The 60,948-nt window shown below is 52.3% G+C and overlaps 2 protein-coding genes and 2 long non-coding RNA genes across 6 annotated transcripts; 3 read left to right on the forward strand and 1 right to left on the reverse strand.

Annotated features, from left to right (window-relative positions):
- Positions 1-5,287: 5,287 nt before the first annotated feature.
- Positions 5,288-48,815, forward strand: FAM117A (family with sequence similarity 117 member A). The gene is made up of 8 exons (XM_027034036.2): positions 5,288-5,545; positions 30,162-30,331; positions 38,732-38,827; positions 40,775-40,885; positions 41,380-41,514; positions 42,665-42,866; positions 44,330-44,480; positions 47,588-48,815. Exons 1-8 carry the CDS (start codon positions 5,350-5,352, stop codon positions 47,886-47,888), a joined length of 1,362 nt encoding a protein of 453 aa, XP_026889837.2. The 5' UTR covers positions 5,288-5,349; the 3' UTR covers positions 47,889-48,815.
- Positions 14,025-16,077, forward strand: LOC128313538 (uncharacterized). The gene is made up of 2 exons (XR_008294408.1): positions 14,025-15,443; positions 15,781-16,077. It is a non-coding gene; the product is annotated as an uncharacterized LOC128313538 (long non-coding RNA).
- LOC128313537 (uncharacterized) lies at positions 43,116-50,975 on the reverse strand. Its single transcript, XR_008294407.1, has 2 exons — positions 50,854-50,975; positions 43,116-43,985 (listed from the first exon to the last, which is right to left on the reverse strand). It is a non-coding gene; the product is annotated as an uncharacterized LOC128313537 (long non-coding RNA).
- A 19-nt stretch (positions 50,976-50,994) lies between these two features.
- On the forward strand, positions 50,995-57,926 carry SLC35B1 (solute carrier family 35 member B1). Of its 3 annotated transcripts, none has more exons than XM_053212718.1 (9): positions 50,995-51,396; positions 52,067-52,170; positions 52,729-52,859; positions 53,129-53,159; positions 54,191-54,348; positions 55,339-55,465; positions 56,168-56,274; positions 56,437-56,691; positions 56,935-57,000. In XM_053212718.1, exons 1-9 carry the CDS (start codon positions 51,185-51,187, stop codon positions 56,983-56,985), a joined length of 1,176 nt encoding a protein of 391 aa, XP_053068693.1. In that variant the 5' UTR covers positions 50,995-51,184; the 3' UTR covers positions 56,986-57,000. The 3 variants fall into 3 exon arrangements, with proteins under 3 accessions (XP_053068693.1, XP_053068694.1, XP_026889838.1); XM_027034037.2 differs by lacking the exon at positions 56,935-57,000 and adding an exon at positions 57,379-57,926 and having other exon boundaries at positions 51,000-51,396; positions 56,437-56,590; XM_053212719.1 differs by lacking the exons at positions 54,191-54,348; positions 56,935-57,000 and adding an exon at positions 57,379-57,926 and having other exon boundaries at positions 56,437-56,590.
- The last annotated feature ends 3,022 nt before the right edge of the window (positions 57,927-60,948 follow it).

The raw sequence follows: 60,948 nt of genomic DNA on the forward strand, positions 1-60,948 counted from the left end.
CAGTTTTAGATCATTTTATCACACCAAAAAGTTTTACCGTGCTCGTTTTCAGGCAACCCTTGCTCCCTTCCCAGTCCCAGGCAACCACTGATCTGCTTTCTGTCTCTATAAATTTGCCTTTTCTGGGCATTTCTTAGAAATGGAATCCCATACTATGTAGTCTTTTGCATCTGGCTGCTTTCACTTAGCATGATGTGTTTGAGGTCCATGCATGCTGTGGCACATATCACTAGGTCGTTCATTTTTATTGCTGAATAGTATTCTATCTAAATTCCCTCAAAAGTCATTTATGTTTTCCGACAACACTAAACGGGATGCAGGAGCCCTGGTCTCCTACCCTGTGTCTGATTTTCTGAGTGGCCTCTGACCACTTGTCTTGGGCATCCATTTCTCCATCCGTAAAATGAAAAAAAATCTACTCTGTATTTTCCATGGAGTGCCCCTAGGACCAGCATTCCAAAATGTCGATGTCTCTGATCCCACACTTATTTACCCTCTCCCTGTTTGAAGACTTCCACCATATCCTATGTTGTTAAGGATAAGGAATCTTCATTTTTAAAAAGCCTGCCGTTTTGGAGGCAAATCTGATTCCCAGATTTGGGAACGAAGAACGGAGGAGTCAATGTCATCCGGTCTGAAAGAAGGCGAGTGAGCAAGCGAGAGAAGTAAGCCGGAAGACAGGAAGCGGTGGGCCGCAGCAAAGGATGAAATGTGTCAGACACGGTACCGAAGGTCAAAATCCAGGCCATCTAGTTACCTTGGGAGTAAGAGGGAAGGGATAGAGAGAGAGAGAGAGAGGCCACCAGAGTGGGAGAGGTGTGGAGGGCTGGGACCCCCTCCCTGCTCTCGTTCCCATAACCTCATTCATTCCCTCAACCCTCCTTCCCAACCCCTTTCCAGCCGCTCTGCTCCTTCAGTTCTGACCCCATTTCCTCAGGATCTCGTTCCCTGAGGAGCCGGGCCTGACATTTCAGACAGAGGCTGAGGAAAGGAGGTAGGTCGGAAAGAGACACCGTGTATCTGCGTCATCTGATTTTCTGTTTTATTATTTTGGAACCCGAAGGCCACAGACGCAAGCACTTAGACATTTACCTGGAAATTCAGAGACAGTCCCCCAGATACCAAGGAATACGAAGAGCCATCTGTTCTCTGAACAACTGCTACTTGAACCTGCTTGAACTACTTGAACCTGAACTGCTACAGGTTCGGGAGGGTAAAAACGGCAATCTGGAGTTCCCGTTCTTGTTGGTAACCGTGGCAAAAACGCTCAGGGTGAGGGTCAAGGTGTCCCGGAATTAGGGCTGGACAGCACCTTCGAAACTAGAACGCTTCTCTTGGCTCTGAGGACGCCAGCCTTCTCCTAAGTCAGTAATCAGCAGGACAACACCTCCCTGCTGATCCTCCGATCGGCCAGAATTCCCCACAGCCTTTTGCCCACGGTACTCCCTCAGACTCCTGCAACTTTTAAGACTCCAGGCCCTAGGGGGACTGCTCGGAGAGTGGCTGTACCTCTGACTCACTCCTGTAGGAAAAGTGACTCCAATTCTTTGAGTCCTCGTTTGTTTGTGACAACTGTGGACATCCCCAAAGTAGGTTGGGATCAAGGAACCGAGCATTTGCTGTTGGAGCCCTCTGAGGCAACTAAGTCTCCTATAGAGGAGAAACGATTTATTGATCTGCTTTGCGTAAGTAATCCTCCACTCTTGCTGTTTTTGAGTGCCTGCCTCTGACCGAAAGGCCCTGAAAGCAGGAGCCACATCATGTCTCAATCGGAATAGCGTCTAGCCCAGGACCATTTCGGCATACAGTCTTCAAGGCCTGCTGGGTTGTGAGTTCCAGGGTAGGGAGCGTGTCTCCGAATATCACGGTCATTCCTTAGTGCCAAGCTCTGTGTCTGGCACGGAGTCGTTGTCTGAATACATTTGTGATGAGTAAGTTAATGAATGACAATCGCGTGGACAAGGACGATGGGGGGACAGCCACAAAGGTTTTGTTTTGTTTTTGCAAGCTGGAAGACGCTTTGTAAGGCATCGGCAAGATATGTGTAGCATCATCCAGCCTCCCCAAAGCCATAGTTTCTCTCAGTGGAGGGAAGAGACAAGAGTTTATCTTCAGATGACGTCTTTATCCTCACCATCAAGCCCGTGCCGGGAGAAGCTATCTGTGATAGAAAAGGGAATAAGAGACAGCTGCTTGGGTGTGATACCTGAGTAAGGAGCGGACGGGGATCTCCTATGCCTGCCTTCTCACTCCTTCAGCTAGGTCAGCTTAAATGTCGTCTGCCAACAACTTATCAAGAAGGACCATGACTCTCTGGCCTCAGAAGATCCAATTCTCCAGCTACACCATCTCCGCTAGCTCTTCTTCCACTGTCCAGGCCCTCATTTTCTGGTACCTCGGCTTTAGAACAAAAGTTAAACACCACGTCCTTGAGACTGCCCACATTACCCTTCTCTCCAAGGGAAGAACGCATCTTCCAATACTGTGCCATTTTATCTTTAGAACAACTCTTCGAGGTTAATGGAGCAGAGGTGAGGCTTGCATAGAGAAAGGAAGCCACCTGCCCAAAGTATTTCAAGCTTCCTCATCCCAGGGCTTTAACCTCTAACACATCCTGTATGGCTCAACCAATAAAAATCACTCATCATCTCCTAAAACTGTCTGAGAATTTACTTGTTGAGGGGTCCAGAAACGGGATATGTTGTCAGGCGAGAACAGATTTCAAGAGACCAACTGGCCATCCTTTGGTTCTTACCATCCTTTGGCTGTTAGGTCAGCCAGTGGTCTAGAAGTTGAGTTGGTTGGGAAAGTACTTGAATTTGGAGTCAAACGACCTGTGATGTAAGTCCCAGGTCCGCCATTTACTGAGTGAATGATCTTGAACAAGTCATCTAATACCTGTGACTTAGACATTTACCTGGAAACTCAGAGTTAGTCCCCCAGGTACCAAGGAATATCAAGAGCGCTCTATTCTCTGAACAACTGCTACTGAGAATCAGGTTCAGGTTCGTCCCTGTAAAATAGGGACAAAATGTCTGCATTTTTTTTCCCGCTTTACAGGGGTGTGGTGAAAATTAAATGAGATGATGTATGTGAAAGCTATAAAGTAGTATGAAAATGTTGATTTGAACATCTCACCCAAATTTGCATCTTTGGAGACTCTTTATGTAAAAGATAAGTAGTAATCCATCTGTGTTCATGAGAAAGTTTTACAAGAATAGTTCAACTGCAGAGTCAGGCTGCCTGAGTAACCTTGGGCATGCTATTTCTTTCTGAAACTTCACTGAATCAGAGATGATACCCATCTCACAGGGGTGATAACAAGCATTAAATGAGAGAATGAACACACAGTACTTAACATGTACCTGACATAGAGAAGGAAACTCAGTGAATGTTAGCTGCTACCATTACTGATTTTGTTAATGGAGATGTGGGACAGGGCGGTTCCATAAGATCTGATAAAAATCTGAGCTAGAAATCAAAAGGACTCACCTTTTTGGCCCTTAGTTTCCTTACTCGCTCCCTAATAAAAATTTATGGTTTTCTTCTTCCAGATTGTCATGAGAATGTAAAAAAAAAAAAAAAAAAAAAAGATAAAAAGAATATGAAGACTTGGAACTAATTGCAATTGAGGAATATTATAGGTTGCAAGACACTTTTTAAAACACTGAGTTAAGTTTATAAAGACTCTGATTTTTTTTTATCAGTTCATCAATTTTTGTTCATTTCTATCTGCCTGTGTTAAAGTTGTCTTCCTCATGGAAAAGGATCACAGCGTTTCCCAGCCAATAAAAAAGATTTCAAATGCCAGATCTTGAAGTATACCCTTCAACTCTGCTAGAGTATACTTTTTGCAAAGAAAACCATGCTTCCGGGTGTTCCATTGCCTCAGTTTTTTCTGTGTATGTAAACTGATTTTAGTATTCAACCAACTCTTGAATTTCCACTTTGGGTATTATCTGTTTTCAATACATAATCACAGAATGACCTCTCCTTGCCTTGCAGGATGCTCCCAGATTACCTCCTTTTCTCTGATTAGCTAGTATGGCTTCAGGGAATACCTTCATTTTAACATTAAAGTGGGCAAAAACAGAAATAGAAAGATAAATCTGTAGCAAGCTCAAAAATAGAATTCATAGCTAAATATAAATCTGGAGGGAATTATCCAATTATTTGTGTGGTCCCTCATCGCAGACAATCCAGGGTTCATTGCCTTTTGCTTTTTCCATATATAGAATAAAACAGTTAATAAATACCAAGTGTAATATTTTTTTCTTTTGAAAAGTAATAGTTTTTAATAGTAACTGAAATGCTGTTTCCTTCCCAAATATCCTCATATATATTATAGCATTGATTTTTACAAAAGCATGCATCCTCTTCGGGGACCGTCTCATCTCATTTTGACTTGTAGGTCAGAGAGCATAGAACTGGGAAGACCAGGATTTGCTAATGGAGTCACTGTGCAAATTTGGGCAAGTTTCTCACTTTGTTCCTTCCACTCTGCTGAGTTAGACTTGGAATGGACGGCTCTGAAGGGAAATTCCCGGCTCCTTTTCAGTCTCAATATAATTTACAGGCTAGCAGCTGCTTTTTTTTTTTTTTTGGGGGGGGGGGTTGGACCCACACCAGCTAGGGACTTGGAAACGTGAAGACAAATGTGGGTGTCACATGAGGCACGGTAGCCATTAAGTGCACGAATATAATGCAAATCGCATGCAAATATATGCAAACTTTGTATTAATGTGTAGACTCTTTGGAGCTTGCAAGCAGCACTGCGATCCTATGAGGACTCAAAACTCATATTTTTAGGTTAAATCAAAAGTAATGCTTTTTGAACTTATCGCTTTCTTGGTGCTTGCCGGGCTCATTTGCTGGAAGTTTGACACTCCTCCCTACCCCCCATAATGATTTCACTAGTATTTGATTCCATCTTACACCCGGCCCCGCCCCCGCTTAGCCTGACGTCACGTGACATGTATTTGCATACTACCTGGGACTGGGTGTGACGCTCCCCTTTTCTGCGTCTTCTCATTGGTGGCACTGGAGAACCAGCCCTCTTCCGGACGGACCAATCAGCGGCCCCTCGGGCAGAGGGAAGCGGGAGGGGGTGGGATGAGGGTGGGGTCTAGGGTTGGATCGCTAGGCATATCGACCAATCATCCTCTAGAAAGGGAAGAACAAGCCGCGAATTGGTTGGGAGGAGGGGTCTGGGGATATGCGGGCCAATGAGAGCTCTGGGCTGAGGGGGCCGGTCTCCGCCCCGCAGGGCAGATAAGCAGCCGCAGCGGGGGTTGGGGGGCTGTGTGGGGCTCGCTGTGGGGCCGAGGCAGGCAGGCTGTCGGGCGGGCGATGGCGGGGGCCTCAGCGGGCGGCAGAGGCGGAGGTCCCTGGGGGCCGGGGCGCGGAGGGGCCGGGGGGCTCCGGCGGGGTTGCTCTCCCCCAGCCCCCGTCGGCTCCCCCCGGGCTGGGCTGCAGCCGCTCAGGGCCACGGTCCCCTTCCAGCTGCAGCAGCCGCACCAGCGCCGGGACGGGGGTGGCCGCGCAGGTGAGCCGGGCCTGGAGCGGGTACCGGGGGGAGGAGTCGTTGGGGGAGGGGGGGCGCGTGACGGGGGGGGAGGGGTGTGGGGAGAAGCGTGAGGGGGAAGTGGACGGGGGCGAGGGGAGAGAAAGGGGGTCGCGCAAAGTCTGCGAGGGCGGCGAGAGCGAGGAGCGGTGAACGCTGGGGTCCACCGCTGGGACAGAGTGTGCGGGGAGTCGGGGCCGGGAGGTGAGGGGAGGGACATGGCAGACGGAGGCTGGCTTTGGGGGCGTAACCGAAAAGTGGGCAGAGGTGTCGTGTGGGGGTGAGTGGAAGACGCAGGGGTGGCAGCGAGGTGTGAGGAAGGAATGAGTGGCGCGTGAAGGGGGCGCCCTGTGCAGGCTGGCGCTGGAGCGAGGAGCCGGTAGGCGCTGGACGTCTGCACCGGGAGGGGGAGGGGCATGGAGGAGAGCCCCGTGGAGCCATGTGTTACTTCTCCAACTTGAGTTTGGCCCCGGCATCCCGCTCCACAGCTCTGGAGTTCCTTTCCCCAGCCCTTCACGTGCACTTCCCTTTATGCCACCTCCCGGAGCTGGTTTCATCGGAGTCGTTGGAATAAGTTAGTTTAACGGCGTTCACTACGGTACAAACGCTCCGCTCCGATTTCCCTACATTCCTCTTGGTGTGGCCCACAAGTTGTATGCTCCCAGATCATTGACCTGCTTAATATGGCTGTCTCATTCCAAGCATCGTGTGTGTGTATGTGTGTGTGTGTGTGTGTAGAGCCTGGGCAGTTTGCCCCCTGCCATTCCCTCCTACCCCCACCAAGGCTGTTTTTGTCCCAGGCATTGCCAGCCAACGTGGCAGTGGGGTGAGGGCTACAGTCAAGTACAGTGTGGCAAATACCCCCATTTTCTGAACAGCACTGAGACGGTGTCTTAAGAGCAGCTTGGTGTGGTGGGTGTGGGGAAGCTAGGGAGGAGCAAGATTAACCTTGCTTTCACACTCAAAGCTGTGATGGATCCCCCACAAAGGCAGGCAGTTAGGAATGGGGAAAGGAACCCACTTACATGAGGAGGTTGGCAATAAGTGGAAAGTGAGGCTTGCACTTGATTCACACCAGATGTGAAAAAGATCACTGCACACTTCCAAAGCCTCAGAGTCTACCAAACGTACAGAAGTCATGGTCTCTGCCGTCTAATGGTTAATGACATTCTCTACACCAGAGTTTCTTGAGCTTTTTGTGATTACTAAGCCTCATTGCCACACTCCCCCCACCCCCTGAAATTATAGTTGCTTTTCTACAGTGCCTTTCTAGATAGGAACGGGATTAAGAGGGTCTCTGAAGTTGAAAGTCCAAGTCTCTTTGGATGGGCAGTGTGAATGTTAACACTGCATCTTGGAACACAGAAAACTTGGGCAAATCTGGCAGCAAGATGGTGACCAATTAGTAAAAAGTATGCCTAGAATCTGGTAGCGTAGAGCAGGGCAATGCCCAAACTCATGCCTATCTTGAGCCATAAAGCAAACCACAAGATTACAAACCTGTTGGTTTTGTTTGGACTTCCCTGGAGTCCAGGGAAGTTAGTAGAACAGCAAGCACCAGAGCCTTAGTCACTTTTAGTAGAAATCCACAGAAAGCCTGCCTATGCAGGAGCTGGAAATCTGGTAGCGATCGTATTTTAAGAGCGGTTATTTTGTGTCTACCACAGAACTAACACTGAAGGCAGAAGCACTGGTGGATGCTGTGGAAAGAAGAGTGTAGGTTTGGATACCCGGGTTCTTTACATGGCCTCTTTTTATAAGGCCACGGGCCCTAAGATCCTGGTAAAAACCATAGGAAGCTAGAGTTCTGCGTAACTTTTTGCGTGGTTTAGGGCGCGTTGAGTGGCTTCTTGTGTATGGGTTTGGGCTGATGGGTAAATTCTGCACCTGTTCGTACCCCAGAGGCATTCATGAGGCAATTATCTGGTATCTAGTGGGATTATGTATAGATTTTCAGCGAGGCAGGACAGAGGAAAGGTAGAAGGAAGGAGTGGTCTGGGCCTGTGGACTTCTTTGTGAGTAGACGTTAAGGGAAACGTGTATGGCCTTTGGTTTAGGAGCACGTTAGGTCTTCTACATGTTAACTTTACCGTCTATGTGCATTCAGATTGTTTCCATATCTTGCACTTGAGAAGTGGCAGAAATGGTTTCCTCTAGGCCAGTAGGGTATGTGTGATAGGAGGAAACGCCTTGCATTCATGAACCCTTAAGAGAATCCTCCTGGCTTTGGGTGCCAGAATTCCTGCGTTTACGACCCGGGCTCTGCCATTTACTAGCAGAAGGTGCCATCAGTGTTTGCCGCTGCTGATCGTCACCCTTCCCTCCACCTAGCCAAGGTGAGAGCAGTGTTGGCCAAAACCCATCGCCTTTCAGGCTTCAAAGAGCAAACCTATATTGGTCTGAAACCAGTACCGCAGGTTTCAGAATTTCAGGGCCTCCTCCTGCGCTTGTATTCCCTCATCTTTTAAAATGAGCTTTCTAAACAGGGCTCTGGAACCCAACTGTTGAAAACGGGCACGTGAGCTGGGACTGGGTTTCCGGGATAATCAGGTGTCATCACTGTTTGTTTCCCACCTCGAGGTGACGTAGCGTTCAGGGCTGTGCAGTTATCTCTCTCCCACACACCCTGTTGTGTTCCTGATGAGATATGTTAGACCTCGTAACACAGGGTGACGATGTAAAGAACGGATTTACCTTCTGTGGCCATTCATCCATAAGGAATGTCTTCATAAAGTGAGGAACGGCTTCCTTCTTTTCTGAGCCTGGGCTAGCGGCGCGGAAGGCAAAAGAAAGCCCAGAGGAAAATGAAGGTCAACTCTAAGAAAGCTAAGATCAACCAGTGGGGAATAGCAACCCAAGATACATTTCTTACGGCATTTCCCCCTCTAATTAAATTCTCGTTTGCTTCTCATGTCAACTGGAGGCTGCTAACTTTTATGTTCTTCCAGGACCACTGATGGACCAAACGGGACTAGGAGGTGAACTGTTCTGGGTTTCAGTCTTCCCTATCCTGCTTAGTGTCTCTGTCTTCATATCTCTAGAATGAAGATAATGTTTAATCCAGCTTTGCAAATTCTTCTCTAGCGGAGAAGAATTACTGGGGCCAGCTAGGTGCTGGGGGAGCCAAGTGTCGCCTGTGTACCTCCTGTGCCCATCAGAACCTTCTTCAACCAAGGGTTGGCAATTATGGCCTGCAGCCAAATCCAGGCCTCTGCCTGTTTTTGTAAATAAAGTTTTATTGGAACACAGCCATGCTCCTTTCTTTAGTGTTGTCTGTGGCTGCTTTTGCACCATGGTGACAGAGTTGACTAGTTGTGATCGAGACCATAACGCTCACAAAGCTTAAAATATTTACTATCATAGCACTTTGTAGGAAAAGTTGGGATACCTTTGTCTTAGACGATGTTCCTTACCATTATTTCTATATAAAGATCAATTTCAATACATGTAGCGTATACTTTTGTCAGAAAATTCTAAGAGGGTAAAGAAAGGTAACAAGCCTATATTCCCACTCATTTTACGCGAAAAGAAAAGGCGGGGGGGGGGGGTCATCTGCCTCTAGTCAGTTCTCAGTCTTTGTGGGAGATCAGCACGCGTGAATGGAGGCTCTCTACCCTCCACTGCCCACCTGCCCCACCGCCGTCTTCAGGTGGCATGTGTTCAGTGGACATAAACTAATTTGGATTTACATAAAAGCTTGACTGTTAGGCAAATGTGTACCCCCTCCCTTCGTACCCCCTCGGAAACAACTGCAGTGAACGCATTTCAACTCCATTGGAAATTACTTTAGGTTTATCTCCTGTTTGGGATTTTTCTCCACAACTTTTCTCTTTCTGAACAGACCTCTGACAGCCGGCGGTAGTCATGGCCGCCCTAAAATGCTGGCTTCCCCACGGGGACGTAGGATGGGTTTACTTCAAATGTCCACTTGGTTCTCCTGGATGGCCGTTTCAGTGAATATAAGGCCGCATTGTTGTTAGCAATGCTATCGGTAATTATTAAACTCCTTTCCTTGAAGTCCTTTGGAAACTTAGTCCTTGGGGGATGGGTGTTTAGATAGGTCTGGAACCACATAAAGGAGGTCCCTTATTAGGGACCTTGAGAGACAGCCCTCATCAATTCCTGGTCCTTCTGGACCCTGGTACCAGAAGCAATCCCAATTCTTCTATGCCAAGGAGCCACCTTGCTATAATGAAGCCTGGGGGTGCACTTAAAATCCTTCAAGAGCTCCAGCTGTTCTTGAAAACTCTGGGATGGAGGCAGCTTCTGTCTGGGAAGCGTTAAACACTGCTTAGCCTGATGCTGCTTACTTGCTTTTGACAGCTTTGCCCACACCAGGCACACGGTCAGCAAAACGCACTGCTGGAAGTCTCTCTTAAATGATATCACTGGTGACGGCATCCTTGAAATTTGGGGGCCACGGTTGCCTCACTGCTTTATCCCTCTGGTACGCAAAGGAGTGTGGGTCAAAGTGCTCTTTGGTGTTTTGGATCGTGAAGGATTCTGCATATGGGAAGTTCCCCACTCACGTAACGTAGAGCTAGGATACTTTAAACCATCTGAGGTCAGTGGAGGAGGGGTGAGAACAAAAGTGGGGTGTGGTGGTAAGAGGACATGATTCTCTCTGGTTCCAAGTGCAGCCAGATCTCCAGAAAATTTGGGGTGGGATCGGAAAACTTCCAGTTGCGGTGGCCACATGAGTTTTGCCAAAGTGGTTGGGGGGGGGCTTTAATAGCAGAGAACACTTTACCCGTATTTTTGGCTATGTTATATCGAACGGTGTCATGGGCACCATGGCCACGCTCTTCCTTGATCTTACTCTTTTTCTCATGAAAGTGTAATTAACATACAGCGTTATATTAGTTTCAGCTGTACAAGATGGTTCAACCATTCTATACATCACTCAGTGTATTCCCTGGTCTTAATGGAAGTGTTAGAAATCAGGCGCCCTCGGGGCTCCTGGCTGGCTCAGTTGGTGGAGCGCGTGACTCTTGATCTCTGGGTTGTGAAATCGAGCCCCACGTTGGGTGTAGAGATTACTTTTTAAAAAAGGAAAACAAAGCGAGCATCCTCCTCTGGGTTTTTACGCTTCTCACATAGAGCCTTTGTGCTATAAGGATTCACACTTCAAAGTGTGATATGTTGTGGGGGCAGGTCTGCTGTTTCAATCTGGCTGACACAATCCCATTTATCAAGTGCTGTTTGACACCTGCTCAAATGCTTTCCTAGTCATACCTGGGCTTACCCTTATTCTACAGGCAGTTTGGAGCCCTCTCAAGGGGCTGCAAGGGGAAAACCTGTGTCTCCTTCCCAATCTAGAGAGAAGGTGGGTACCTACCAGCACGTTGGTTGAGTGAGAGTGGACAATCCCTTCTTGGGTTGTTAGTAAGTTTTACCCCACTTTGAGGTGGATAGAACAGGAGCCGGGAGGAGTGGAAGCCGCCAAAAGATGAGTGGGAGACTTGGGCCACTTTTCCCCCTGCCTGAGTTGAATCTTCACAGAGGGCTCCATTATTTGGTTTGCAGGGTTATGAATTAACCAAACACGAGCCGCATCTATTCACATTGTTAGGTCAAAACCAAATCCTGATCTCTGAGAGAAAAGAGTTTTGGATTATATTTGAAGTTATAAATTATCCGTGCTCCAATTCCTCTCCAGCGGTGAGGAGCTTGTGAAGGGCTCGTTGTTCTTGGGAACAGCTGTATGGAGGGAGTTTCTCTACCGCCGGCTGCCCGCACTCAGGCCTCCAGCTCACGGTCCCCACCAAACCTCCTGGTTTTGAAACCTCTTCCCGGCGCTTTGCTTTCTCTCCTCCACACCTCTTCCTCAGGGTCACTACAAAGCTGCGTGCTCAACTCGGAGTCTTTTAAATGTTTGTCCTCAGGCCCGAATGAGCCTCGGTTCACTTTCACTGTGTCAGAAGGCTACAGCCAATCAAGGGTGCATTTAACGAACTGAGAAGAATGCTATCAAAGTGTTTCATGATAGGGAATCTTTTAGCTCCAGCCCTTGAGGAACCTGGAACTGAAGTCTGGGCTCTGTGCAGACAGATACTTACCCTGCCCTGCTCACGAGCCCTAGATGGAGTGCCTTGAGCTCAGCATTGCCTGCGCATGAACAATTGTTACTTCCAGCTCCCTAATAAAAAGGGTGGGAGGCTGGGGGAGGCCTGGGAAGATTCCTCTGGGGGCTTTGGTTGATCTGAAGCAGCAGGCCTGTGATCAGGGGCAGTGGAATCTTCTGTGTGGTTGCCCGAATGTGGCTTCTTAGAGAATGGGCAGTATTTGGCAGGGCAGAGTTATAAGTTTGGGGTGCCTCTTCTCGGGCCCTGAACTCCCTATCTTGCAAATGGAGGGTGGCTTTTGGAGGTGGAGGGAACTATGTTAATCAGCGCAGGCCCAGTCTACCCCCAGCTCTGTTACCTGAATCCCCTGTCATCTGATCCTAAATGAAAACATGCACGAGAGCCTTGTGGTCTCACCTCCTTAAGAGGCAAAGGTACGATTAACCATAAGACTCCAAGAGCAAATTACTAACACATCCACAAGTGAATAAAGTACAAAGCCAGGCAGGAGGAGGCATAGAATAAAGGAATATTTAGTGTTAGGTAGGGTCAATTAGAGAATTACTGGGATATTTCTAGTAAGTTTTTTTTTTTTTTAATTGGCCAATGTGTTATTCTCCCTAAGGTTGAATTAAGTGTCTACTCTCCTCTCTTCCCTTCCCTTTCAAAAGTGGCATTGGTGTGGCCCTGTCTGGTCAGCTGTGTCTCTTCACTTGCTCAGATCTCTTTAGGCCCTTCAGCCTGTGCTGCAAATTGTGTGCCTGCCTTTTTAAAAGGTAGGCACCTCATGTTTCAAGTTCAAGTGCAATGGAACTCACCCTGCAGCTTGAACAGATTTGAGTGTTTTTGCAGAGGGAGGGCCAGGGCAGATGGGGAGTGTCGTATTCAATAAATACTTGTTGGATTGAGTTGCTGGAAAGGCAGCAGGGGTGGGGAGAGTGAGCCACACTTCCCCCAGGCTCATTTGAAATGGTTTTTCCCACTTCTGGTCCCCACACACTGTGCCCCCTTTATAATACCTCTCTGCAGCTACTTCCAAGGCAACCCCCCCCCCCCCACCTCCCCGAAGTGTTAGTGTTCTCTCTCTCTTTAAATCACTGGTCTCCTATTCATCCTGGTCATTGGGCTTGAAGCCCAGCTGGTGGCAAAGACGTGGCATTTCCATGGATGTCATTGCTAGGCCTGTAGGTTCCCTTCCCTTCGTACTTAAAGCCAGAGGGTGAGCTTGGGCAGTTAGTTACCAGGTCGATCCATGAAAACAGCCAACGTTTAGGATTTTGTTATGATTCCGTGAAAAAAAAAAAAAAGCCAGACTACCTGGCTTTATTTAGGCTTAGAAGTGGCTACGGGTGACAGGCCAAGGAAACCAAGATGAATACTGGGTACCCTTTCATTCCAAGTGGATTTACACCACATTCCTAGTAGTGTTATAATGTATAGCGAAGGGAAGCGGAAAAACAAAGTGTGAATCGCTGGCCTTTCTAGGCTAGGGAGCAGAACTGGCTGTGGGCCCGGGGTGGGGGTGGGGCGGGGTTCAGGCTTCCCCTAGAGGTGTGATCAGGCTGGGAGTCCCCCTCTCCCAAGCCAGACACCATCCTGCTTCTCCTGTGCCCCCCAGGCCCCCAGCAAGCGGGGAAATGCTCGAAAGAGATGCCCGTCATCCTTCTCCGAGCCCTGGACACATGCACCGTCATCCATGGAGACTGTTCCTCTGCCTTTCAAGTTGCCAACCATGGGCCCGGCGGCTTAGTCAAAATGGTTTTATGCACCTGCCCAGCTGGGGGGTGGGGGCGGGTAACTTTGGACAGAGTAAGATTGTGATTGAGAGGAAGGAGAGACAGCTTCTGTTACCTCGACCTCCCTTCTCCTCCTCCCTACCCCACACACTACTGCCTTCCCTTGAAGAGTTTTCTGTGCTCGGTGCGTGTTTGATCACCCACACGGCTTGGAGAGAACGGGCACCCATAACACGTGTGCTCCCTGCCCCACACCTGCGAGCTGGCTGTAAACCTGCCACGCGGCCTCTGTCTGGGGATTGTCTTTGTAACTCATACCCATCAGATATGACAGACCAACTGGGGTTGAGGGTGGAGCTCGATGCCCTTTGGCGAGACGGAGGGGATGCAACCAGAGAGCTTTCTCACGGGATTACGCAGTCCGGATTTAGAGATTGTGAAGAAGGCGGTATGAGCCGCGCACCCGTGTGGCGTGTGCACCTCTCACTGCCGAGAGCAGCATCTGGGCTCTTTCTCACTGGAACCGCGGGCCTGGGTGGTTCTGTGTTCACAGGAGAAGACGAAAGCAGCTCCTTCACACGGAAAGCAAAGTCGGTGAATCCCAACAAGTTTTTGTCTTGTTCAGGGAAGTTGAGCGTATAAGTAGCGCTAGCCTTTTTTTTTTTTTTCTTTTCAGCCCTGTAGGTGCAGGTGGCATTTACTTGTTTTCGCAGATAAGTCACCGAGGCCCAGAAAGGAAGTGACTTGCCCCAGACCACGTGACTAATAAAGCCCTGTTGCTCCTGATCTCAGGGCTCTTCCCACATCTGTGTGGAGAACCCATTGTGAATTTCCTCCCAGGTTGGCACCCTCTGCTGCCTGCCCCGCCCACGCCCAGCCTTTGTTTCCCTTCTGCGTGTATGCCTGGAGCCCAGGAGTGGAAATCCGTTCGTTCGGTTGACCCAAAGAGAATTGGAAAGGAAAAGGGATGGCAAAGAGGCTTGTTCGTTCCTTGGGCACCCCATAAGCGCCTGTCCGTTTGGTGTGGCCCATTGGGAAGTGGTGGTTAGTGTATTCAACGTGTGATAGGATAGTGGCACCATTTCCGCGCGGAATGCGAAGCTAACCAGGGACAGATAGACCCAGGAGGCAGGCAGGGTTTTCCTGCCTTTGTGGGGTCACAGTCCTGGAGAGCTTGGGGCCATGTCAGGGGGAGACCCCTAAGATAGAGCCTATGGGAAAGGGCGTCTTTCTTATATGTGACTGCTTGGAACCCCACAGAGCACCTGGAAATAAGTGCGGGTGGTGCATTCCTTTGGTGGGGAGTAGGGGCGGGTGGCATGGTACCATGATGACAGCTTAGTCTTCCTTACAGGGAGGGAACCCCTGGTGCAAACCACCCTCCTCCCCGCCACGCTCTATTTGAGTGCGTCTCCCCCTCCTAGCTTCAGGTTACGTGGGAGTAGAGTCACTGTGACGTGGTAGTGCCTTGATGAGACCAGCGTGCGCGCAGTCAAGGGGAATATTGGGGACTGGAACTCAGGAGAAAGCTCCATCATCTAGGGGCTTGGTGTCACGGAAAACTGCCTGGCCTGCTTCACAGAGGTCACCTGGCCTCTCCCGAGAGGGTGACGGGCAGCTCTTCCCTCCTGACCTCTCTCACGAAGCTAGATTTTGTGTAGAGTTCTTGAATGTTCTGATAGCCGTATGCTGACCTGCAGTGCTTCTCAACTTCACAAGGGAGAATCCCATTATGACAAATATTATTGAAAACAATTCTGTATAATAAAACTATTTCCATGGTTCATATACCTGCCTTGTTGTTGTTTTTTTGTGGGTTTTGTTGTTTAAAGAAACGAGTAACCGACTATTTTCTGTATCAGGTACTCTTTCTTGTCCCTGTCCATATATGAGTTCATCCCTAAGCCAGGGCACTTGAGCCCTAGCTGTTTGCATTGGAGGCAGGGAGAAGGGAGAGGAGCAGTGGACCCACCACCAAGTAGCAAGGGCCCCCTGGCTTCCATTTCATCTCGGACCTTCCACCCTCTGGTACGTCCTTGTTTTCAAACAGAACACCACCCAAAGACCCAACAAAGGACGGTATGTGTGTTTATCTGAATGTGAGTGTGTGTCTGGAGCGTGAGTGACCACGTAGGTGTCGAGTAAGTGTGTGCATGTGAAAAAGTGCACGTGACAGAAAGCGAATGGCAAAAGCAGGTGGGGCCAGGGTCTGACAGAAGGTGAATCTGGGTAAAGGTTATGTGGGGGTCCCATATGCTGCTCGTGTGCTGGCATCTGTGAGCTTGAGATTATTTCCAAATAAAAAGTTTAAAACATGAGTACATGCTTGACTGGTGCGACTGGACCAGGAGTTCTGTAGAATATATGCTCTCTTTCCTCCATCTTTATAACATCTCTTATTCTCCCCATTTAACAGACAGCAAAACTGAAGCCCAGAGAAGTAAAGTGACCACGTAGCGCACGGGGGCGAGGCAGGATTGGGGTCCACGTATTGACCACTGTAGTAGGCCACCCCTCAGGAGACTAGACCGCGGCTTGTCCTTACTCCCTGAGCGGGATAAGGGGGCCGTCAGAGTCCAAGAACGATCGGGTGCCTGCCGTGGCGTGCCTGAGCCCCATCCGTGCCCCACGCTGACCCAGCCCCGGGGGTCAGCCGCACTGCAGCTGTCTGCCGAAGTGCACTGAGTCCGCTCATGATGTCCAGGTACCTCCTCGGGGAAAACTGGTTCCTTCTTCTAAGAAACACTCTTAACTCTGCTCTTCAGTCAGCTCTCCATTTCTCAAAGTGCAGGAGATCGGAAGCCTGTCTTGCGCCAGAGCCGTGGAGTGATTCTATTTTGAGTTTTTACGTCCGCGATCGGAGGGTGAGAGCAGTCGGGTTTGGTATAGAAAGCAACGCCAGAGAGTACGGGCCTGGGCCAGAGCGCTTTCTCGACTGAGCACCAGGCGGCCGGTGGACCCTCAGGAGCCTGGGGGGGGGGACATTTATGCAGTTCGGTGCGGCGTGTCTTCCCAAGTGCCCAGGAGTTACAACTTCGTACACAAAGGGAGGGCTCGCTCTCAGTCATCGAAAACCTACTAACCACAGGACCCGCAGAGGGTACATCTGACCATCCCGCTGAGCCAGCAGAGGGAGAAGCTCAGACGCTGTCATTTGTTTCCTGGCCCCTTTGCTCGAACCCCAAACCACATGGTTTACAGCTCTCTGCGCTCCTTGAACCCCTTGAATTATTCCTGACAGTGTTGCTTAACTGATATTCCCCCGCCCCCCCCCAGCTTCCAGAATTGGGGTAAGCGAGTGAGTCTTCTTCTACTTCTTAACACAGAGAGTACAGTTTTGGCAAAAATTTAGTTTTAGCACGTGTCCTTTATCTGCAGGGCCTTCCTGTGGCCACCCTAGAGCCATGAGACTGGTTAAGTGGGACACCAAAGGATTTTTTTTCCCCGTGGGCTCCAGCCAGTTATGTGAAATAAACCCATGAACATTTGCTGTATTATTACCCCAGCGCCTGTGGACTCAGATTGCTTGCCTTAAGGTGGGCATCAAGTTATAAGGGCTATCCCCGCTATTCTCCGATTCTTCTCGGCTCTGTCCTACCCCTAAAAAAGTGCCAGGTGGATGACACCCAGGGTCAGAACAAGATGCAGGAGGATGGGGGAAGACCGCCCCCTAATTCCTGTTGGGTCGTGTGCAGCTTAGCCGTGTAAAGGGGGCCAAAAGCTGTCTACTTAGACGGGATAGCGGCAAAGGAGCCTTGTTGTTCCAGTTGTTTTTTTTTTTTTAAGTATTTATTTATTTATTTGTGTATTTAGCGAGAACGGGGTGGGGGAGGGGCAGAGGGGAACAGAGAATCTGAAGTGGGTTCTGCGCCGACAGCATAGAGCCCGATGCGGGGCTCGAACTCACGAACCTGGAGATCATGACCTGAGCCGAGGTCAGACACTTAATGGACTGAGCCCCCCGGGCACCTCTCAGTTCCAGTTCTCAGAGGTACAGATAGGACGTCTTGGTAATTGACCTCCCAAACTGTTTCTCTGGATCAAATTTTCCTTTGCTTCAGGCGGCTAAACCTTTTCTTCGCCTGACTTATAAAAGAAGATACCAGTACTATTTAACAGCCCTTGATTTAAGAGCAGGCACAAAGCCCGTCGCGTACGGGGAAGGTGGCATAACTTACCCCCCAGTGACATGTATTGCCCCGTCCACCTCTGTCTGTGCAAGCACGTGTAGAGAGGTGACCTGGCAAGCGTCCTTCTGCTCTGAAGTCATCAGTGGTCTTGGGCATACACTGATGGTAGGAAAAAATCATCATACCTTTCGACGCTGTTTCTGGAGGGTCCATCGAATCTTGCTTTTCAGACTAGGTTTACCCAGGAGGCACTGCATAACCTTTGAGCCTCCCATCTGAACAACCGGAGAGATCAGGGCAGCATTGCAGGGGCTGTCCTGGAATGTTGCCCAGCACGCTTTGGGGTTTTTCCACCGGTAGGGCAACAGCCTGGGAGTTTGCCTGGGATTTGAGGTTAGGCTAGGTCAGTTCCAGAATGTCCGAGGCCGGGTGGAGAACCGCTCGGTGGGATGGATGTAGCAGTCTCTTGGGTATCTCCTCTTTGCAGCCGGGGGACGCAGTAGGACTGGCGGAAGGAGATGGTTGTAACCAGAGAAGATTTTGCACAAGTGGGACAGCATGGTCCATGCAGCTTTGCAAGGCTGCGAGGGCTGAGCAGAGGGACCCTAACAGGGTTTTAGACCCTGAAGGCAAAGCAAATCCTGTGACCCTGTGACCGTAACTTCCTGGTCCTGAATAATTGAGCAATTGCTCCTTAAAGCCCCCCCTCCCCACCACCCCTCAACCCTGAGCAAAATGAACCTGAGTCAGTGTTAAGAGCAGAGAGCCCGACAGGTTCCAACCTAGTGAGGTGTAGCCAGCAAGCAAATGTGCCCTCTGAGCTCTGATGTCTGCTCGCCTGGTCATGTGACCAGACCTTCTGCCTGTGGCTAGCTGCAGGTAAACTGAGCACTGTTTATATGTTCCAGCTTGGTCTGAGGCCCACAGCACAGCTGTCTTGATCAGCCACATCTCCCTTTGAATCTGTGAACTTGTGCCCCGCCCCTGCCCCTTAACTTACCTTACCTTGCCCCAGATGATAGCGTGGGCTCTGAACTTTCCATTTAGCTGAATTGGTCACCGGCCATCTTTTATTTACTCTTTAATAGTTGGGGAATTCTAGAACTAGAGGAGGCTCAGACTCCTCTGCTGTCACTCCCTGCCTTCTGGGGTGACTCCTGAGACATCCGGGGGCATACAGTTATCTCTCCCCAGAGCTGCTTGGGGGCAGTCCTCCTCATCTAATTATGATGAGCCAGGAGGTTCTTCCTTGTATCCAGCTAGACTCTCTCCTATTCTAACTAAAGTCTGTTTGCTTTCCTTTGCTTTTGCACCCATGCCGAGGACTGGTGAATTCTAAGGCCTTAGAAGCTACCTTTCCTTTAGCCACTTTTCCCTATGTTTCCAAGATCTCACTGGTTTCTCCATTCCTGTGACAGAGCTAATTGTGGCAAATGGATGCCCAGGGGTAACTTAGCTGGGCATCGCTGAGGTTATATCCACTTCCGATTGTGTCTCTGGACCTGGAGGAGCCCCTTCAGTCTGCCCATGGTCTTGGTCTTGCTCCTGGGATGACGTGACCTTTCTTAATTTAACGTTACCTCCTTCATTGGGTATCTTTATTCTACCTCGTACTGATTTACATCTTTCAATTCTTGCCTCAGATGAAGCCTCATTCGCTGTTTCGTTTCTTCCCTTTCCCCAAATTAGAAGTCCAGAGCAGTGACCCAATTGAATTTGACTACAACCTGCCAAGATTGAAATGTTAAAGGGTTTAGATCCTTGCTGAGGAGGGGACGGAATTTCCGTCTTCCCAAATCAAGCCAGTTCTTTTTTTTCCCCCCACAACTTTTATTTCGGAGAATTTCAAACCTACAGAAAAATTGTAAGCACCACGCACACCCGTTTATCTTTCATCTAGAGGCACTGATAACTTTTTGCTACAATTGTCAAATCTCTCTTCTCTCCTTCTGTGTATTAGGTATGTGTGTGTCTAGACTTACGTGTGCATCCGTATGTGTGTTTTGTTTGTTTTTTGTGAACTGTTTGGAAATTACGTATATCGTGACACTTCACCCTTAACCTCAGTGGCGGCTCCTGAGAATAAGGCCATTCTTCTACAGTATCATTGATATCTCTGCGGGAGAGAGAGAGAGAGAAAGAGAGAATGAGAATATCCCAAGCATCCCAAGCAGGCTCCATGCTGAGCATCGAGCATTGAGCCCAATGCGGGGCTCAATCTCACGACCCTGGGATCATGATCTAAGCCAAAATCAAAAGTCAGGTGCTTAACCAACTGAGCCATTCAGCTACCCCCAAAATAAAAATTAAAAAAATTCTTTTGGGTTTTGGAATCCTCAGCGGGGAGTGGGGGGAGGCAACAAAACAGGGTCAATCAAATTCCGTCGAAGACTAGGTATTTTGCGTGAGTTGGGCTGATATTAAATTGAATAATAGTTGCTTACACAGATATTGCTGTCCGGCAGTTTGCTTGAGATCAGGGAGAAGGCAGGCTGGATGGAACTAAAACTAAGTCCTAGTTTGTTCACAAAGCAGACATTATTTTGACGACTTGGAGTTCTTATTTCTTTTCTTTCTTTCACCCACTTTGCATTCTCCTCACCAGAAAAGGAATCTCTTCATTTTTTAAATTGTCTTTTTCTTCTCCTGGGCCCCGCCCAAGATGCCCAGCGGGTAAAACAGTGTTCCTGAGACCCAGGTATGATCACCCTGGTTCCTAGCGAGGGAAAGGACTAGAACTCTTCTAACCCGTGGAAGCCGTTCCTCAATGAAAGCAGCCAGCCAGTCAGAGACTGGAGCCGGACAGTGGAGGACGGGGGTGGGAATTATACCCTCAAAAGTCTTCTCCTGGGTTAAAAAGATCCGCATCTCCATTGCCTGCGGGGCCCCGGAGAAATCAGTTCGCCTCTTTACACGAGGGTGTGTCACAGGCCCCCCACCTGTAACACACCGGAAACTCTGCCTCCTGTTCTGTAGGTGAGTTCACGAGAGTATGGGGTGCACACGTTCAGAGCGGGAATCGCTGAGTTTCAGTCACAGGTGTCCCCTCGTAGGATTTGTTGTGGACGAACCTTCTCAGTCTCTGATGCTGCCTTTCCCTCAGTTTATCTTACAAGGCTACCTGGGAGCTGACTGGATGTTGTGATTCCTTCTTGACTTGATGGGAATCAGATTGTTGCGAGAAGTGAAAATACGGAGGGGTTTGTGCCCGTCCTGCGAGTTTATAGGCCGCCCAGAGATTCCTCACTCCCAAATAACCGTGGGTGGGGATTTTTTTTGTTTGTAAGAGAGAGCTAGGCTATGTGCTATTTATGCTACGCGTGCAAAGTCCAAGTAGATCCCAAAGGAAAGCGTGATCCAATCACTAACTGCTAGTATTTTGTTTTAAGGATGTTGAAATCCTGCAGAACTCTTCAGAGAATTCAGATAAAAGGTGAAAAGTTCACACCACTTCCTTTTCTTCTAACTGCAGGTTCTTGAGAATCGAATAACTGAGTAACTGCTGTCTACTCTTTTTGTACGCGCACACACACACACGCGCGCATACACGCCCACTTGAGATCACCCTTTTCCTCCTTGCTGCTACAAAGAGTCAGCCTCTTCCTTATTTTTTCCCCCCACAGTGACATCTCTAGATGGGTTGCTCCTGGCCCTTCTCTCCCGCTTCCCATAGATGTGGTCTGTGTGCTGGGAAGTCAGACACGGCCAGAAATGCCCTCACTTGTGCTGCACACTTAACCATGGACTTAGGAATTCACTGAGGGTCTGGCTGAGTGGTTTCTTATGCATATACAAATATCATCGCTCTTTTCTGTTTAGGTAAGCCTTCGCGGTAAGGGAAATGTGATGTTACTCTTGTTTCCTTCTTTCTTTTTAGAATCTGGTTTCTGTAGCTTCTCCATGTCGTGGTTGAAAATGAGCTCTTTGCTCGGCGCCGAAAGAAGCTTTGTTTAAAGCCCCAGGTTTGATTTTCCCAGCTGGGATGGTTGGGGTCTCCTTGGGCTTTCCAAGGAGGGCTTCTAACTCTTGTACAGTCATGTTGGGGATTTCAGTTTGACCACAACTTCCCTCCAAAACCCACATGTCCCTGAGTTAAGCAAGCAGTTCGGCAGCACTGGACTATACAGGTTGCTCCGAAGATCTGTCTGCAGTGTTTAATCCCAACACACGTACTGAAATGGAACAAGAATCCTTATAAAGCTTCTGGAAGGAACTTCCCCTACCGACTGCCAATCTGTTCCTGGGGAAGTGTTTAGAAATTCTGATTCCCTGTTTCACTTTGCTCCTCTCCAGATTCACATCCCCCCCCCTCCCCCAACAAAAGGGCCGCATCACAGCCTGGAGGGGGGGCGGGACGGGGCAGGGCCTGCTCCCTTGATGGCCAGCTTTATGTCCCCGGCCTCAGCTTCCCAGACTGCCCCGCCCTGCCAGCTCCTCTTTCTGAAGGAAGATGCCTGCCGGCAAGAAGCAGATTGTAGAAAAACACGTATGCTCTGATCTCATTTTTATTAAAAAGACAGATGCATACACGCGTGCGTGGCGAGAGCTCAGGAAGGGTTGTGTACAGGTGGCGATCTCCCGAGTGGGGACACGCATAGTTGTTATTTTTCAGTTCCTGCTCACCTGCATTTTCGTATTTCCTCCAATGCAGGTACAGCTTCTGTTACAGTATGTGATCTCTCTTTAAGAGAGGAGGCGAGAAGGCTAGTGCTGGTAATGCTCCAAAGCCCAGCAACGTGAGAAAGTGACTCCCCGCTCACTGGTGAGGCCAGCTGGTTGTTGAGTTTTGGCCACGTGTGCGACCTCGCTGGCTATCTTTCTCCCTTTTGTAGTCCTTCTGGGGTATTTTGGGACCACTAGGTCTCACGTTAACAGAGGATGAGGGAGAGGAGCCTTGTCTTACTTCCCAAGCTTCTCCTGCGTTGCTTCAAAGGTAGCAACATGAGTGAAGTCACCCCTGCCCAGATGCCCGGCTGGGACCCTCTGGTCAGCGGCTGGTTTCTCCGTGCAAGCTGCCAAACCTCCACCCCACGCTCTATCTCTGGCCACGTTGAGAAAGACAGCCACAAAAGCCTCACTTCCTGCATCATCTGCTGCCTTCCTCCTTCCCCTGACCCCCTCTTGCCCTTCTTCTAAGCGCTGTCATCCTTCTTTGGGTTCCTGGGGTGGAGGGGGGGGTGCTGGTGTGGTCAGGCCTGAGCTGATCTCCAGCCAGGGGATAGGAGGGAACAGCAGAGACAGTGTCCTCCTTCATCCTTGTCCCCGTGCCCTCTTCCCATATCACTGGTGCTTATAGACTGGCGTGTCGTGGGCACTCTGGAGGAGTCCGCCGGTCTGTGGTGGTGCGCCAGGCCCCTCTTGGCCACTCTCCGTCCCGCGTCCTGTCTGCTCTTTGCTTTCCGCCCCCTGGACCCTCCCCCCAACGCACAGACACCTGACCGCTGGCCCTGTCCACTCGGAGCCCCTGTCCCCGAAGCCATACAAATGCAGCAGTTGGGAAAACGAACCAAGTGGCGCTGGAAGATAGCACCTGAGGCTTCTTATCTCCGGCGTGCGCTGTTGTGTTTTGTTTTTTCCATTTGCCGTTGCCCAAGAACCCAAGCCTCCGCTGCTGCTCAGCTGCATGGTGAAATGGCCTGGCCCCGTGCCAGGGTGCTTCGCCAGGTGGTTGGGCTGTGGAGGCTGCTACATGCGATGGGCCGATAATACCCCACAGCGCTGTAAACAGGACACTCCACCCTCCCGCAGGCACCCAGCTGGTGCCCGTCCCCCCCCTCCGCCACCCCCCCCCCCCAAGGCCTGCTGCTTTGTCACGGGCCCGTCGTGATACGGGCGTTGCTTCTCAGCTAGGGGAGCCGATTGTCCTGTTTCCCTCCCCCCACCACCGGCTTCCCAAATCTGAGAGGGGTACTTTCCAGAAATGAAACCAGTTCATCTACCAACCGCAAGCAACCGTCGCGACCTCTCAGTGCTGCTGCTTTAGCTGTACTCCCACAGTGGCCTCGCAGACCCCAGTCCCCAGATCTTTCCGGTATGTCCGTGAGGGCTCAGCCCCGTTTCGACGACGCTCTCACTCGGGGGACTTCTCAGGGGACGGTCCCACCTGAGCTAGGTCTCCGTGGGCAGCACAGCTTCTCCAAGCGGCTGTGTGTCCCTCTCCATTTATTCAGGGTGGTGCCCATACTGGCTTAGACTGGCATTAATAAAGCAGAGGCTTTGACACTGGAGTAGTGCACGTTCCCAAGGGATAACGTGGCTAGAGCTCGTTCTCTTCCTAGGCTCCTTCCCCTCCCCCTCCCCCCCCACCGCCACCTTCTGTCCTGAAGAATCATGGAAGAGGAAGGGATTAAGTGACGTTAACTGGTTCAACCTGATCTGTCTGGTGAAGACTTTAAAGCAATTTTGCCTCTCATCTTCTGCTCTTTAGAGCATCCCTAGGAGGGAACGTAGGCTGGGCTCGGGCTCCTGTTTGCCAGATGGGAGAGCAGGCGCAGTGAGATGGGGTGGCAGTGGCTGCAGTCACATCACGAGGTGGGTAGAGCCTTGGTCCCAACTAACTGGCTCCCTCACATCAGAGCTGCTTCTGGATCTGCGGGGCCCACGTTGCTCCAGACTGTCGCCCCCTTGAGGGTGACACAATACATGTCACTGTCTGATTCTAGCTTTGGATGGTGTTCCATTTAGTGGCGGGGGCGGGGGCGGGGGGTGGGGAGAACTTGACACCTTGGTTTTGCCCTTTATTGGTTTTGGTGCCCCAGATTAGCAGGTGCTCCCCAAACCATTTAGGGTTTTGAAGTAAGTGGTAAATTTTCTTTTTCTATCAAAATCTAATTTTCCACAAAGTGCCCTCCTCCCCTTCTTTCCGAGCTTGAAGGGAACGTGGCATTTTCTTCTCTCCAGAGGTATTGGGACATGCCAAGGTATTGGGGGTCAGGGAGGGGAAGTGGGGCCTTGCTGAGGTCTCTGAGACAGAAGGGGAGTCTGTCACCTTGTGGCTGGTAGGAGCTGTGCCAGCACTAGGATGTGGTCACTGTCGAAATATGGCTGAGGCCCTGTTGTCTTTGGAGGAAGAGAAACTGAGGCAAGGCCTCCAGTTTGACTTTGATGCAATGAGATCCTTGCAAGTCTGGCAGAGAGGCGGGCGTCAGAGGCTGCTGGTTCTGGATTGGGGTGCTTCCTGTCCATTCCTATCCCTGTCCCACTCCTTGTTTTCTTTTTTCTTTCTTTCTTTCTTTCTTTCTTTCTTTCTCTTTCTTTCTTTCTTTCTTTCTTTCTTTCTTTCTTTCTTTCTTTCTTTTCGGTATTGTTATTTTTATGTACTTGGAGGAGTAAATCAGGACCCATGATGCCCTCAGAGTCTTTATGAATAACTTTTGGTGCCAAAAAGCATGTAGAGTTGACCAAAGTGGGTGGTTGGATTCTCACAGCAAACTCCAGGATTCTGGGTCCCCCCTCGCCCTGGGAGTCCTGGGAGGACAGTCCCATCCCTCATAGTTGTCCTTGAGGTTAGACTCCTACCAGAGCTCATGAGTGGGGTGGGATATGAGGGGTAATGCATACGGATACCAAATGGGTGTGGTTTAAAAAATTTTTTTTTATGTTTATTTATTTTTGAGAGAGAGGGAGAGACAGAGTGTGAGCAGGGGAGGGGCAGAGAGAGAGGGAGACACAGAATCCGAGGCAGGCTCCGGGCTCTGAGCTGTCAGCACAGAGCCCTACATGGGGCTCGAACTCACGAACTGCGAGATCATGACCTGAGCCGAAGTCAGATGCTCAGCTGACTGAGCCACCCAGGCACCCCCAAATGGATGTGGTTTAAATGGTCCCTAGGAGATCATAGAATCCCAAGGTCTCAAAGACTTTAAAAAGTAACCCAACCAACCCAGGAAACAGAAAATCAGCCCAGACACCTGGGCAGTGCCTGCCTTCGAAAGGTTTCCTTCCCCAAAAAGGGGCTAAAAGGACAATCCTTCCTGCAGGTGCAACCTCTCAGGATGTTCCTGATGCCGAAGGGCCAGGAGCCTGTGTGGGGTGATTGAGGAGGAAAGAGTCTTGGGTTTAGGTGTTAGGACCACCTCGGACCTTGTGGGTGACCAAGTCTAGCCCGATCCTGGCCCCCTCTGGCCCTTAGTTCCCTTTACAGTCCCCCCAGCCCCTTTCAGGGCTGACAGGGGAGTAAAGACCTGCATTAAAACACCGTGCAGATGGGGTGAAACTCGGAAGTTCTATATAAATACCAGCAAGTCCTCGTGGTCCCCGTAAAGGAAAAATCCCAAAGATGCTTTTGCTGCAGCTTCTGCCGAGGGGCTGGGCGAGGCAGTTCCCAGAGATATCTCCCCCTGGCCGCTTCACCCTCCAACCCCCTGCCCCTGCCCAGGAGCCCTAGCCCTCTTTTGCACAGCGATGAAGCAGCCGTCAGGATCACGGCCTTCTGGCCTTTATGCCAACCTCTTGCTCATCTGCTTCCCACCTGCCTCTCTGTTACTCGGTCACGTCATCCTGTAAACTTGCTTTCTCATCCCCGGGGTCTCATGGGCACTTTCGGCGGACCACAGGGCAGCAATGTGATGTCTGACCTGCCTGCCAGCCTGTGTCAAAACCTCCACAAAATATCTGGACTGCCACCGTTTGGTCTTAAATCCAGGATAGGAAAAAGAGTGGTGGACGGGCTTGTGTGGAAGATGAAGCTGGGGCTGGAACCCAGCATGCCTGTCGCTGCCTCACTGGGTATAACAAGGCTCAGGGAGAAGAAGAGAGAGGTCGGGCCTTCCTGAGCCCGGGAGAGGAAGAGACAGGCAGGCCTGGGGGCTTTATTCATGGGGAGCGGGTTGAGCATGGATGCACAGACTTTGAATCCGTGGTATAATTAGAGGAGGCGTCCCCTTGTAGTAACCTGTTTTGATTTTACACGGAGACTTAGGTACTGCCCAACCACCAGGCTTATGTCCTAGGCGTTGTGTGGGGTACAAAGATAAGTTAGGGACAGTCCTTGGCTGCAGGTTGTTTATTATCTAGGAGTTAAAATACTCGTAATCCAAGAGAGAGGATGCTAAGTACTAGAAGGGCACAGAGTGCTGGGGAAAATCAGAAAATCCCGAGATACTCCTTCCAGGAAATCCAGAAGGCTTCGTGGAGGTGGAGTGGTTAGGCTGGCCCTGATTCATGGGGCAGATTTCCACCCTGGGCACGTGGGCAAAACCTCAGAGGAGGGAAGGCTCCGGACATGGGTGGGAAATGGTGCGTAGTATGGCTCGTCCAGGACGTAGAAACTTTTGGAGAGAAGGGACGTGCGCAGGAAAGGTAAGGGCTTGGGACCAGAACCTGAGAACATGAGGCCTTTGGCTACCACCTTTGAAAACGAACCTTTGAAGAGTTTTGACAGAAATGTTAAGATCATTTAAAAGGATAGCTTGTAGGTCAATATGTATTATTTGGAGAAGTGTTTATGGTATCAGGTGAAAACGTATTGGGAAACAACATGTAAAAAATGATCCCATTTTTAAATTTTATGTGTTTTGACATTGTTTTATTTTTTAATTTTTTTTTATAGTTTATTTATTTTGAGAGAGAGAGAGAGAGAGGAGGAGGGACAGGTAGCGAGAGGGAGAGAGAGAATCCCAAGCACACTCTGCCCTGTCAGCACAGAGCCCGAGGCAGGGCTTGGACGCACGAACTGGGAGATTATGACCTGAGCTGAAATCAACAGCCAGACGCTCAACCAACTAAGCCACCCAGGCGCCCCAAGATTTTTTCACTTTTTAAGTAATCTCTACACCCAACATGGGGCTTAACCTCACTACTCTGAGATCAAGAGTCACATGTTCCACTGATCTGGGCCAGCTAGGTGCCCCCTATTTTGTATTTGTATTTTATTTATGTATTTAAATTGGTTTTATTCATTTATTTTGAGAGAGAAAGAGCACAAGTGGGGGAGGAATAGAGAGACAGGGAGAGAGAGAGAATCCCAAGCAGGCTACCCACTGTCAGCACAGGACCCAGTGTGGGGGGTCGAACTTAGACTGTGAGATCATAACCTGAGCTGAAATCAAGAGTCAGGCGCTTTACGGACGGAGCCACCCAGGCGCGCTCCCCGCCCCTCCCCCCCAGCCCATTTTTTATTTTAAAGCACACACACACACAGCAATAAGGCTGACATGGTTATATCTATCATGGTATTACCTGTGATTCTCTTTGGATGCTGAGGTTCGAGGTTTTTCTTTTTGATTGTCTATTTCCCGACTTTCCCACAATTCACTTACTACGTTTGCAACATGTCATTTCTCGTGTGTTTTTTTAAATTTTTTTTTAATGTTTATTTATTTTTGAGACAGAGAGAGACAGAGCATGAACGGGGGAGGGTCAGAGAGAGAGGGAGACACAGAATCGGAAACAGGCTCCAGGCTCCGAGCTGTCAGCACAGAGCCCGACGCGGGGCTCGAACTCACGGACCGTGAGATCATGACCTGAGCCAAAGTCAGACGCTTAACCGACTGAGCCACCCAGGCGCCCCATTTCTCGTGGGTTTTAAGTGAGCGCATATGAGAGCTGAGGGAGAGGACTCAGAAATATGTCAGGGATTAAATAAAAACAGACTGAAAGTTATCCGCGTTGTAACATTTGTGATACGCGAGTCGCGAGCAGGGAGACCCCTCAAATGTCCAATAATATGGGAGTGGCTAAGCAAACTACCTTTTACCAACCTGGTGGAACATATGTAGTCATTGAAAGCGATAAATATGTAGATTGTCGATACTTGGAGATGCGTATGTGAAATGGGTAGAGCAAAGCAGAACACAATGTGCGTTTCATATTGATTACAACTCTGTCAAAATGTGTGTAAATGTGTAAATGGATCTGGATAACATACATGGTGTTAGTTTCTCTTTTTTTTTTTTTTTTCTTTTTTAACGTTTACGAGCCACCCAGGCGCCCCTCACTCAGCATAATGTTTCAAAGTTTCATCGTGTGGTAGCATGTATCGCAATTTCGTTTCTTTTTGGGACTAGTAATCCATTGCGTGCACACCCCACGTTTTCTTTATCCAGTTCATCTGTTGATGGGCATTTGGTGGCTTCCAACTTTTTGGTGGTTGAATAGGACTGCTGCAAACATGAGTGCATATATATCTTCTCAAGACCCTGCTATAGATTCTCTTGTATATTTACCTAGAAGCGGAATCACTGGGTTGTATGGTGATTTTATGTGTAACTTTTTAGGAACTGCCAGCCAGTTGGTGTCTTTTTAATATAAAGCTCTTCAAGTTTATTTATACCTACAGTCCCCGGTTCCTTTTGCTCTGCTTAATGCACACATGAATTGTCAAGGGAATACTGCAGCTGTGAAAGCGTTTTGCTCTGTTTAAAGGAAAGAACCTTTACAGATCTCGAGATAGTAGAATGTTTTGAATGTGGCCATGGAAAACAGGGTCAACCCAGATGATTGAAACTTACACATGATTCCAGCACTCTTAACATCTTATGACGGTTTCAACTTTCACCTTCTCCCCAAACTTAACGGAGGTAAAAATTAAATGAATGGATTTATAATTGCTTTATTATGCTTGTCCCATTTAACCTGAAGTTGGAGACAGTGGAGGGATCCCAAAGGCTGATTTTCCTTTTTTCAAATTTTTTTTAATGTTTATTTATTTTTGAGAGAGAGACAGAGTGTGAGTGGGGGAGGGACAGAGAGAGAGAGAGGGAGACACAGAATCCGAAGCAGGCTCCAGGCTCTGAGCTGTCAGCACAGAGACCGATGTGGGGCTCGAGCTCACAAATCACAAGATCATGAACTGAGCCTAAGTTGGACACTCAACCGACTGAGCCACCCAGGTGCCCCGGAGACTGATTTTCCTAAGCTGGATTCCTTAGCTGGATTCCTCCATCCTGGGTGGTTGAAAGGAGTTCTGTTGTTCTGTCACCTAGGTTCGCTGAACTAACCAGTCTTGAAGGAATTATAAAGAGTCCTTCAGTTAATTGGGTTGATTTTGTTCAGTGCTTAGGAGCTCTGCAGTGGGTGCCAGAGAGAGGCAGGGCGGTGGATAAAAGATTGCTTTTTGGCCACTTAGAATTCCCTCGTTAATGATGGGAAACAGTCCTGCTCCCTCATGGAGACTTCAGAGTTCAAGTTCCTAGTCCATGAGGAACAGGAAAAAGATAGAAGACATGTATAAAGTAACCCCTCATCCAAAGTAAAAGGATGTAAATTGTTTCCAGTGATAAAGTCCAGCTGGTTAAGTCAGGAAAGTTCCGGTCAGACTGTATTTGCTTTTTTTTTTTTTTTTTAAGTTTTTTTTTTAAACATGTATTCATTTTTGAGAGTGAGAGAGACATAGTGTGAGTGGGGGAGGGGCAGAGAGAGAGGGAGACACAGAATCCCAAGCAGGCTCCAGGCTCCGAGCTGTCAGCCCAGAGCCCGACGCGGGGCTCGAACCCTCGAAGTGTGAGATCGTGACCTGAGCTGAAGTCGGATGCTTAACCGACTGAGCCACCCAGGCGTCCCAAGACTGTATTTGCTTTTATGGGCCGCTCCATATTCTTGTAGGAGGGAGGTGGATACAGGTGAAGACGTGGCAGTCACGTGAGGCTTCCTAGGAGAGAGAAGCTTGGTTACCACGTCTCCCTCCTCCGTGCTCATGTCAAGGTGTGCGGGCTGTGCTCTCTTCCAGCCAGCGTCCCGTGCTCCGTGGCCCCAGAAAAGTCAGTGTGTAGGCCTCAGCCACCCCAGGTCCGACGTACATTCTCCCTGGACACCATCCTCAGCTCCTACCTTCTGGGCCAGTGGCCACGAGATGCTGATGGGGCTTTCACCTGCTGTACCAATGACAAGGCCACCCAGGTAATGACGCGCTCTCCTACTGGGATAAGGATGGGGGGAGGGGGCTGGCTGAGGAGGCTTTTTGTCTGCTCACCAGCTCTGTCACTGGCATGAGCTGTCCTGGGGTTTGGCCGTGAATATGCATCACGTAGCTGTTCATCATCTGGTGTTTACCAGGTTGGTTTCCTCCGTGAACTTAACGTGAGAACAAGTTTGCATTCCACCTGGCTGGTGGAAGAGAGAAGTCAATCTGGGTTTTCCAGTTTGGCTGTGAGTCTTCGTGTGTGGGTAAGCAAGACTTGACTTTGGACTCTATTCTGCGTTCTAAAAAAATGAGATTTTACCTTTCTAAACTTAAGCAGGCCAACATTCAGCCGAGTTTGCATTCCCCAGACAACTGGAAGAGGTGGCCAACAAGTGTGGTGAGCTAGGAGAGATCCCCCTGGAGCAGTAGGAGGGGAAAGTTCTCAGATCATGAAGACTTGACCCCTTGCCAGCAGCCCAGTGGGATTTCAGTGGGCCCATTCAGGTCCTTTGAAGCCCAGGTCCCCTCTGTCAGTCATTGTCTTCCTGACAGTCTTTTCAGTAGGAATCCTTAACTTGGAACGAATCTGTGCAGATCACCCAGTCTACTTGTCAGCTTTTGAATAAGATAGTGTTCACCCGAGCAAGGAATCATCTCCCATGTGAAGTTATACAAAGATATTTCTTTTTTTTTTAAGTTTTGTTTTCTGCATTTTTAAAAATGTTTATTGATTTTTGAGAGAGAGAGAAAGAGAGAGCTCATGCGCATGAGGGGCAGAGAGCGACGGGGACAGAGGGTCCAAAGCGGGCTCTGTGCGGACAGCAGAGCGCCCGAAGCGGGGCTCGAACTCAGGAACGTCAAGATCATGACCTGAGCTGAAGTCGGACACTTAACCGACTGAGCCACCCAGGCGCCCGTGTACAAAGATACTTCTTAACCTGATTCGGGACTTCACCATGCTTAGCAGTCGTCAGGAGTCAAATCGTTTCCATTTTGATGCAGTTCCTCAGGAAAGAGGAAACGGGGTGGGAAGAACACGGGCTCAGAGGCACGCCTGCATCCTGGGGGGTCCCGGGCAAGTCAGCTGTCCCTTTTCTAGCTGGGAGTGTGCGCCTCTTCTGCTCGCTCACAGGCGGGGTGACCGCCACGCACGCAAGCGTCTTGTGTCCTCCCGTCCCCCTACCTCCTCTGTTGTGCGCATCACGTCAGTCCCTTTCTTTCGTTTATTTTTTTTTTTAATGAGATTCATTTTCAAATGTTGCCGGCGAACGTTTGAAGGCCCAGTACTGTTCTCGGCCTGTGGGATGAAGAATGAGGAAATGAGAACAAGATTTGGCCTCTGTGAGTCTGGGTGCCCGTTCCATGAAGGCCAGTGAGCAGACAGCCAAGGGATGAGATGAGACCAAATGTTTGGCACAGTTTAGAGGAGAGGAATTCTCGTGGGAATGCCCCACCTTGAACCAACAACAGTTTGCCGCAGCCCGGATCAGCGGGCCTCTTTAGATCCACAAACAGAGTGCGAAGGGAGGACACGCTCCAGCGGCAGACAGGACAGCGGGGGCCCGCTTCTTTGGAGCCCTGGGCACTGCTGTTCCCGGCATTCTTAAAAAAAATTTTTTTTTTTAACGTTTATTTATTTTTGAGACAGAGAGAGACAGAGCATGAACGGGGGAGGGGCAGAGAGAGAGGGAGACACAGAATCCGAAGCGGGCTCCAGGCTCTGAGCTGTCAGCACAGAGCCCGACACGGGGCTTGAACTCATGGACCGTGAGATCATGACCTGAGCCGAAGTCGGACGCTTAACCGACTGAGCCACCCAGGCGCCCCAACCCCGGCATTCTTTAGAAAGGCCGAGTAAGATAGCTTTACGCTTTGCCCTCCCGGGCCTGGAGCACCCACTCCCTTTCTCGTCGCAGAGGAGTGTTTAATCCAAATAACGTATCTGGTCGGGTAGGACTTCGAGGGTGCAAACTTGTGAGCGCATCCCCCTCTGACAGGCACAGGCTTCCGGGTAGCCCACCTCTCCCCGTCTCTGTCACTTCCGGCCACCAACCTTCTAGGAAGCCTCCACCCCACTCCTCGGAGAGCGTTCTCTTTGTCAACTCCAGGCCAGGCCGCCCTCAGATGTTCCCTGGCCGGATTTAGAGGCCTGGGCTCTAGGCTGTGTGTTTTCACTCGGGCCCCAGCTGCAGGCCAGATCTTTTATATAACAAGTCTGGGCTTCTTGCCACAGCAAGACAGAGGTCAGCGATGCGCCTCCGTGGGTCTGGCAAGGCCAAGCTGTGCAGCTTTCCTCTTTTCCCGGGATGGGCTCCAGCCCTCGAGGAACTCTTAGCAACCTGTCAATATTGTGGCTGCGGGCAAGAGGTGGGAGAATTCTGATCAACGTAGGCATCCGAACCAAAATATGCACTCTGCCGGTCTTTGATTCCTGGGCCTTCTGGGAATTTTCTGCTTCCAGGTTTTGGGCTCCATTCGCATTCCTGCTTGAGCCCCCTGGCCTGGCACAAGCCACCTCCTTCAGCACTGGTGTTCCACTGGGAAGCTCTGAGGCTCTCCTGACGTCTCCCTAAGCAATTGGTGTTCCTTGTCTGCAGAGCACGGGCACGTCCCCAGAAAGGACTAGAGATGAGGGAGGGCCTTTACCGGGGAGAGACAAGGGAGCGTGGACCAGGGTAGAGGGAGGGTGGGGAGGCGGGATTTACCGAAGTCCTTGCAAGCTTTTGTGTTGTTAAAAAGCAGATGGATGCCAGAACCTTTTCCTGATTTCTTTGACCCCACCCCTGCCTTCTGCCCCTTCTCTTCCAGACACACCGGCTTAGCACATCTACTGTACCTGGCAGGCAGGCCCTCACTTTTGCCTCCTCGTTTGCCCCCCGCCCCAGAGCCAGCAGCTAGAGCGTGTGTGTGGGTTTGGAGACCACATCAGCCCTGGTGTTCCCGGGACACGCTTTGTAGTGAGGGCGGCAGCCAGAGTTAGGCTGAGCGGCTCCCCCCTCTGAACCCCCTAGAGCGAGCAAGAACCCTGCCTGTTCCAAGCAAGTTTCTGACCTGGGCAGCGAGCACAGAGCACCCGCCACTTAGGTAGCCAGGCACGCTGCATTCTCGAGTCTTCCTTGCGAGGCAGAAGACGGTTACCCAAGCCTTTGGGGCAGGGGAGGAAGAGAGGGGGATATAGGTCTTGTTTGGGGGCGTGGGTTGTTTTGTGAAGTTCTGCACGTTCGGAGCCAGGAAGAGCGATGGGAGAGAGCTGACCAGCTCTCCCAGAGACCAGCTTGGTGAGGCCCAAGGGAGAGCTTGGGTGCGGCGGGAGTGGGGCACAGAGTGGCCAGCCCTGGGAGGACGGGCAAGGCTCCTGTGTGGGGTCACCGTCATCTGGAGGAGGTTCTTTGGTGTCCTAGAGGGCTTTGTGAGGATTCTCCAGGTCAATAGGAATGTTCTCCCCTCTCTGGACCACCTTCTTCCCAGGTCAGCTGGTAAACCGGTGTTGGCCACCGAGTGCTCTGGGCTGGCCCTCTTAGTGGCGGGGCTGGGGACGGGTGATGGCCGCACATGCCGGTGGTTGTGGTCACCCCTCCCTTCTTGCTGTGCAAAGCACGAGTGTCCCCAGGCACTCTTCTGGAGGGAGGAAGTGATCTCGTTGGTCTCATCCTGCAGACAGACGGGACCCTGGGCACCTGCTCTGCCTGGCTCCCTGTTCTACGCATCCCAGCCCTGCTTCCTCCATATGCTCCGGGTGAGGCACGGAAGCCTCTATGGTAGACTTTTTTGTCTTCAGGCTTGATTTACCTTTTGGGGGAAAAAAACCCGGCTTAAGTCCCTGACGAACCTCATTGGAGTGTCTTGTAGGCCAGAGGCAGAGTGGCATACCTTGTCTGGGAAGCCTTCCCCTTCTGTGACTTTTCCCTACTGTGTTCTCTTTCTGTTCCCTGCTCTTCTTCCCAAGCCAGCACCTTAGCACTTAGTGATGACACACAATTCAGCGTGCCCGTCACAGGCTTTCCTTGTGGGTGTGGGGGGCCTGGGCACAGCGCCTGTTTTCCCAAGTGGCGAGCATATGGCTTGACGACAGCATGGCGCATTTGCAAATGGGTCCATGATGGAAAACCTGAGAGTTCCGTCGTCAACTGGAGGGCCAGAGACCGCGGCCTTGGCCACCTGCAGCCCGAGCTCTTGGTGTGGGCTGGCAGACCACCCTCAGAGCCTTTCCCTGCCTGTATTTCGCCAGGGTCCCCAAGGAGCTGATTCCCTGCTGAACTTCAGCTCGACATGTGGTTGCTGACCGTCTATACCAGGTCAGGCACCACGCCATTCTTCGTGCCTGCGTAGGCGTACTGAGCCGTGTTCCCAGGGCTCCGGTGGTGACTGGAGCTATCATGGCCAGGACTCTTGCCTTGGAGTCCAGGTAGAAACTGAGTTGGGTCGGGGGCAGTGGAAGAAGTTCCAGCTTGGAGGCTTTTCAGCTCCATGGGACCCCTGCCTTCTTGTTCTACCAGGCCGTTCTTTGGAAAGCTGTCCCCCACCCCCACCCCCAGCCATCCTTCCACATGTAGCTCTGGGAGCCCGGGAGCCCAGAAGCCCAGGCAAGGCTTCCTTGGTTTGACCCACATCCAGTGTTGCCCTATCCAGGCATCATCTGCACAGTTGGCTGATGTCACTCACGGCGAGTGAGTAGCCCTGCTTCTCCCTCAGCCGCTCCCCTTGGGCCAGGATGTTAAAATAAATCTGTTCTGATGCATGAATCCCCTTGACAAGCACGACATCTTGGTCTGCTGACCTCAAGCCCTATCCCGCTTCCAAAGGATCGTCTGGAGTGACTGCTGCCATTGCCGTCATGCAGCATGGCTTGACCCCGGTTGTGCCATAAACGGTTGCTCTTTGAAGGGTAGCCTTCCTTCGCTGTGACTTGTCTGTACCCCGTGGAGACTTTGGCCCAGACCTCCGTGGTGAGACCCAGAGAAGTGGCCTGTCTATCCACATGCGCTAGAAACAAGGAGCAGGGTGTGGTCCCCACTCTTGACAGTCTGAGTTCAGTCGGAGGGGCCCAGACCCATACTCGTGCACGGGCTTGCCCAACAGATACCCCAAGCCAGCGCGTAAACACCTTCAGATGGGATGACCTATTGAATTCAGTTCCTGGGGCTGCTATAACAAATTACCTCAAACTCGGTGGCTTAAAACAACATCACTTGGTTCTCTCGCAGATCTGGAGGCCAGAAGTCGAATTCTGTTTCACCTTCCAAGGCGCTGGCAGGGCCGCGCGCTCTGAGGAGGCTCCCTGCGAGCCTTGGCTTGTGGCCACATCACTCCAGCAGCTGCCTCTGGGGTCACATCACCTTATCTTCTTCCCTGGGTGTCCAATTGCCCTCTGTCTCTCTTGTAAGGACACTCGTAATGGCCCTATTTGTCTGGATAACCCAGGATAAGCTTCCCACCTTGAGATCCATAATTTAATCACATCTGCAAAAACTTTATCATAGAAGGTAACATTTACAGGTTCCAGGGATTGGGACCTGGTATCTTTGCAGGGTCATTTTTCAGGCCGTCACACCTACTGACCTCATCTGCTACTACCTTGCCTCTCACTCACTCTGCTCCAGCCATGCTGGCCTCCTTATCATTCCCAAACACACCAGGCTTGCTCCTGCCTCGGGGCCTTTGCGCTTGCTGTTCCCTCCATCTTGCCCACTCTTACCTCAGATAGTCACATGGCTCACTCCCTCAGCTCCCTCACGGCTTCCTTCAGACATTCCTTTTTCAGCGAGGACGTCCCTGACCTTTACAATGACGTTCCCCTGGTGGCTCAGTCAGTCAAGCGTCTGACTTCGGCTCAGATCATGATCTCATGGTTCGTGGGTTCAAGCCCACGAGCGGCGGGCTCTGGGCTGACAGCTCAGAGCCTGGAGCTTGCTTCGGATTCTGTGTCTCCCTCTCTCTCTGCCCCTCCCCTGCTGTCTCTCTCTCTCTCTCAAAAATAAACATTTTAAAAAAAATTCTTTTTTTAAATGACGTTCCCCTGCCCAGCATTCCTATCCCCTTTTTTTGCTGTGATTTTCTCTTACGTCCCCAAGCAGAACATCAACTCAGAGGGGACAAGGATTTTTGTTGTCTTGTGCCTTGTGGTGTCCCCAGCGCCTGGAACGGCACCTGACACGCAGTATACGTTCTGTAACTATCTGTTGAGGGTATGGATGATGTATATACTCTGGGCCCATCTGTCCAGAGCAGACGCGGAACAAAGGAGCAGCCAGCACGAGGTGGACAAGTTAAGAGAGTTCCCCAAGGGAAAGGCTGGGAAGAGTTGGTAGGACAGGTCATCTTAGATGGACAGCCCCGGGCGTAGAGGTCCAGGGTGAGGCCAGGCGTGGAGATCCAGGGTAAAAGGGGAGAAAGGAGGCAGAGCTAGGCTTGCCTGAGTGGGATGAGTGCCGGGTACGGAGGGCCCGTGGGACGGATGGACGGTAAGACAGTGATATCGGCGGGCACTGGGGCAAAGCAGTGGCCCTGGTAGCATGGTCTACACAGAGGCGGCCGCGGTTGCTGGAAGCTGTGGCCGAGCAGGGAGAGCTGGGGTCCAGTGACCGAGGGAGATGACCCCCGTTGGGCGTGAATTTTCACACCCTTTCTCAACTCCGGTGCCTGCCCGCCTTTCTCCCTCCACCCCCTCACGCGCCTCAGAAGGAAGGAGGCAGTCGAAGAGTCTACCAGAGATGTTAGGGGAGCCGCCGGCAGCCTGGATGGGGCTGCTTTTAGGCCGGTCTCCCCCGTCCTCCCTTGTGAGCACGGGGTCTTCCCGGCGGCCGAGGGGTGATGGGCATTTCCACCCTCCCCTTTGCCGTCCCTCTGAGGAGCGGAGCCAGCGATCGGTAGGGTTGGTTTCGGAGCCCCCGGGAGGGGAGGTGCGTCCGTGCGTCTGCTGGGCCTAGGGGGCTCCTGGAGAGGGGCGCCTTCTCCTTACTTTGTAGTAGGAGCGGTAGCTCTCCTGAGGCTCTGTCTGCCGACACCCTAGTTTAGAGAGACACGGGCATTTGGAAGCAGACCAGCCGCTTGGTGGCCGTATTGCTGTCACGGCCAGGTTTACCTCGAGGGCTTGGGCCGCGGGCCCACAGGACGTGCTGGGTGCCCTCTCCCTGAACGAGGTGGGTGTGGAGACTGGAGCCCTGGACTCCAGTGGCGCTAGCATCAGGGAGGGAGGGTGGGGCCGCTGTCTCCCCCTCTCCCCCGTCCCCCCCCTCCCCGCTGTGTCGCCTGGCCCAGGAAAGGTCCTGGTCAGCAGCTGGGACAGGGAAGAGCCAGGGAGACTCAGCCCCCTGTGGCCCCTCCGTACAGCTGTCACGCAGGGCAGTCTGCCTCTCACCCCCCAGTTCTTCAAAACTGTTGGATGGTGAGTGGTGGCGGGGTTTTGTTTTTTTTCTCCCCCCCCCCATCCTCCCCCTTTTCTGTTTGCAACAGCCTCTCGGGGGAGGTCAGCAGATCTGTTGGAGGAGATGGTTCCCAGGCCCTCATGGTTTGGCAGCTTGTGCAGAGAAGTTAGAGCCGGTTCCCCTGGAACATTCCCCCTTGGGCCTCTCCCTTGGAATGGAAGTAGGGGTGTTGGTGGTGGGAAGTGATCTTGTCCTCCTGGGCCTCATGCTTCAGCCAACAGCTTCCTCCCTCAGGTTGGGGCCCAGGAAGTGGGTCTCCAACTCCCTCTGTCTCAATCTTGGGCCCCTGGCCTTCTGTGCAGCCAGGGCCGGGGGTTGGGGGGAGGGATAGGGCTGACTGAGAGCTCTGTTCTCACGAAAGGCAGAACAGGGCCCAAGAGAAGGAGTTGTGATAAAGCCAAGAGGGGTCAGGAGTCGGGGCTGAGTTCCGAATTCTGGCTTCCTCCTCGCTGAGAATGTCCCCTCCCATGTGTATTCAGGAGGACTTCGGGGCCCCCGACACTTATTCTGTGTACAGGGGAAAATCACACAACGAGCTTGAGAAACCGGGCTACCCAGAAGTCTCTGCTTTGGTCAGTTGGAGGACGGGGGACCGCTGCTGACATTTTCGCCATGCCGGACCCATAAAGGATCCAGGGCTCGAGGATGCCAGTGGTTCCCCAAGCCCCTGTTCTTTCGAAGCTGGTTGGGATGGGGAGGGGCAGCACTCGTCCTCAGCCATGGGGAGCCCCCGGAACACATCCATGTGTAAACTTCATAAGGGAATAAAGAGACGGTTGGCCTTCCTGGCGCATCAGGGAAGGCTTCCCGGAGGACGTGGATTGGGGGAGAGGCAGGGCAGGTGGAGGCTGACGAACAGACGAGAGAGAAGCCTTCCAAGAGCCGCCGCCTCCATCCAGGCAGTGGTGTGGCTGCTTCCCCGGAGCCTGCCTGAGAAGCTGTTCTGTTTCACGGGGGTTTCTCTTCCTGCAGACCCCCCTGTCCTGGCAAGAGCTTGAAGGTGAGCGGGCCAGCTCCTGTACGCACAAGCGCTCGGCGTCCTGGGGCAGCACAGACCACCGAAAAGAGGTAACTGCTCCCTCCGCCTCCCTGGCCACGGTAGCTACGTCCTGTCCACACCCAGCACGGCGACGCGTCTGCTCCAACGTGGCCTCACATCTTCAGTCCCCCCTGCCTTGGCGTAGCCTTTTACTAATGAGATGGCTCCTTCAAAGCTGTCAGTGGCCTGGGGGGCCCGGCTTAGGAGTCCAGACCCTTCTGCCGGCTGGGGCTTTGCCAGCGACTGCTGGTGCCCTCCAGCAGCCAAGCGCGAGATGGGAGCCGCCGTTGTTCTCGCTTTACTTTGAGGTTGTGTCCAGATAAGCCAGTCAGAGGCTGGAGAAAGAGGGTGAGTTTCTGGGGACTGGAAGCCCCCAACCTCACTTCTTACTTAACTAGTCATCTAGCCTTGTTTCATTTTTTTTTTCCTTAAATTTTTTAAAATGTTTGTTTATTTTGGAGAGAGAGACAGGGCAAGTGGGGCAGGGGCAGAGAGAGAGGGAGTCACAGAATCGGAAGCAGGCTCCAGGCTCTGAGTTGTCAGCCCAGAGCCCGACGCGGGGCTCGAGCTCAAGAACTGTGAGCTTATGGTGTGAGCCAAAGTCAGACGCTTAACTGACTGAGCCGCCCAGGAGACCCTAGCTTTTTTTTTTTTTTTTTTTCTTTTTAATGTTTGTTTATTTTTGAGAGAGAGAGAAACAGAGCACAAGTGGGGGAGGGGCAGAGAGAGAGGGAGACCCAGAATCTGAAGCAGGCTCCAGGCTCCGAGCTGTCAGCAGAGAGCCCGACGCGGGGCTCAAACCCACGAACTGTGAGATCATGACCTGAGCTGAGTGAGGTCAGAGGCTTAACCGACTGAGCCAGGCACCCCAAGCCTTGTTTTTAAAAGAAGAGAAAAGAGACGCCTGGGTGGCTCAGTCGACTTAAATGTCTGACTCTTGATTTCGGCTCAGGTCATGATCTCACGGTTCGTGGATTCAAGTCCTGCATCATGCTCTGCCCTGATGGCACAGAGCCTGCTTGGGATTCTCTCTCTCTCCCTCTCTCTCTCTGCCCCTCTCCTGCTTATGTTCTACCTCTCTCTCTCTCTCTCTCTCTCTCAAAAATAAATAAAAAATAAACATTAAAAAAAGACTAGTGGGAAATACAAAGTATGTAGAGTTTGTAATTGTCAGAGTCAGCAAGTTATTTGCCCTAAACGTGGAGTCACGGCATGAACCGAGTCTGATAGCAGCTCTAAAACCACTTTCTTCTTGGCAGGGGTCACAATTTGTATGGCTCTGGGCGGCAGGTCTACTCTCTGAATGCTCTTTACTTTGGGCCCGTATTTAACTAGATCTGCATTTCCAGAGCATTCACCAGCTGAGGGCAAGGAGGTGGAGGGTTAGAGACGTGACGGGGATAATAGTCAAAACCGTTGATGATAACGCGTTTTTGGTACAAGATCTGGGAGCCAGGACAAAATCTGATATTCCTTCTTGAGAGCCTGCTCCTTGCTCAGTGCCGTCTGCTTTCAACCTGGGGGGAAATCCTTCCACCCTTCCTGGTCCCGGGGCCTGTGAGATGGCTGCGAATGTACTTGGAAGACTGAATTCAAAAACCTCATTTCCCATTTCTATTAATAGAGTAGTATTTCCACGCCTTTGGAATCTGGGAGAGACAAAAATGCTTTCGGCATTGCGTATTTTTAATTTTTTGGAAACCGACCTATCTGATTCATCTTTCCAACTGATCCATGCAGTACGTGGTAATTTAAACAAACAAACAAACAAACAAATATCTAGTGAATAAGGTCTCCAATTTGCCCAACGAATGTATTATCACAGTTGTGAACAACACCATGAGAGGTTTTCCAGCCTCCTTTTATGTATTTTCACGGGCTCGGGCAGGAGTCACGCGTGGGAGGGGGGACCCGGTGCCCTTTAGCGTTGCTTCACCTGCCTCGGCCCCACCCCTACCCTCTCTCTGGGCTGCCAGATTACCAAGTTGAAGCAGCAACTGCAGAGGACAAAGCTGAGCCGCAGTGGGAAGGAGAAGGAGCGGGGCTCCCCGCTCCAAGGGGACCACGCCGTGCGGGGAGCACTGAGGGTATGTTTCCGCCCCCTCCCCAGGGCCCCGTGCCCCTTGTCATCCCCCAGTGGCCGTCCTCTCGGGTCTTACAGCTGTTGACAAGAGACTGCCACCCTGCATGTGCCATGGTCATGTGGCTGTCCAGGTGGTTTTAGCCAAAACTTGAACTCTGAGTGAGGCCGGATGGGCTTCTTGCCCTTGGGAATGGTTCTCCCCTCAACCCCTGCGCCCGTCTCCGATGGAGGCAGTGGTGAGCCTGCAGACTTATCTAAAAGCTCACTCTAGACCTCTCGAAGCGCTAAACTTCTGGGGAAAAGGCCACCAAGTTCTCCTGTAGCAATTGGCGACTGTCCCCAGATCCTCCTTTATTCCCTTGGTCCTGCTGTGTAGACATGACCTCACCCCCTGCCCCACCCCCACACCCCCATCAGAACTAGTAACTGTACAGGGCTTGGGAGTGGGGGGTGGGGGGAGAGGGGGGTCCGTGATTCCTTCATCTGCCTCCTCCTCAGGCGTCCCCTCCCAGCTTCCCCTCAGGGTCACCTGTCCTGCGACTCAGCCCCTGCCTGCACCGGAGCCTAGAAGGGCTCAACCAAGAGCTGGAGGAGGTGTTTGTGAAGGAACAGGGAGAAGAGGAGCTGTTGCGGGTGAGTGGGGCACGCCCTTGACGCGGGACAGCCAGTGGCCCGGGGTTGGGGGGCGGACTTTTGCTCTCCAGCGGCTCCAGACCACGGAGACCTCAACAGAGCAGTGCGAACACCAGCCTGCGCGAGGAACACAAACGGAGTCTGTTACGCTCAAATGGGCTTGGCTTTCAGGACGGCGGAGCTGGGCGGTGCGGCTGGGGCAGGCTTTGGGGGGCTGAGTGGAAAGGGAAGAGGCCGGGCTGGGTGGAGAGAGGGGGCTCCCCAGCCAGGGGGAAGGGGCTGGACATCGCTCTTCAGCCATGGCACCAGCTCCCTGCTCCCTCGTCACCATCCCATCACTGTCCCCACCCGTGCCTCAGGAGTGTCATCACCTCTCCCCCCACGTCCACCTGGTGACCCACATTCATCCTTCATATGCCTAGTTGCCCCTGTGCAGCCTCCCCATCCTCCCCCCCCGCCCCCCCCTCACTCCCGGGCAGAATTATTTGCTACCTTTTCTGCAGTCTCAGGCACATTTTTATACTGACACAGTGCAATCGGAGAATGCCAGTTGGGCAGTATTAATATAATTCTAACGGGCACACACCTCAGTTTATGAGTTACTTGCTAGTTGATTTTTAATTTACGCGTATGTGGGATTTTAGACCCACCCGCCCAGACACACACACACACACACACACACACACACACACACACACACAGTTTGGTGAGCTGCGGGTCCAAGTACCGCTGATGGTTAAAAAGCGAGGCGGGGGTATATTCTACGTGATCATAACGTGTGTGCTTGTCCTGCCCTGGCTCGCGTGGTCAGTGGCCCAGTGGTCTGCCCCCCGTCGCGCTTCCCGAACGTTCATCATCTTCGTGTATCCGGAGGAGGCCCCTGCCCTCGAGGCTTAGAGCCTGGTGGGGGCCTCACCTTGATGAAACCATACAAACAAACGCGTAATTCTAAATTGGGCCATAAGTGCTGTTTTCAGACCTAGCAAGGGCTTTCCCTTAAGTTAGTGACTTAAGAAAACCATGTCCTGCTGTCGCTGTGTGTGACGAATAGAGGACACACCAACCGAGGGGAGGGCCTGAAGGGTCACCGCAGCTCTGTTGGCCTGAAGACAGGGGCCTGAGGGTCCTTTCCCACCCTCTTCCCCCGCAGATCCTTGATATCCCTGATGGGCACCGCGCCCCAGCTCCCCCCCAGAGCGGCAGCTGTGACCACCCCCTCCTCCTCCTGGAGCCTGGCAACCTTGCCAGCTCTCCCTCCGTGCCCCTGGCATCCCCCCAGCCTTCGGGCCAGGCCAGCCGTGAGGAACACCGGGGTGCAGGCGAGGAGCTGGCGTCCATCCCCAACGACAAAGGTAAGCTGAGGAGGCTGGGGCAGAAGGGCCCACGTGAGGTACGGGGGGTGGGGGAGGCTCCACGCCCTTTCTACCTCTAATCAATTTCACGCCTGGGAGTTCTCCTTCCTAACCGACCAGAATATCTTCGTGAACCATTTTTATCCTATATGTGACACCGGTAGTAATAACGGTCCTCCTGCACAGATTCTGATTGTTTTTAAAAAATTTTTTTAACGTTTATTTATTTTTGAGAGAGAGAGAGAGAGAGAGAGAGAGAGACAGAGACAGAGACAGAGCATGAGCAGGGGAGGGGCAGAGAGAGAGGAAGACACAGAATCCGAAGCAGGCCCCAGGCTCTGAGCTGTCAGCCCAGAGCCCGACGCGGGGCTCGAACCCGCGAACCGTGAGATCACGACCGAAACCGAAGTGGGATGCTTAACGGACTGAGCCAGCCACGCGCCCCCAGATTCTGATTTGTAATTTATATCAAGTCTCCGCACCTGCACTTGTATTTCCTTCTGATTGTGACCCGGGCAAGCAGTGTCTCCCATCCTCATTTTTTGGTGAAGGCTCAGGATGCTGAGCCCGTTCGGGGGTCCACCGTGCACATCACCAGCAACAGGTCTCAAGGTGGTTGCGAAAGATCTAAAATAAGCTTAGGTGGTCTCTTGCCCCCAGGGTCACACGGACCCAGATTGAAACCCCAGCTTTCTGACTCCAGATCTCCACTTGGTCCTGTGTCCTGGAACCTTTACGGGAGGGCGAGACCCAAGCCCTTCCTCCCTGCGATAATGATCGTCCTGTCCTAGAGCCCCGAGGAACTGCCTCACCGGGTTGGGTCCTCGCAGCACCCCGTGAGGGAGGCTGGTCAAGGGCATGACCTAACAATACACAGAGGTAAACAGAGCAGAGGGTAATAAGGAATAAACGTGAGATAAATACAGATAAGGTCAGTATTTGCAGCCTAGGCAAAGTACATCGCCACGTGGAAAGGGAGAGGAATCTTATCCCACCAGTGGGGTTGAGTGACGATGGCTTCTCTGAGTCGGCACAGGAGCTCTTCCTGGAAGAGGGGGTAGCTTTTCCAGACCATGGTGAGGAAGCAGCTGTGGCACGTTCGCAGCAGGGCAGGGTAGTCTTGGAGGAACACGGGGAGATGGAAGTTAGGATTCTTTAAAGTCAGACTTGGAGCCCCAGTTGCAGGCTACCTCCTGGGAATCCAGAATTGATAACAGACCTGGTTTTTCCATCCACTCAGCTGTACATTTTTAAATCCCGTACAAAGAGATACGGACTTTGGTAGGCCACCTCAAAGATGTTCTAAGGGAGAGGACGGACGGGCAGCCGGGATTAGCATAACGGCCACCGGCCCCCTCACCGCGTCTGCCAGTGTCACCTCTTTCCACCGAGGCCTGAGCCCAGGGAAGCGGAGACCTTCCTTTCCTTCAGCTCCACTGGGCTCAGCCTTGCTCTGTTTGCAGCCTCCTCTCCGGGCCACCCAGCCTGCCTTGAAGACAGCAGCCCATCTCCAGTCCTTGCCTTTGCCGCCTCCCCTCGGCCCAATCACAGCTACGTCTTTAAACGGGAGCCCCCGGAAGGCTGCGAGAGAGTACGTGTGTTTGAAGAGGCCACGTGAGTACCTGCTGTGGACAGGGAGGGCAGGGGCAGGCAGGGGCGGGCAGGGGCGGGCTGGGGAAGGCGGGGAGCCCCTGCACCGTCCCACCCGACTGGCTCTTCTTCGGTCTTGGACTCTCTGTCCCGGGGACGTTGTCAACTTCAGATGATTGGTATTGCACTTTTTCCACCATCAAACTTGTTGACATTACCTACTCTGAGCCCTTCAATCTTTGCTTCTCGTTATCTCCATGGAAACCTGCTCTCTGCCCACATGCCAGCCACGAGTGCTGCAGGAGGTGGAAAGGAAACAGATCTGAAACCTAAACCCTTTGTTTCTTCTATTTTTTTTCCAATCCCCGCGGAAGGCGTGAGCTTGCTAGACAGTAATCGGAGAGAGAGAGAGAGAGAGAGAGAGAGAGAGAGAGAGAGAGAGAACATACCAGTTCTCTCAGGCAGAGAGGCGAGGTGTCTCGTCCCCACCGCAGTGACAGTCCCCCAAACGGCCTCCTAACGGCTTCTGAGTCAAGTCTTCACCCTGTGGCTGCAGTGGTTTGAGTGTCATGAACTCCCAGACAGAAACGTCCAGTCCTTGCAAGGATGGACTATGGAATTGTCCCGACCCAGGATGGACAACTCAGAAGCCATTCTGGTGTTGATTTTTTTTTTTTTCCTAATTTAAATTCTAGTTAGTTAACACGCGGTGCAGTATTGGTTTCAGGAGTAGAATTCAGCGACTCATCGCTTACATACAACGCCCAGTGCTCATCACAACACGTGTCCTCCTTAATTCCCATCCCCCTTCTAGCCCACCCCCCACCCACCTCCCTCAGTTTCTTCTCTGTCCTTAAGAGTCTCTTGTGGTCTGTTTCCCTCTCTCCTCTTCACCCCCCTTCCCATTCTGATGTTGATTGACTTCTGCTCCCTCCCATTAGCAGAGACGGCCAAACCTTTCCATATGCCCCTTAGCAGGTGCCCTAAGAGCTCATTTCATTCCCCCTGCCAGTTTCATTGTCAGCGGGGCAGATTCTCAGGAAGATTTAAGTCATGGCGTGTGAGCCAAGATGTAGCTAGGACAGGGTTTGAGACTTGAGAGCTCCGTTCACGTTTCAGATAAGGGAGAGGACAGTCCATGGTAGCGGCAGGGGCCCATCTATAAGCCGGAGTGGGAGTTATGGAGAAAATCACAGCCCCCTCCCCACCCCCCGCCCGGGTTTTTCTCCCAGCATCACTGTTGCCTTGGTACCTCTCCAAGAGCCCTGGGTCCCCAGGGGTGGTGTGGAGGAAGAGGGCCACACCTCGCGGCTGAAGCACCTGCTGAGTATACTTGAGTAACTCCGAGCTGGGGTTGCTTGTGGAAATAAGGCTGGTGCCTGTCCTGATCCTTCCATGGACTCATGATGCCAGCAGAGGTCTTAAAGTCATGTCCTGCGGCGTCCTGCCCCTGCGTTAACCCTTTCAGAGAGGCGGTGACCCACTGAATGCTTTCCGGGATGCCCTGGGATAGAAATTCCCAGCTCCTTGCGGCCTTTTCATTGTTATCAACTTTCCTATTGGGAAGTCCCTGTGTTTAGCAATTCTTTTGCCACGTTCTCCTTTTCCTAGCTGCTGATCCTATAAGATGGCCTGGATTTCCCAGGGAAGAGGGGGAATCAAGCCCTTCAGGGTCATGCCCTCATGTCCTTTGAGGGGTGCTTGGTCTCCTGGGTCGCCATCCCTAAGTGTGCGTGCACACACCGATTCTTTTCAACCCTTCTTGGTCGGGGGGGATACCTTGCCGCTGTGGACTCCCCAGGGACCGCAGGCCTTCCCATGGGTCTTTGAGAGAGAGAGAGAGAGAGAGAGAGGGAGAAGGAGAGGGAGAGGGGCAGAGAGAGAGGGGACAGAGGATCCAAAGCAGGCTGTGCACTGACGGCAGAAAGCCCGACGCGGGGCTCGAGCTCACGACCCACGAGATCATGACCTGAGCTGAAGTTGGACGCTCAACCAACTGAGCCACCCGGGCACCCCCATCCTCGGATCTTCTTTATCATAAGGATTCCTTACTCTAGAACTCCCTGACCTCACTCCTTTTATCCTTCCGTTTCCTCCACATGACCAAAAGGGTGGGGACAGTTGTTTCCACATTAAAGGTGAGATAGGCGGGTCAGGACCGCGTGGTGAGTTAGAGCCCAGACCTCCTATTAAGGTCGGGCTGCCTTCTCCAGACGGTTGTTACCCTTGCCTCTCAGCAAGGGCTTTGAAAAAAATCACACCTTTCAAATGTGTTCAAAAATGAGATTCTTTAGGTCAGTAGATTTCAGTGGGGGGACATCCCCCCTCCCCCTCCCCCCCCCCCCCCCGCCAGGGGACATTTGGCAATGTCAGGAAACATTTTTGGTTGTCACAGCCTAAGGGGGGCACAGGTGCTCCTGGCACCTGGTGGGTAGGGCCCAGGGATGCGGGTAAGCATCCTACAAGGCTCAGGACAGCTCCCTGCCACCAAGAATTACCCAGCCCCACACGTCCATAGCGCTGTTGCTGAGAAGCCCTGCTTTAGGCTATAAAAAGTCTTAGAAAATCACTTTGCCTGGGTCTCTGCTTTTGGGCACGTGGCCTGCCCCCCAAACACTGCTTACTGATAAGATCTCTCAAAAGATCCCTTGGGGGGGCGCCTGGGTGGCTCAGTCAGTTGAGCATCCGACTTCGGTTCAGGTCATGATCTCACGGCTCGTGAGTTCGAGCCCCGCGTCAGGCTCTGTGCTGACAGCTTGGAGCCTGCTTTGGATTCTGTGTCTCCCTCTCTCTCTGCCCCTACCCCCCTCGCATTCTGTCTCTGTCTCTCTCAAAAATAGATATTAGAAAAATTTTTTTTAGAAAAGATCCCTTGGTTTCCTCTTCAGAAATCACATCGTGAGGAAGTTCTCCTTCCGGTCTAGCTTTAATCCCTCCTGTTTCTAGATAAAGTAGATTTTCTGTGGTTTAACCCTATTCCTAATAAATGGAGAGCGGAGGGCCTAAAGACTGGCTTAGTAGCCTGTAGTTTTCTCCCGTTTGAACAGAGACCCAGCTCCCCTGATGCCCCCATCCCTTCTCACTGGCTGTTTCTCTCCCTGTGTGTGTGTGTTTCTCTCTCTGTCCTCCAGGTCCCCAGGCCCTGACCTGGCCTTCCTGACTTCCTGTCCTGACAAGAACAAAGTCCATTTCAACCCGACCGGCTCGGCCTTCTGCCCCGTCAGCTTGATGAAGCCCCTCTTCCCCAGCATGGGCTTCATTTTCCGCAACTGCCCCTCGAGCCCGGGGTCCCCCCTTCCCCCTGCCAGCCCCAGGCCACCGCCTCGGAAGGATCCAGAGGCCACCAAAGCCTCCTCGCTGCCATTCGAGCCGTGGCAGCGCACCCCGCCATCAGAAGAGCCTGTGCTTTTCCAGAGTTCCCTGGTGGTCTGAGGGCCCTGACCCCATCACTTCGCCATGGAGACCAGTGCCTTGGTGGCAGGCCCCTCCCTAGCTCCCCTGAGGTGGGGGATGAAGGAGCCCTTCCCTTCCGGCCTTCGAGCACTTTCATTTATCGTGTCAAAGCCCCGGGTCCTCTTTCTGGCGGACACCGGCCCCTCCGAATGTGAGGGGACCTGCCTTCTCCACTAGCAGCTGGGCAGCTCACAAGTCACACCTGTGTTCTTGCCGCCTCTCTCACTTGGTGGAAAACCCACCCCCGAAGGTCTTGGGTCCCCCCCCCACCCCTGGGTGTGAGTCCAAAGGGCTGTATATGGCACCCTTGACCTTGTCATGGAGCAAGCTGCCCATGATCGAAGGAGAGGGGGCCCCACAGATGTCCTTCCCTCTCCCCCCACCCCCGGACACGGAGGAGGAGACGTGAAGATATATACCCCCCTCCCCATGCCTCCCTCTCATTGGAGGAGCCGACCAAAGCAGCCCTCAAGGGCCAGAACACTTGACCAATGCAGCTGCTGGCAGAGATGGGAACCAAGCGTTTTCCCAAGTGGCATTTTCATCTCGCTTTCACCCTAAGATTGTCTTAAGCAGCGGCCCGGCTTGCCCAGCCCCAGGTGGGCAGTGGGGGAGAGGGACAGCTGGCATTCCTCCAGGTGGCAAGTGGCGACCCTCCACCCTCCACCTGCCCCAGGACTGGGTTGGATTAGAAAAATGCCTATTTTTCTGGTATCGATGTAGAAACTCTATTTTCTCCCAAAGACACTATTTTTGCAGCTGTTTGAAGTTTGTATATTTTCCGTACTGCAGAGCTTACGCGAAATCGAAGAATGTTAATGTTCAAGTTTTCTTATCCTGTGTTTAGAAGTTGTTTTTTTTGCAGATCTTGGTGTTAATAGACCAAATAAATAAGTATTCCCAGCAGCCTGAGGTTCTGTGAGACATGATTTGGGGGGGGGGGGAGGGAATGGGAGGTATTATATTGATCATTTCCTGCTTATCTTCAAGAGGGGTCTTTACTGAACATGTAAGAATGCGGATGTTACATGGATGTGGGCATTGTGTGGATGGACAGTGTTCCTGTCCTCAGGTCACTAGGCTTGGATTCTTTACACGGACGTCTAAGCAGCAGGTCCGTAGAAAGGCTGTCCAGATGAAGGGTGTGGTGGAGGTGGGGTGAAGGAGTCAGTGGGGAAGCCGGAAGTCAGTGGGGATGAGTCCGGAAAAGCTCCCTAGAGAGAGAGGGTTTCAGAGAGGACGCAAGGGGGACCAAGTTTGACGTCGTGGGTGCTCCTTGCACCAGCCAGGGGAACAAGACGAGAGAATGGCAAGCAGGCTGAAACTCTGCGTGCAGTTTTAGGGAAGCTTTGGCTTTTCTGGAGCATTCTTTCCATCTCCTGAGTACCCACAACACAGAGGGGTTTACAGCCTCTCAGCTTTATCGTGCTGCACCTGTAAGAGCTCAGCAGCTTTGAGGGGAAACGGAAACAGCCACCCCAACATTCCGATGGCGCTTTGCGATTTACAAACATTATCACCTGGCATCCGATCCCTACTGGAGGGGCGGAAAGTTGACTACCCCAAGAGCAGTGGTAATAACTACAATCGCACCTATCTTGTAAGACCGCAAGACAAGCTCCTAAGGCAGGCTATCCCTGTAGGCATTGGCTCAGTGAGCATCAGAAACCCTGTTAAGTGCTTGACCTAAAATCCTACCGAGATATCGCAACAACACAAAGAGCGAGAGAACTGGATAAATCCCACTGTACTAATGAGAGAAAGACAGAAAGATTGTATAGTCTCACCCCAAAGACAAAGTGGGGGAGCTAAGATTGGGAAGCAGATCATTTGAAAGCGGTGCCCATGCTTCTGACCACAGCGCTCTCCTGCTTGTTAGTATTTTCCCATTAATTTCAGATGAGGAAACTTGACTCAGAGGTCAAGAGAATTGTTTGAAGTCCCAGCTGGTGAAGAGGCAGGGCGGGGACTGGAACCTAGGTCTCTCACCCCAGCTACTGTTTGGTGCCCTGGAATCACAGGCTGATTCAGTGGAATAAGCCACAGGGCGAGAGAGCAAATTGTGTGTGTGTGTGGGGGGGCTCATTAATAGAAAGGAGTCAGGGGTTTGAAGACAGACCCTGTCTTCTTTCTCTTACTCCCCCCCCCCCCCAAAGATGTTTGGCCTACCCCCAAAGCCTTAGTGAGTCAGGCCTGGAGTGATGGGTGTGGTGCTGCCCTGAGTTTCCTTCCTTTGCCTGAGGCTGTGCCAAAGGAGTGAGCTGTTAGAAGCAGAGAAGGAGCCTCTACCCAGATAGCAGCCCAGAGTCCATTGATTAAGTGGCACTTGGGGGTTGTAGTGGAAAGCCCTGGGGTCTTGCCCTAGCTCTTGATGCAGGCCCAACACTTGGGTGAGGGAGGGGTCCAAAAAGGCGGTCCTTTAATGGGAAAGAATCTGGAGGGTGGCAGGCCCATTGCTGGGGATGCATAAGACCCTGGAGAAAAGCCACTTCGGTGAGCTTCCATTTCCACCTCCAGGAGGTGAGGAAATCCGATCAGAGTCGAGAAAAGTGTCAGGACGAATAATGCCTTAAACTCGCACAGCGCACTTCACGGTTTACGAGACGCTTTTCACAAACCTCAGCCCATTTGATCCTCAGAACAGCCAAGAGGCGACAAGGTGGCTAATACTAATTGAGGCCGGGAAAACTGCCGCTTGGCACGGAGACAGCACGCGTAGGTTAGCCTAACCCTTGGAAGCCTACGGATGTGCTCTGGAAGGAGGACCGCTCTCAAACGCCTGGTCTTCGGGCAGAGGGCGAGGCGCTGACGCGGGGCAGCAGCTAGGGGGCGCTGAGGTTCCACTGAGACTTTCCTGGCGTTAGGACCCAGCGGAAGCCTGACCGCTGACTGGGAAAGAGACGGGGGGATTTGCCCAGCTGGCCGCAACCTCCTTCCCACTCACCTGTCTGTCTTCGCACAGCGCAGCCAATTGCTGACCTCCACATCCTCATACGTCATCACTCCCCGCCCGCCTAGCTCGTAGGCCATCCCGTGGAGCTCCGGGTCGCAGCTGTCCTCGGAGTTGCCTGATCGGAAGCGCTCGAGGGCGAGGAATTAACTTCGGGGCGGCTGGCTCTCTTGGCCACCGGGGTCGCAGCCAAGGTTTCAGGGCAGATCTCCTTTCCTTGGGAGCGGTTTCCGGGTCCCGAGGCGTTTCCCCCTCGGAGGCCCTGAACTGGCAGCTCTGGCGGTGGCTGCTGGGGCCTGCTGAGCAGCGGTCGCATGCAGCTCCTATGAGGCCCCTGCCGCCGGTCGGCGATGTCCGGCTGGAGTTGTCCCCGTCGCCGCCGCTGCCGCTGCCGGCTGTGAGCGGGTCTCCGGTCGGGTCGTCCGGGCGTCTCATGGCCGCTAGCAGCTCCCTGGTGCCCGACCGGCTGCGCTTGCCGCTCTGCTTCCTCGGCGTCTTTGTCTGCTATTTCTACTATGGGATCCTGCAGGAGAAGATGTGAGCAGATCCCCAGGGCCTGAGCGCACGCTTGACCCCCTGTCTCAGCCCCTGTGGCCGCGTTCGCGAGCCTCCCGCCCCTGATCGGGGTGTCCCCTCGTGCCCTCCCTCCCGCCCTCCCAGCACCCCGACCCCTTGGCGGCCGCCGCTGTGCCTGCTCAGGTTTCCAAAACGCGAAAGTTGGTCTCCGAATTCTCGGGACCTGGTTAGTTTTCTTCCCTTGTTTTTCTTCCTTTTGGATCTGAAAGGCCTGCGTTTTACAGGCTGAGAATTCTACCCCCACACAGGTTTGCGTGCCTGTGCCGCCGGCTCCTCTTTGGTCCTTCCAGATGTTTGCAGACCGCGGGTTCTTTTGCCCTGGGCTCTGCTGCTGTAGCCCGTACCCCTTCATCTGCCGCGTGGGGTACCTCGTTTCACCGTCTGATGTGCCACGTTTTCTCTAGCTCCATCCCCTAGTCTGCGGGATTCGCAGGCCGGGATGTCTGGTTTCTAGATCCAGTAAAATCAGCCCCTCTTGCGAATGAGGCCAGTGATCCTTACCAAACTGCCCCTTCGTTCAGAGAAGCAAGATCGTTTTAAAGCTTTCCGTGGTTCCGGACATACTAGATGACCCTGAGGGAAACACACTAATTCCTCTCCTCCCCGCCCCCCCCCCCCTTTTCGTTCTTAGAACAAGAGGAAAGTATGGGGAGGGAGCCAAACCGGAGACATTCACTTTTGCCTTAACTCTGGTCTTCATCCAATGCGTGATCAACGCTGTGTTTGCCAAGATCTGTGAGTACCTGTATTGTAATGCGTTGCGTGCTCTCTCCCTACCCACCCGGCTCCCAAGACCTCCACCCTCTTTAGCACTTTCGCAGCCTCTCTGTTCGGTGTACAAAACGAATGGCTTTGGAACGGGGTACAACCCTGTTTCCTCAAATCAGACCAACTTCTGAGTCAGAAATGTGCAGAGAATGGGTCTTCTGTGTTCCAGATCCCCACGGAGAATCCTTACTTTTTTTTCTTTTCTTTTTCCCTTTGATTTTCCTTTATGCGTCAGCTTCAAACATGTTTTGAGCTTCTCTCTTTGTTCCCTGGGGGCTGCATCAGGGCTAACTAGTCCCTTGAACTGAATGAGCCCCCATCCCTGCTCTGCATGTGGTCTTGTGTTAGGCGTAGGTGAGACTGGGGAGCGTAATCTTCAGAGATTTCCCAGTCTAAGAGGACAGAAATACTTTGTGCTGCTCGTCTTATTTGACAAGTTCCTTTCATGTGGCTTCCAACTTTTGCTCAGTAGTCCATCCTGGGCCCACCAGGTTTCTCTTAACATGTTTTTTTGTCTTCTCCCAGTGATCCAGTTTTTTGACACTGCGAGGGTGGATCGCACTCGGAGCTGGCTCTATGCTGCCTGCTCGGTCTCCTATCTGGGTGCCATGGTCTCCAGCAACTCAGCACTACAGTTTGTCAACTATCCGACTCAGGTGAAACCTCAGGGTGGGAGGAGGGTCGGCTCAGCAGTAGTTGGAAAAGAACGAAGGATCCTTCTCTCGGGTCCGTGGCTTAAATAAAAGGAGAATGGGTTGGAGAAATTCAGAGGGCAAAGAACTAGAGAGCTGAGGTTTAGCGGTGGTGGGTTGGCCATGACAGGCTGCGGTTTCTGCTGTAGGCCCCACAGTTACTCATCCTGACATAGCACGGGGCCTGGCACGTCACCGACGGCTCAGATAGTATTTGCTGAATTTAATTTCAGGTCCTTGGTAAATCCTGCAAGCCAATCCCAGGTAAGCAGAAGAAGATGGTCCCCATCTACCGTCCTCACTCTTCCTGTAGGAAGCCCTCTACTCCTCTGCTAGAGCCGTGTATTCCTTTGGATTCGTCATCCCATCTCAGCTCTCTTGAGAGTCGCCCGTCCGTCCCTTCCTGCTGCCATCCTGTCACCCGTATCACTTCCTGTGGCGTTGGGGGTGCATGAGCTAGAGGCTGACCTAGTCTGCTTCTCGTGCCGGTCATTTTGGCGTCCCGTGTGTTTACGTGGTCATTAGACACTCTAAATCCTATTTTGGGGGCGCCTGGGTGGCTCAGTCGGTTAAACGTCCGACTTCAGCTCGGGTCGTGATCTCGCGGTCTGTGAGTTCGAGCCCCGCGTCGGGCTCTGTGCTGACAGCTCAGAGCCTGGAGCCTGTTTCAGATTCTGTGTCTCCCTCTCTCTCTGACCCTCCCCCGTTCATGCTCTGTCTCTCTCTGTCTCAAAATTTAAAAAAATAAAAAAAGTTAAAAAAAAAAATTTAATCCTATTTTGTTGTGGGTTTTTTTTGTTTATTTTTTTGAGAGAGAGAAAGCATGAGCGGGGGGAGGGGCAGAGAGGGAGAGAATCTTAAGCAGGCTTCATGCTCAGGGTGGAGCCCAACTCGGGGCTCGATCCCACAACCCTGGTCATGACCCAAGCCAAAAGCAAGAGTTGGATGCTCAACCGACTGAGCCACCCACGCGCCCCCTCTCAATCCCATTTCGATCGTCAATTTCTTTCTCTAAATCTCTCACTCTTTTCCCTTATCCCCACCCTTGCCTTGTTCCTTCTTGGACCTTTCACCTTTGTTCTCTCCCTTTTCCCTGCCTTATACCCTTTGTTCACCCTGTTGCCCAATCATCTCTATCTGGGAGCCAGCCTTGCACACCTTCCTCTTACCGTCTATAGGCCTTCCTTCTCAGACATTGTTTTCTCCCATGAGTCTTTTCTTGGCCCTCCAGAGAAGAGTGGCGGGCTCATCAGTGCCTGTGGGTACCGGAATTTTCCACTGTTTCTTCCCTGTAGTCATGCTCCTTGGAGTTACCCTCTTGAAGAAGAAGTACCCAATGGCCAAGTACCTGTGTGTGTTGCTAATTGTGGCTGGAGTGGCCCTTTTCATGTACAAACCCAAGAAAGTAGTTGGGATAGAAGACCACACAGTTGGCTACGGAGAGCTGCTTCTGGTACGTGATCCTCGTGGGAAAGGCAGCCTTTTCCTGTAATCACAACCAAGGAGCATCCCCACCTGGGGTTATATGTCTTGAGAGAGATCGTGGTGCTCCATATGCCCCCCACTTCTGGTCTTTGCCTCTTGCTGTGTGGCCCCTGGCTCTGCGAAGGCCGTAGTGGGAGGCCTGAAATATTTAACTACAGCTCAGCCCTCCCGGGGAGGGGACGACTCCGAGGCCTGCATTTAAACACTGGTGTGAGGCCAGAGCAAACAGGGAAGGAATAGTGTGTCTCTCGCTGTAGCTTTTCTGAGAAACCTGGAAGCCAGAGTTTAAAAGAAAAGTACCGTAACCGTTGCTTGCTGTGTATTAGGCATTGCCCCCAGTGGCTTACCTATTCGTTGGTTACTTTTTACAACGATGACCTTACAACGTACGTGGTGTTCTCTTCGTTTTCCATACGAAGGAAGTGAGACACAGAGAGGTTAAGTCACTTGCCGTGGTCACACAGCTATTAAGTGGCCAGAGTTTGTGGCTAACTTTGCCCGGGGTTCCAATCTGGGCGGTGTGACTACAGAAGCCAGTCCAGAGCATTGCTCCAAGCCGGGAGGCCAACACACCAGGACTAGATTCCCTGTCCTTGCTATAACAAAATACACGCGTCGTCACAATGTGTTCCTCTGGCCCCTGCACACGAAGCTTCATGGCGTTGTGTTGGGAAGTGGGAGGTGTCCCGTCCTACTCTGATTACATTATGACTGTTGGGGCTCAGATAGGCTGTCGTTCTAGTGCCTGGGGGTGGGTGGGGGGGGAGTGAGCTAGCGTGATCTCTCCTGACCGCCCACCCGTGACCGCTCGGCAGCATTTTGTTCTGAGGGGCTCTGTCCTAAGGCAGCGGCTTTGTGAGGAGGTCTCAGAAAACTGAGAGTACCGTGTCCTGGGACGGGGGGTGGCGGTGCGGCCTGGTGGCCTCACTGCCGGCTGCACCCTCCCTCTCTTTTCCAGTTACTGTCTCTGACCCTGGACGGACTGACAGGCGTTTCCCAGGACCACATGCGGGCTCACTACCAAACGGGCTCCAACCACATGATGTTGAACATCAACCTTTGGTCGACATTGCTGCTGGGAGCTGGTAAGGAGCAGTTTTGCTGTTCTTTCCGTTGTGTCACCAGAGGCCAGACCACCCTCCGCCAGTTGACCCCCAGCGCAGAGGCCAGTTGCTAACTTTGCCCAGGCCAAGGGCCTTCCTTGGCTCAAAGGGGCCCTTCTGTCCAGCCCCCTGAGAAACCTTCCTGGAGAAAGCTTCCCAGCAGGCTGTGCTTGCTACTCATTGCAGTCAAGGCTGGGTCACGGGCGTGCCTTGGGAACCCAGGGAGAGAGATGAGATAGTATTTGGCGTGTACCGAGTATAGTTCGAATGTGGACGCATTTGCTTTTAAATCAGCGCTTCCTAACCTGATTTTCAAATCCGGACACACACGGGAAGTATTTTTTGTACAGCCCGGTGGGCTTCACGGAGGAGGCTGCCGATGGCTGGAGGTGACCAGCGCTCGGGGCTCCACTGAGCTGGCGATGCGTGGGGCAGTATCTCCCCAACACGTGAGGATCCCTGATTCCAGTGGCTTTGGCAGAAGCGACGAATCGATTCCCAAGCCTCTCTCGGAAGAGTCTTTAGTTAGTTTCTCTAATCGGAAGACTAGGAGGCTGCCTGACGGGACAGTCCAGACTCCTTCCGCGCATTCTCCTGTGGGGTACTCCAGTGGGTCGTGCGCAGGCACGCGCACCGTTACAGGCATGGGACGTGCACCACTCACCCCCAGACGTCTTTCCCTAGGCATCCTGTTCACTGGCGAGCTCTGGGAGTTCTTGAGCTTTGCCGAAAGATACCCTACCATCATCTACAACATCCTGCTCTTTGGTCTGACCAGCGCCCTGGGGCAGGTGAGCGCATCACGACGGGGTGGCGTGGCTTCCCTGAGAGAGACTGACCCGGCTGGGGGGAAGAGGGTGGGCCAAGCGAGCCCCGATGGCCCCTCGCAGACCTTAGACCTGGTGGCGGATCCCCAAGAGCCAGGCCGACCCCCACGCTCTCCGTCTCTCTAGAGTTTCATCTTCATGACGGTGGTGTATTTTGGCCCCCTGACCTGCTCCATCATCACGACAACTCGCAAGTTCTTCACCATTTTGGCCTCTGTGATCCTCTTTGCCAACCCCATCAGCCCCCTGCAGTGGGTGGGCACCGTGCTCGTGTTCTTGGGTAAGTTGCCGGCAGAGCTGGCCTCTCTGGGCGCACAGAGAGTGACAGCGCTTGGGATACTTTCTTCCCCCCCTGAAACGTATACTCATGAAATTTATGCCGTTATTTTAGAGAAGACGTTTTTATTTATTTTATTTATTTATTTTTTAACGTTTATTTATTTTTGAGATAGAGAGAGAGACAGATCGTGAATGGGGGAGGGTCAGAGAGAGGGAGACACAGAATCCGAAACAGGCTCCAGGCTCTGAGCTGTCAGCACAGAGCCCGACGCGGGGCTCGAACTCACGGACCGTGAGATCATGACCTGAACCGAAGTCGGCCGCCCAACCGACTGAGCCACCCAGGCGCCCCTAGAGAAGACGTTTTTAAAAGAGGAAAGGAAGCATCGCGCCTAATCCACCCTTCCTAATGTACGTTTCATTTTAGTGATGTTCCTCCGGCGACTTAAGTTTCCCCACGCACCGAACAGGATAAAATCATTATACTTACTCCCTACTGATTGGTGCTGCCGTGGATGCGCTGAGAGAACTAGCTAAGAAGTCTTGACGTGTTTTTCTTTTCGTTGTACCGTATTTTATTCTATATATGTAATTACCTGTGTCTTGGTGATTTTTTTTTTTCCTCCGAGGGAGTCCACTAAAACCGGTGTTTGCACGTTAGTTTTATTTAAAGCTCCCAGTGTTGGGGAGACTAAGGCTGACGGTCCCCTCCCCTCCCCCTACTCTCAAAATCATTGGTAGGTTGCATTTCTCCTCAGAAAGCTAAGCCCATCTTTTCCCTTTCCTTAGGTCTCGGTCTCGATGCCAAGTTTGGGAAAGGAGCCAAGAAGACGTCCCACTAGGAACAGAGAGACTACCTTCACTTCAAGCATATTTAAGTTATTATCTCAAATACGGACATCTCTTGGGCAAATGGACACAATAGGGAAAAAAGACTGGGACTGGGTTCCGGTCTGTTTGGGGTTTTTTGGTTTTGTCTTGTTTTTTTGTTTTTTTTTTTTTTTTTTAAGAAAAGGAAGCAAAAATCACATATTCTGAAAGAAGCCCTTGGATTTTAACAGGACAGAGTTGGCAGTTTCTGTTCTGGCTGACCGGGAGCACAGCCCAGGGCAGAGACGAGAGCTGACGTTCTTTGCCCAGGCTTCCTGCCGGCTGTAGGTGCCCTGGTTGGGTGGCTAATTCCCCCAAGCGCCCGAGCCTTGCCGGGAGGAACTTTAATAGGTTTGCAGTTGTGATTGTGGTCTCTGCTTCCATAGGTGACGGTCCAAACACGCCAGGACGGGGGGCTGGCTGTTAGAGCCAGAGATTATGAAAATCACTTCCTCTGTTCAAGCTCTGCTGGGCAAATCTTTCTTTAAGAACTCCAGATCTCTTCTTTCCTCAAGAAACCTCTCTTGAAGTTGGTGGGGGGAGGGAAATGAGTCCAGAGCCACAGCGGCTGCCGTGTTTTCACGTTTCCCCGCGGCCTCCCCTTCGGCCAGAGCTCGCGCGAGCCCCGAGTGGAGACCCAGCGTATGTATCATGAGCAGCTTGGGAAGGTCGCTTCCCTCCCTCCGTCTCTGCGTCTGTTCTTGGTCCACCTGGTGTCCTCCTGGGGAGGCCGGATTAATCCTATTCCCCTGTCCCCGTCAGCTGCTAAAGCATTGTGGTCCTCCTGCCGCCGAGGCTGTGCCAAGGTGTCCCCATGCCAGCTCCTGCCTGTTGAAAGGGATGCTGGCGGAAGGCATGGTGGCTGGGGCCTGGCACAGAGCCTCTGTCAAGTTTCCTGGGTGGCAGTGGCGGTGGGGGGAGAAGGCGGAGCGTGGAGCAGAGCCACCTGCCCACTGCTGCCTTCAGAGTTGGAAACCGCAATCCTCCACGGGCCGAACTTTACACATGAAAGTGCATTTCCACCAGCTGCAACTTTCACTCCATCTGTTCAGCAGCCCCAGCCCCTTGGCTCTCCAGATGGGAGCCCAGCCGCCTTCCTGAGCGGCTGCCTCGCCACCCCTACCCAGCCTTTCAAGCCAGCCTCGCTTGCACTCTTGTCGCTCTCTAGGGGCCCTGGTGTCGCTGCAGTTCTGCCCCCAAAGGCCCCCTCTCATTCTGAACTCCTCCTTGAGAGAAGAGGTTTTAAGTACATCTGACTGAACTTCCTTCCTTCTCCACCCCTTCTCCCTCTCTCTCTCTCTCTTTTTTTTTTTCCCCATCCCAAAGTTTGCATCAGTTAGCTCCTTGGACTGATGGTTCTTTCAGACTGTCTTCTGTGGATCGGATAGGTGGCTAGAGCGTGTGACCGGGGCCGGGAACCTGCAGGCGAACCACATGTGGGCCTGTTGTTCCAGCCCTCGGACCAATCCCCTCCGCCTCCAGCCGCTGCCCTTCCCAGAGATCCTGATGCTAGGCACCAAGAGCAAGACAGAATCTTCAGTGGGCAGCGTGGCTCTCACCTGCCACCAGGGCAAGTACGTCCTACGTGCTGTGCGCCAAGAGCACGGTGCTGGCCTATCTGTTCAGTCCCGTCTGTCCAGCTAGCCCATCCCTACTGTGCCACCTACTGTGAACTTGCTGGGAGTTGGAAGCTGAGGAGGACCAGTACTTACCCTCTGGGGGGGTTCACAGCCTACTAGGGAGACAGGTAAACAAATCACTGCATCTCAGACGTGCAGAGCTAACAACGAAGTGTCTGGGCAAGGTGAGGCTTGAGCCCGAGTGTGGGAAGATGAAAGGAGGGGGGAACGGAGCCAAGCGGGAACTGGGGTTTTAAAATCCCTGCCTCCCCCACCCCCCCACCCCCTGCCCTGACCCCGCCATCCTCCTGCCTTCAGTCAGTTCAAGTGGGAGCAGTGACCGCTCTGACGCCTCACTCGGCTCAAATGGGACAGAGGTGAAGGTGTGGCGTAAGTTGCCCTTGTGTTTTGGGCGGGGCATCCTTACCTACAGGATCGCGGGAGCCAAGCGCGCCAAGTTAGACCGAAGTCGGCAACATTCTGTTTAGGGCTGAGACTGTGAAATACCAGACAAGTTCCGACAAAAGTAGTGTTGATCGCTAACCCTGGGCGGCCTGATGCCTCAGGTTGCTACAGATCAAAGGGATTTCATCTGCAGTTAATTCTCAGCTATGTGCAGAAGGGAGGGCGCCCGCACACACGTTTCCCCAAACACTATGTTTTTCGTTCGGGGTATGCTGTACTTAGGCCTATTTTGGTCAAGCCATCAGGTCCACCTCCTCGGCTGTTTATGCTCAGGCTGGTGGCAAAAGCGGCTTGTCTCCTTCCTGGACGCCTCGTAGCCTAGTGCGAGGGGAGCGACCCACCGGTGCGACTGGGGGTAAAAACCTAGGGCAGGCTATTCCGGAAGTAAACGTCAAGAGGAGGATTCTATGTTGTTTTGAAAGGGACAAGAACGGGCAATCTTTTCAGGCGAGGCGCTGAGGAACGGGTAGTGTGTTTTCCCACAGCCCCGCACACCCTTCCGGAGAGGACCGAGCAAGCACCTGTCCCTTACAGAGATGGAAAAGCAGATTAGGGAAGGCCGGATGACCCGTGGTAGGTCCTTGGGTATGGGCCCGAGAGAGAGAACTAGAACTCCAGTCCCCCAGGCCCTAGTCACGTCTTGGGACCTGTGCCCTCAGATAGGGAGAAGCCAAGCCCCTCAGGAGGCCCGCTGCCTCTGCTGTCCGCTCCCGCCGGTCAGCAGGACAGTTTGCGCGTTTTATGAGTCGGTGGCGTGCTGGTCGCTTTCTCCAGATGCTGTGGCAGAGTAGTCATCGTGGGTCTCTCCACGATCGTTAACCCCTCCTGCTGGGAACACGCCAGCTGTCTTTAGGAGCCGCGATCCCATAGATTTATTGGACTCCTTTCCCCAAGCTCTGTAGTTCCTGAAAATTTGCCCTGACAACACTCCTGGGGAGAAGCTAGGGCAGGGCAAGTATCCCCACATTTGGAATAGGGAGCCGGGAACTCACCCAGGCGCGTCAACCGGAAGACCCACGACCGCGGGAAGACAGGGCCCAGAAGCGAGCCTGTACTCCCCGCGGGTCGGGTCAGCAAGCAAAGCCAGTGGTTCCCAGCTGTTTGGATTTCCTGGTCCAGCCGAATTGCAAATGATTTTGGGGGGGGGGGCGGCTGACAGAGGTGTTTCCATATTTTTTTCAAGTGAGGACATTAAAAAAACAAAACGAGTATCAACCATTATGGCTGATTACAAGACGTTTTAACTCCCGAAATTTTTAGGAGGGGAGCAGGCTGTGGGGGTCAGGGAGCTTTCCGGGAAGGGCTGTAAAAGGGAGACTTGGCATCCTGCTCCAAGATCCACTCCCCAGATGTTCCGGCCATGGCTTTGACCAGAGCGCCCGGAGTTTTACTCTGGAAGGTTTTC

This window comes from Acinonyx jubatus, chromosome E1 (assembly GCF_027475565.1).
Source record: "Acinonyx jubatus isolate Ajub_Pintada_27869175 chromosome E1, VMU_Ajub_asm_v1.0, whole genome shotgun sequence".
NCBI classification, from domain to species: domain Eukaryota; kingdom Metazoa; phylum Chordata; class Mammalia; order Carnivora; family Felidae; genus Acinonyx; species Acinonyx jubatus.

Coding starts and splice junctions, on each gene's coding strand:
- FAM117A (XM_027034036.2), top strand. CDS start 5,350: ATGGCGGGGGCCTCAGCGGGCGGCAGAGGCGGAGGTCCCTGGGGGCCG. Junction 38,828..40,774: donor GCACAGACCACCGAAAAGAG/GTAACTGCTCCC, acceptor CTGGGCTGCCAG/ATTACCAAGTTGAAGCAGCA. Junction 40,886..41,379: donor CCGTGCGGGGAGCACTGAGG/GTATGTTTCCGC, acceptor CCTCCTCCTCAG/GCGTCCCCTCCCAGCTTCCC.
- SLC35B1 (XM_053212718.1), top strand. CDS start 51,185: ATGAGGCCCCTGCCGCCGGTCGGCGATGTCCGGCTGGAGTTGTCCCCG. Junction 56,275..56,436: donor TGACCAGCGCCCTGGGGCAG/GTGAGCGCATCA, acceptor CCGTCTCTCTAG/AGTTTCATCTTCATGACGGT. Junction 56,692..56,934: donor ATACTCATGAAATTTATGCC/GTTATTTTAGAG, acceptor TGAGCCACCCAG/GCGCCCCTAGAGAAGACGTT.